Genomic DNA, 72,089 nt, shown 5'->3' with positions numbered 1-72,089 from the left:
CTCGGGGAAGGTTTTATTGATTCTTGGTCTGTGACCAGAAAGGCTGGCTTCCTGACCTGGCCTCCGACAAGTCTAACTCCTCTTAAAGACACATCAACTTGTTCCATTTACCCAATGGGAGGTTTTATTTGCCCCTCTTAGCCTCTTGTAGTTTATTCTTTTTAAAATAATGTCTCTCTGTAATGGCTTATAAGCCATGCAAGATCTTTTTGGCACAAAATCCTATGATATCGCTGTGACTAAAACAGTCAGTATACATACTTGTTATGACTCACAGTGTTGCAGTTAGATGTTTGACTTGTTAGTTGTCTTCTAGCCTCAGATCTCCCTAGAGCTATTCCTCATTTGTGTGGATAACACTGAAATGCTGAAGCAAAGCCCATCTTGGATAGTCTATTTGTGTGTGTGTGTGTGTGTGTGTGTGTGGTTCAAATGAATATTGATAGTACTTGTGACTGTCATTAAATCTGCTTAGCAGTATTTTTCAGAATGATTCTGATTCTCAAGAGAAGGCCCTATGCCCTCTGTAGTAAATTTTCAGCCACATAATCTCATTTGACCATTATATTTTAATGAGTACATGATTAAGTAGAATGAGTGAGAATATTTGACTAGGCATTCAGAAACATGAATTCTACTTATATTCTTTCCACTTCAGAGCTGAGAGCATCTGTCACTTAGCATCTCTGGGATTTGACTCTCTCATCTAAAAACTAAATAAGGAAAATTCTAGATAAATACATAAGTATATAATATAATATCATTATTGCTATTATACTATGTTCCAGACATATTTGCAATAGCTATTTATAACAAGCCAGTAACCATTTTCTGCCCCATTGCAGTAGGAATCAACTGAGAACGAGACAGAGACTGACAGGTAGAGAAATGAATGTTGCTAGTAGTTCTAGGTTGGAGAGCAAGGGTGCCTCTGTGTTCAGTCAGTCTTCTTATTATCATCTGCTTGATTAAAGGACTCAGAACTGCTAGTCACTCACTGCAGGACAGAGCCCAGATGTTCAGCAGGCCACGTGGAAGAGAGGATGGTCTCTCTGCCAGAGTGGAACTGGAAATGACCACATTGGCAGCAGGAAGCCTCAATACTGCTTTCTGGTCCACAGAGTGATGTGAACCAATGACATCTGTCCCTTGTGATTCTGCTGACCAGATGTAGCACCTGTCCCACCTCCCCTGGGACAGACTGAGAAACTGCAACTGTTATTCTGATAAAAATCCCTCTGAAAACAGAACTGGGAAACTTCTAAGGGCGTATTAAGATAAATAAAAGGAGTAGGAGACGTGGAATGAATCCAATCTTCAGTCTGAATCCTGATATTGTTCTTAGAGTTCTGCTAACTTGGGCAAAAACACAAAGTCTCTGAGCCTCAATTTCCCTGAGAGCATGGGGATAATAATCATGTCAGATTCATAGGATTGTTGTGAGAGAAAAAAACAAGATTACATGAAGATATTACATACATATTACCACATTTGATGAGTCTAGTGCTCATTTAATTTTAAGATGCCTCATTGATTTAACATCAGCATTTGTTAAAAAACAAAACTATCAGATGAGTATATATATTATGAGTAAGACAATTTCCCATTTTAGAGAAGTTTAAATATAAAAAATAGTACGTGTTTTAGAAGTCTAAGATTTTTTTTTAATGAGTTCAGTTGAAAATCAAGGTGCCCTTCTCTTTCACAGCTAGGGACCTTTGCTTCCTATCACTGACTTGTTGAAACGTGAAGTTGGGTATTTGTATTCTCCTTCTCTGGGTGTCCTTTTTTGCATGCCTAACCTTTGGTTGGATGTCCCCCATGCCCATAGATTCCCTATGTCCTCTTTTCCTTTCCTCCAAACCTCCCACCCTAGCTGCTCTCTCAATTCCATGTCCTATGGATCAAACCCTTCAGGTTAAGGTTGAAGGATTTGATCCATAGGGCACGTAATTTTAGAGTCATGAGAAGTAACAACCCAACAACTCCCACCATTTTACAGATGAGGAAACAGAAGGCCCAGAGGGGTGGGTTGACTTCTCTAAGTTTTACTGTGGTTAAGAAGCAGTAAAATAAAGGAAGGCCATTTCTACTTACTTTTTCTTACTTTTTACATTAAAACCCTGTTGGAAGAAGTCCATCTATGGAGAGACATTGAATAATAAAGATAAAAAAATTGAGTTTCCCTCATTTAAGTAGGATAGGAGACCAAGAGATCCTCATGTTTGATGCTCCCTCACAGAGGGGATCTTTGAGGAAGTCTCCAAATGAGTAGCCTTCTTTGAGTAGAATTGATAGCATGACTACACCAATTACAATTGTATACTATGCACAATAATAATAAAACCTAACACTTTTTTTTGGTCAGTAATGGGAATTAAACCTAGGGCCCCAAGTGTGCTAGGCAAGGGCTCTACACCTGAGCTATATCCCCAGCCTAATAGCTAACACTTTTAGAGTACTCACTAGGTGCCAGGTACTATTCTAGTGTTTTCTATGTATTCTGTTTAATCTTCCCCAGGATGTTGATGTTATTACCGGTCCCTTTGTACAGATGCTTTAACTGAGCAAGGTGAAGTTAACCTGCTCAAGGTCATGTAGCTAGTAAATAATTGCTCTAGTGGATGGAACAAGCACAGCTCCTAAGTGCTTGCCCTTACCCACAATGCTTTGAGCCTGCTTGATGCTGGGAACCATGTTGGCTGCTTTACACCATGTTGTTTCATTTTACTTTTCACCACAACCTTGCAAAGAAGGTCCCTTTCCCACCATAGAAAAGGGATATGAGTCTCAGAAAAGTTAAAGAACTGAACTGTTCAAATATATATCAGAAACAGGGGAATAGGATTTACATTCTCTATGTCGTGATCTGAAGTTACCTTGTGACCACCTTTGGGATGATGTGAGTTGTCTTAGAGAAAGGACTCTTGGGTCCAAGTCTGACTCTACTGCTAAGTACTTAAGTGACCTCAGCTAAGGCATTTGGTAGAATGTTAGACTTCTCATTTGTAAAAATTGCCTGGTGCCCTCAAATGCCAGTTCTTACTGGAGGGAAGGAAGAGGGCTGTCTGCAGACCCTGGAGACCAGGGTTGGACTTCCAGCTTCTACACTCACTGCTGGGCATCAGGTGCCCTCCAGGAGGGTGACCAACTTTTAAAGTCTAACTTTTGTTGTTATTATTTATATAAGCGAGTCACCTTGGAAAAATACAGATAGGAGCTCCTGTAGCAAATTTACACATTTGGGAAGGTAGAGATCTGTTGCTCTTACCCAGGGCAGATCTGCAACATTAGAAGGTAATAAATATAATGTGTTTCCATAGAGGCAGATGGAAAACTTTGCCAGGACCCCTGTGTAAGAACAGAATGTCCCAATCCCAGAGTTCCTGGATTGTGCTACCAATGTGTTATTCTGGGTCTAAATGTACAAGAAGCGGGTGCATCATTCCATAGTCTCCCTTTGTTCTCATTGGCTGAATTGAGGGGACTCTGATAATTACAGAGAGTAGTTTTGCAGGTAAGAGAAGCCAGAGTCATTCAAGTATCTTGTGGAAGTCTGCTTAACCACAAATGTCTGCATTCATTGCACTGTGATGTGAGAGGACGAAGAATTTTTTGTGTTAAGCCTCTTAGAATGGGCTTTATTTACTATAACATCTAATGTCACCTTAATTAATACAAACTGCAATGGGAAAATAGCACTTTTTAGTTGTCTTTTAGGTGTGCAGTGTGGTGTGAGGCAATTTCACATGCCTATCTCATTTAACCATGGAAGCAACCTTGAAATTTCGTCATTAGTTTTAATTTTCCAGATGAAGAACCTGAAACGTAGATAGGTTACATGTTTGTTATTTGTATTTCCTCCTCACCAGGCCATACAGCTAATAAGAGGATACCGTGGGATTGCAACCCAGTCTCTTCACTACCTTCCCAAAGCTAATTATTTTGTTGCAGCTTCTTTCAGTAAAATTGGCTCCTCCCAGAGTGTCAGGAATAGTTGAAAGCAAGAGGGATCCAGCATTTACCTTGATTTGATTTCCAAATTGTGCCTTGATCTGTTGCTTCTTATTTTCACAGGTTCACTATACTTGTTTCATGGATCCTTGGCTCCAGATTCTGCCCTAACCCTACCTGGGGCGCTGTTCCCTCTATGATGGGTTAGACATGGTCTTTAAGGTCTGCCCTGAGGTCCTAGCCTTCTAGGAAGTAATGGATATGGGGAGCACCACCTGTCACTCTGGCTTTCCACTACCTGTAATTGTTGCGTCCACCTCTCTTCCCCAATAGGGAAAGAGAGATGCTGATACTGTGAACATATTTCCTTGGTATTTCACTGTGCCTGTTTTGCAATGTAATGCCAGACTTTTAAAGAATGCAATATAAAATTTTAAGCCCAGTAGTAAAGTATAGGTTACCACATAATAGAACACTTAAATTATTGAGGGGATAGGATCATCCTGAGATTTCTCAAAGGAGTACTTGTGAAAGAGATATGTCTGCTCAATGCAATCTTTGAAAGTAATAATGTGATCTAAAGTGTGTATTTTTTTTTTTGAGAACTAGAAAGGAAAAGGTTTGTTTCTCTACTGGCACATGCACGATTGTCTCCCCTGCCTGACTGGACACCCCTCCAGATGGGTCAGGGAGGACTCCTCCCGCTTAGTCTCTCATTGTCAACCAGGCTGCAGGTACATATGTACTGACATGCTCGTAAATTCCTGTAGCTCTCATTGTTCCTTGGAGAATGTACTAACATTTCCCATAGATGTCAATGAGATAAATAAAGACCACAAAATAAAATACGTGCACATTTTGTTGGGATTAAGTATTCAAAGAGTCTCAAATGAATAATGTAGCTATTTCAATTAGATTAATTGTGCATTGATCATGTGAAGGCTCCGGGATGTGTGTTGGAATTATGAGCCAGTAGAAGTCAAGGTTCTGGCTTTTTAGAAGATCTTGTGGTGGTGGTAGCACTGTATATGAGCAGGGAGGGAGCCTTTGCGGCATAATGTGAAGACCTGTAAGATGGCTTACATATGGACTGTGGCCTTGCTCTTTTTTTCCCATCAAAGTCAAGCTTCTTGAAAATATTTTCAATTAAAAAATTTTTTAAAATTTATTTAGATTAGTTATACATGACTAATAGCCTAATAGTAGAATGCATTTATGCACTTTAATATATGTAGATGGGGAATAATTTCTCATTTTTCTGATGGTACATGTTGTAAAATCACATCAGTCATGCAGTCATATATGTACATAAGGTAATGGTGTCTGTTTCATTTTACTCTTCCTATACCCTTATCCTCTCTTATCTCGTCCCCTCCCTTCATTTCTCTCTACCTAAACCAAGGTAACTCTGTTCTTCCCTAGTGCCTTCACCTTTATTGTGAATTAGCATCCACATATCAGAAAAAATATTCAGTTCTCCATTTCTTCATTTCAACATTCTTTCCCAACCTCCACAAACCTGGCAGTTCAGAACTGTAAATTCCTGAGTGAGATTGGCGTTGAATGTTCCTTTTATCAATATCCCTGTTCAGGTTTTGCTGGATTTATGGAATTGCATAAGGAATGTTGTTTCTTCAGAGGATTTTTTGGTAATATTTCTTCTTTACTTGTTTGGTGGAATTTGTTGGAGAAGTCATATGAGCCTGGAGTTTTGTTTGTTTGGATCTATAGATTTTATAGTAATATGACTACTATTTAGATTTTCTATTTCTTCCTGTGGATGCTTTAAAATTGTATTAAAATATGTTAACCCCATTTATATACATTTTCCTTTTGACTTTTTTGCTATACATTTAATTATTTTAAGTTTATACATAAAAACTTTAGAAAGTCCATTAGTATTTTTCCGTATTTGTTTGGGATTTTTCACCAACTTAACATATCCTTTGCATGTAGTTTCTTTCTATGTTGAAAACTTACTCTGGTACAATCATCTTTTTGCTTTAACATCTTTTAATATTTCCTTCAGAATTTACACTGGTCTTCTGGTGGGAAATTCTTTCCAATTTTATTGAACTAAAAATAGCAATTTCACCCTCACTCCTGAAGAATATATATTGTTGGAATTCCATCAGTATGTACGATTTATACTATAATGTACAAATTTTTAAAACATGGAAAAAATTAAAACTTATTTTAAAAGAATATATATTATTGATTATAGAATTCTATATTGGCATTTGAACATTTTAAGATTATCAGTTAATTTTATTGTGATATATCTGGCATAGCTGATTCATTTTTGATTGTTCATTTTGCCTACTTACATTTTACTAATATTTTCTTATTCTGTGACCTGTCAACTTTCATATGTTTTGGAAAATTATCCAAATTATAATTTTGAACTTTTTTCACCAGCATACTCTGTCTCTTCTGCTTCTAAGACTCAAACTACCCCTTTCATTTCATCCTCCTTTGCTTCAAATGCTCTTTTGTTCTGCATTTTCCACCCAACATGTTCATCATGATCTATTTTACATATTTTCCTCTGACGTTCTTTCAATCCTTTCCATTCATTGAATGTAGCTGTTTTAAATTAACAATTAATCTCATTAATTGAATTTTTACTTTCAGATATTTTTAAAGTTCTTGAATTCATATTTGTCTCCTTTCAAATTTGTCACCTCACTCTTTGTGATTTCCAGCTTTCTGAGAAACTTTTATCTTTTATCTGGCCAGATGTACTGAACAGTACTCTTTTTAAGTCCTTTTCTGTTCAGTTCAGTGCCTGACATTCCTGTGGATCTATTTCTACTGTCTGTTGCTTTGAGTTTTTTATTCATGCTGGTTTTTTCTGTGGATGTACTTAGTTGTCTTTGCTTGTATGCCAGATATTGCTTAAAATGTTTGCTGAAATATTTCAAGTCCCCAGATGATTATCTACCTGTAAGAGGTCTGATTGCTTGGTTGGTTTCTCCAACTACGTAGTAGCATCAGCGACGCTAGATCAACTCAGTACAATTTCCAGATTTGGGATTTTTCTCTACTGTACAGAAAACTTGAAGCTAGATTATAAAAGAAGAAAAAAGAAGGAGGAGAAGTTGTCAAGTATAATTATTTGGCAAATAAGAAAGTGAAGGCACTGCCCATGGAATAGTAAGGTTTGTGGAGGTTGGGAAAGAATGTTGAAATGAAGAAATGGAGAACTGAATATTTTTTCTGATATGTGGATGCTAATTCACAATAAAGGTGAAGGCACTAGGGAAGAATAGAGTTACCTTGGTTTAGGTAGAGAGAAATGAAGGGAGGGGACGAGATAAGAGAGGATAAGGGTATAGGAAGAGAGTAAAATGAAACAGACACCATTACTTTATGTACATATATGACTGCATGACTGATGTGATTTTACAACATGTACCATCAGAAAAATGAGAAATTATTCCCCATCTACATATATTAAAGTGCATAAATGCATTCTACTATTAGACTATTAGTCATGTATAACTAATCTAAATAAATTTTAAAATTTTTTTAATTGAAAATATTTTCAACGCCAATCTCACTCAGGAATTTACAGTTCTGAACTGCCAATTTGAGCATGATGGATTGCTCTTTTTCACATATTATAAAGTCTACTTTATTCACATTTTGTTTAGAATATTGCACATATGTCTATAATAAAAGTTTCCAATTTGAACTTAGGAACATGAGAAGAATAGCTACTTTTTCTACTTACTGAGCCCTGAGAGGTCTAGCCAGTGCAAGAAAGCAAGAAGAACAAATAAAATTTTAAGAATGAAAATAAAGAAATAAAATGATCTTTATTTTCTGAGGATATGGTTTTGTATGTGACACATCTAAAAGAATCTACATCTACCTTCTTAATTTAAAAATTACATCTAGCAATTGGATAGATAAAAGATCAAAAGAATAAAAGGTGATTTTTTCCAATACAGCAATAAAATGTACATAAAAATAGAGTTTAGAAATTTTTACAATTAGAAAATAAATTTCTAGGAAAAAAGTCTAATCTAAGATATGAAAAACCTCTAGGCAGAGAATCTAGGAAAAATGAATGAAAGTTAAAGTAGATAAAGTGTTAATGGATTGGGAGACTCAATATAATAAAGCTATTAATTCTTCCTAAATGTTTCTACAGATTCTATGTGATCCCCACTAAAATACAATGGTTCATGAGACTATGAAGAACTCTTCCACTTACATGGATAGTAACAGACCCCAAACAGCTAAAGCAACCTTGAGTAAATAAGAGAGCGTGCTTTACTAGATATAAAGACTTGTTTTGCTATAGTATTAAGATTGCACGGTATTGGTTAAAAGACAAATAATCAAGTGCAACAGAATAAACAACTCAGAAAAAAGTCAGACATGTAAGAGCACTCAATCTGTCCTGCTGTAACCATTGGTTACCTACACAGGGGAAGAAAGAAAATGATTATCAAGCCGTATGTAGAATTAATTCCAAGTAAATTGGAGACCTTAATATGGAGAACCAGAAAAATCAAATGTATTGAAGATAAGTTAAAGGAATACCTTGTCTTTGAGAGAGACTTTATTGAAACTAAGCCCAAAAGTTATTTACCATAAGAACATATTGGTAAGTTTAATACAGTAAAGTTAAGAACTTCTGTCCATAAATAATAAATATTAAAACCATAGAAAAACACAATCCATAGAATACACATAAATAACAAATACTGTTATTCAGAAAATATGACTATCTCCGATAAATTAATAAAAAGAAGATATACAGTTCAATGGGGAAAATGGGCAAGATAATCAGAACAGACATTTCAGAAAAGAGGATATCTAAATGATTGACATTCAAACGGAAAGATACCCAGATTTATTGGTTATCAGTGAAATGCCACGTGTGATAACCATCACAACCACCAGAATGGCTGCTATTAGAAAGGCACCCACTATCAAGTGCTGGTGAGGTGATGAAACAACGGGGATCTCTTTTACTGCGGGTTTTCTGTGGATGTGTGAATTGGCACAGCAACAAGAACATGTGCTAACAGTGCCTGCTCAAGTGGAGGACACTCTGCCATCCCTGACCTTCCATCCCATTCCACACTATTTAGCTGACAGCAATGTCTGCCAGGTTTTGAGGGGTATTCATAACAGCTTTGATCCTGATGGCCAGAAGCTTGAAACACCTCGAATGCCCACCAGACATCAACGGATGCGAACCCCACCTTTCAGTTAGCTATGTGGACATGTCTTCCAAATCCCTGAAGACAAGACAGGAGGCATAGAATAATGAAGCCATATCATTCCATTCATATAAAGGTCAAAATAGGCAGAATTAAGCTAGAGTGATTAATAATGTATAATTAGGTGCTAAATATAGATAGAAACACAAGGAAGTGATTAACATAAAATCAAAATAGGGGTTCTGTTAGGTTGTGATTAAGCAGGTGGCTTCTTGGAATTTAGAAATGTTCCATTTCTAGTCTTGGGCGATAGTTCAATGAATGTTTAATTTATAATAATTTATTAAGATGTACATTTATTTTTAAGAACTTTTCTGGCTATGTTTATGTTTTTACAATGATATTTAAAAATATCCCTCTCTTCAGCTTGTATCACTTCTTGAGCATCTGGCTGGTATGTCTGAATGTCTAAGGGACACTTCCTGAGCTATGTGCCTTTGGCACTTCACTCTCAACACACCTCCAGGTGAACAGGCCATACCCCAAACCTGTCTGCCTGCTGAGTTCCCCACAGCGGGGAGTGCCACACCATCTGCTTCCTCCTCAAGCCAGGATCCAGGACTTCATCACGGATTCCTCCTCCTCTCTCCATCACCACCGTCCCTCAACTTCATTTTACTCTTCACACTGTTGGAGCTTCTCTCTCCTGTAGGTTTCTTACTGACTCTGCACTTGATCTCTGTCACCTCCACAGCCTTCTAATGCTCCTTTCTCCTAGTAGGTCTTGCCTGCCTCGTGGTGTCCTCCCTACCATCGTCATGGGCCCTCATGTAAAACACGAATGTGGTCATGCTGGCTCATGCCAGCTTAGGCTAATCATTCTTAAGCCTCTTCACGGGCTTATTCATTATCCTCATTCATGATCCGTGCCTCTGAGTCAGTGTCTTAGCTCTCGAAGAGGCAGAATTTGAAGAACAAATCTGTGGCCCTGCTGGGAGCCATTAGCCAAGTAGGTATGACAATTTCCTTGCCAGCGTACCCCATGTTGCTTAGTGGAAGGACTCGTGGAAATAGGACATTTTGCAGTGACATTGCATGTAGGTGACCTTGCTCAAGGACCAGGGCGGTTTAGGGTGTTCCCAGTTTAGGGCGTTCCTGGTTTAGGACATTCCAGGTTTAAGGTTATTCCTGCTGGGAATAGGGCGTATCCTGCTGCCTGAGTTCCCCTTGAGTTCTCACGGGATTCAGACAGTATTTTTTGGGAGACAGAAGCCCAGTGGAGTGTGGATTTAGGCAGAGAACGTGGATTTCCCCAGAACGTGTTTGTAGACGGCTGGTGTGAGTTCGGGAATAAAGAGTTGCTGTTTGAATCTACAAGCTGTGTGGTGGCTCGTGATTGTGTGCCCAGCCAGACTGCGGCATTTGTGCCCAGCCAGACTGCGGCATGGCCCCAACTGCCCTCTCTCTCACCCCCAGCCTCCTCTCCCACCATCTCCCTGCATTTCGTCCTATAACCTTTCTGTAGGATCGCAGACTATAGGGTGCTCCCATGTGCACTGCCACATAATTTTGCCACAATCCCCTTGGCCGTGAGTCCAGGGATTATGATACAGTCAGTATTCAGTAATTGTGTAATGAATATTCTTGATGGAATCAATCCAGAGGCCGGAAGTGTCGCCTCTTGTGATAAGATTCTGGAGACTTCTCTGTCCATTTGCATCAGACCTCAGAAAGCTGACAAAGCAATTAAAACAGAGGAATGTCACAAACAGAGCTGCAGAGAATAAAATGCAAGTGGTTCCACAGCAAAGATTGGCTTGTTTGGAATTTATCAATTTGGGCGCCATGTTGGAAGATTGATTTTTTAGAACAAATCTGCTGTGTCTGCAGTTAGCCTCTTCAGCATTCCATCTGACTGCTGCTTGATGGGTGGAGGCATTACTTTCCATTGATTATTTTTACTCAATACATGATGGAAAGACCATATTCTTGAACTGGCTATAAAGTCATACATATTTATATCCCAGTTATTTGCCATGCAGAGAAATAATTAAGTCATGATAGTTAACATATATTTAGTGACTAGTTATTGATTTTTACAGCTCTAATCTGAATCCTATAACAATTCACTAAAATGTCTTAGAGAAGGCTGCTGTTTTATTACTGTAGCAGATGGTCATCTTATGTACATGGATTCAAGAATCTAGAAAAGATCAGTAGAGGGTAATTTTATATTCTTATGAATACAAAATAAGAGATTTAGAAAAAAAATGTGAGCTATCTTCCAAGTGTCAGATGATGTGACAGTCTCAGAGGGCCAAATAATAGATTCACATATTCACATGTTCATAGATAATGAAGTCAGGACTGGGATCCAGTTCTCCTCTCAGTCCAAAGCACTTTCTTATTCCAAGAATTGTAAAAAACACATAAATGATGCAGAATCTTGGCTCACTTAGGAAAAAAGGGACAGTATCCCATTGTGTGGTTTATCTGGGACAGATATGTGGATTCTTTATACACATGAGTAGTAACAACGATGGTAAGAAATTTTACTTTTTGATCACCTATGATCAAAATACCTACAATCTCTCTGGTCCTCACTATAAGAGCATGAAGTGTAATAGTTATGGGTGAGTGTAATGGTTTAGGTGTGAGTTGTCCCCAAATTCTTGTGTATGAGACAGTGCAAGAATATTCAGTGGTGAAATTATTAAGTTATGAGAGCCTGAGTCTAACCAGTGGATTAATCCACTGATACAGATTAACTGGGTGGTAACTGTAGACAGGTAGGGTGTGGCTGTATGAGGCAGGTCCCCAGGGGGATGCCTTTGGGGTTTATGTTTTGTCCATGGTGAGCAGAGCTCCCTCTGTGTCCTTATTGCCAAGTCTTGAGCTACCCTCCTCCTCTATGCCCTTCTGTCATGATGTTCTGCCTCACCTTGAACCCAGAGTTAGGGAGTTGAGACTGTGAACCAAAATAAACTTTTCCTCTAAGTTGTTCTTTTGGTCACAGTGACGAAAAAGCTCCCTAAAACAGTGAGAAATCTGGGTCTTAGAGAAATCGAGCATCTTGCCCAAGGTCTGTCACACAGCTTGTGTGAGCTCCCTGATCTGCTGTCCCTTGTTTCAGAACAGCCTCCTGTGACATGGACCTCTTCAAATCAGGGTCCGTTACACACTGGAGTTCTCCTGGCTGGCTGTCACCACTTTGCATCTCAGTGGATCCTGCTAAGTGCAAGCTATCTGCTGTATTTGCTTTAATGGAAAACTAGAGCCCAGAGTATTAACAATGTGGAGAAGTAGGATGCCTACTCATTTATTGAATAATTTAACAACATTAATGGAATGCCTACAGTCTTAAAGATTTTGAGCTAGACTTTGAAGCCACAAACCAAGGGGCAGAATAGTGAATGCTTCAGTCCAGTCATGACATTCATCAGTGCCCTGGCACTGGGTAGCCAATCTACCGCACAGCTGCGTTGCAGCTGCTTCTTCTGCACCATAAGATCAGATCATGGCTATCCAATGCAGCTATTGTATAGAACAGTGGTTCTCACTCCAGGTGATTTACCCCCAGGGGACATTTGGCAATGTCTAGAAACATTTTGGGTTGTCACAGGTGGGGAGTAAGGGCTCCTTCACTGCACAGGAAAGCTCCACACAGCTCCACACAGCAAGGAATTATTTGGTCCAAATGCCAATAGTGCGGAGAAATGCTGAATGAGAAACAGTGAGGCAAGAACGTGAGCCACAGGGCAATGCAGCCACCACAGCCAGGCTCACAGGAGCATCCCACCAGGTCTCGCCACTGGGACAGGGATTCATCTGCTTTCCCTCTGGTAGCTCAGGGCCTGGGGTCACTGAGGGGCATGGAGAGGTGGTGGAAGTGGTGGAGGGCTAAACAAGACAAGCACCTCGCTTTGGCAATCATTGAGGACACTGTCCTCTTGCCATGTAGGCTGGGACTGCTTCTCTTTTTAAGTGCTCATGGGTAACTAAGTACACCATGAGAGGCTGGGGAGGGGGACGCAAGTCTGTGCCCTGGGGAAGCACAGGACTTGGCAGGGGAGAGGAAGAAATCACACACACGACACACGGCATGGCCGTGGACTAACAGCACGGATCAACTCGACACAGACTGCTTAGGCGATGCCTGGTTGTCTTCACTCTGAGAAGACAATGAACTGTGGAAAGTGCTGGGAGGAGTCATTGGTCAGTTAGGCTTTTGGTCACCAGATCCGTACACGTGGCCCAGGAGTGTCCCAAGGCTAATGGCTGTGCCTTGGGCTGATGCTGAGGGTGGGCGTGGACTATTTCATTTACCCTCTTTTAAGCACTCTGATAAGGTCTTGTTATTACCTTCATGCTACCCATGAGAATGCTGGAGTGAGGAGGGCTTAAGGTACTGAACCAGGACCACCCTCCACTGGCAGGTGGTAGCTGGGGCTTTCTACAGGGAACCTGGCATGAGAGATGCTTTTAACCTCTAGGCAGTACCAGCTTCCTTGTTATTGGTCCCCATGCCAATTTTACAAAAAGCTACCAAAGGGGCATGACAGCATTTAAATTTAATGACTTTAAGTTTTAAAGTACCTACTTGAGGCAAAGGAAAAATTGCATGACTATGTAATACATTGCTCAAAGTTTCTTGATATTTTTAAGTAATAGCAGGGATAGAAAGTTTCTAAAATAAATTTTGTGCTTTTAACAAAATTCAAAGGTATAACAGTTTCCTTTGACATTATTTATAAAAATGATTAATTCTTTACTCAGCCTGAATTCTAGTTTGTTTTTTAAATATAGAATTTTCTTTCTTACTCATGAGTAATATATTATAGTAATGATCATGGTGTTACTTAAAACATGAAGTTTCTGTTTGCAATTAGTTTTCAGAGGAGTATTATATCAGGTAAGGTGGGGTTCTGAAAAAATAATTAAAGGCAAGATGCTTAAAAACAGTTAGATGTAACTTTAGTACTTATTTTGGTACTTTTACCCATATATGGAGTCCAGTGCAGACTCAGGAAGGAGCTGACCATGGGCAGTGGTGCTGAGGTTGGCCAGACCTTCTATGAAGGCTAATTGAGAGCATCCACCTTTGCTGCACGCTCAGTGATCTTAGACCAGCAGCTTAAAATCGGCCATGGTGGGAATATTTACACCACAGAAGTTGGCAAACTCAGGGGGCTGGTTGGTAGGCATCTGTTGGCTCAGTCTGGGGACTGTGGGGAGGTTAGGAAGGGGGATAAAAATCAGCCCTGTCCTGCTCATCAGCCAGAGCCTCCAACCCTGCTCCCCAGTGTGGGGATGGGGTGGGAGGGCTCCTTTTTCTCATTGAAGGAAAGCTCCCTCCACTGAGAGCTGTCCACTCACAGGGCTACTCTTCTACTAAGTTCCACAAAGGCCACAAATGGATGAGCAGCCGTCCTGTGCTCTGGGCTATGGCTCCCAAGTTTGGCTCATCATCTAGTAGGTTTGGTACTTCTGCAGGATTTTTATTTGGTTTGTGCAGCTTCCAGTAATGCCACTCTTCTTCCAATTTTGTCTAGATGCTCACTGCCTCAGGGGAAGGCAATTATATTTCTGACTCCAAGAATCAACCACGAGTCATATAAACCAATCAGGATAATCACCCCTGATTTGTTTAAGGGTAGGCTCATGATCGAGTTGTGATTAATTACATGAGGCTGATCATGTCATTTACGTGAGGCTAATTAGGTGAAGCTGTGTCTGCTGCTAGGCTTCTGAGAAGGTCCTACGTTCCAGAAAGAGACACAAGAAAAGATGGCCCCTTCTGCCCTGGACCGTTGCTGGACATTGTATAACATGAGCTGTTGAATGCCTGGAATTGTTTCAGTCATGTTTAGACAATAAGAGAAGCCAGCCTGCAGGGAAAGCTGATAAATTCAGAATGGGATTGTGGAGAAATAAGATGTGAGTCCCAGATGACCAAGGTGAGCCACAGAGTTATCCAGAGTTCAACGTGAATGACTCGAAAGTGCCTGCTCATTGCTTAGGCCTTATCGGTTATTTACAACTGAAAAAAAAAAAAAAAAGAATATGTTTTGAATAAGGCCTGAGATGGATTCTGCATTTTAACTGTTTTCCAAATCATTCTGACAGTCACGTTTGGAAACCTCTGGGTTAAGTTTCCTAAAATGTCATGTGGAGTTTTCTGAGAGGTATGTTAAAACGTTTACCCTCTCCGTTTTTATATGACCAAGTCAGGACTGAGGCAAATGGAGCCCAGGAGGGAGTTGTAACAGGCTGTGAGCATCCTTGTTCATGTGCCCCAGCGTCCTATAAAAATACCAGCTTCTGGGTGTGACATTTAACTGTGTTTAACATTTAGCCGTGTTTAACACAGTGTTGTGGAAAGGTAAGAGGCCTAAATCGCCAAATAACTAGGTGGGCTTAGAAATGCTCTTTGTTCAGTTGTTTCTCAGGTTTTTCATCATACAATTACCTACAGGTGGCTGTTTAAGTGATCAAGAGGGATGATTAATGAGGAAACAATGTGACGATTGGTGGCCTCTAAGCCAACTTACTCTGTTTTCTCCCTTATGGGTGGCACTCCCCTTCGTTCAATAGGACTCGGAAATAACAATAACACTGACAAGTCACTACTGTTCAGCATGAGCAGAGACTGCAGCCGTGTGTCTCCTCTCCCTTTCTGGCTCCTGAGCCCCAGAACCTCCTGAAGTCATTCATGATCAGCCCCTGGCCCTGGCTTCTCCTGATCTGGGCCTCTCCTTGTCAGACGCCTCAGACGGACCTTGGCCTTCCTCGGGTGCCTTTCAGGCTTGAGTCTGTGAAAAACCAAATGACATTCATCACCAGGCATTTAAACAGAGAGCATTAATCATGGTCCCATTTTAAAATAATGAATATCTGCACAAAAAAGCAAACTTTATCTGCCATCCGAAGATTCACTCCTTGGGTTTTGTTATATTTCAGAATTCTCTTTATATCGATGCAATTCCCAAGCCCATGGAACATCTCGATTCCTCCCTTTCCCTCCCTTGCCTTCTCGGGTCCTGTCCACCAGCGAGTCCTAGGGATGGCACCGCTGCCTGTCACACCTTCCCTCTCTCCTTCCCTCCACCACACCTTGCTCACACCCTCATCACTCACCAGGTCAGCTCCACGGCCTCCCAGCTCTTAGGCCCTAGAACTCACTTTGATCGTTCTGTGTTTTAATTCAATCTTGTGGCTCCACTATGAGGAACTCTCCAAATGCTTCTCATGGAACCCAAATCTTGTTTTCTTTCAAATGGCTTAAAAGATCCAGTATGATACGTTTGGCCCTGCTGACTCTCCTGTCAACTTCACACTTCCCTGCCTGGAGCATGAATTCCTGACTGTGCCCATGGCTGCTCCTTCCCGTCATCCAGGTGTCACCTCTAATACCCCTTCCATGGAAAGTCCTTTCCTGTTTACCAGAATAACCTGGCTTGCAGATCAAGTCACTCTGGTTTACGTCCTTCTGTGTACACATCATATTCTAACGTGTGAGGGTGTGTTTTCTGGTGCTGGGGTTTGAACTCTGGGGTGCTCTGCCACTGCACTAGATCCACAGCCCTTTTTATTTATTGTTTTAAATGTTAAGTTCCTGCTGGCATTGGACTTGTGATGGTCCTGCCTCAGCCTCCCAAGTACCTGGGAGTATAAGCCTACACCACCACACCTGGCTTAAAGTGGTCTATTAAAAACATTTTACTTATCTCTTATCTCTCTTTTTTTTTTCTGAAAGGTAAGATGTAGGACAGATCTGACCCTGACTAACTTGTGTCTTGCTCTATTTGGTGTTTCAGATAATTCCTGACTATATGTTATCTATCAATATCTAATAAATTGTATGTTGAATGAGTAAATGAGTGAATGAATAAATAATTGAGATCATGGTGGGTACTCTTTTTAGTATTTTTCAATTTTCACTTTCTAAAATGCTAAGCTGGTATTTTTCTTTTTTAAAAAATTTATTTTAAATATTTTTCAGCTAAAAAAATATAGTAAGGATACTTGAGATCTACCCTCTTAAATTTTTAAGTTCCCAATACACTATTGTTAAGCACAGGCATGGTGCTGTATAGAAGACCTCTGGAATTTATTCATCTTGTATAACTGAAACTTTATATACCCATTGAACACCATTTCCCCTCACCCCAGGTCCTTTCTCTTCTTCTATAAGTCCGACTACCTTACTCACATAAGTGAGTCACATGGTATATGTTCTGTGGTGTCATGACTCGTACATCACGTCCTTCCAGTTTGTCCATGTGGTGGAACGTGGCAGGAGTCCTTCCTTTTGAAAGTGTCACTTCATCCATTCATTCACTGATGAACATTTAGGTTGTTTCTGTATCCAAAGAATTGAAGTGAGGACCTCAAGGAGACGTCTGTACTCTTGGGTTCATGTTTATTGCAGCCGTACCTGCAAAAGCCTGCATTTCTCAAGTCTGAAAAAATGATCACAAACCCCTGAGTGTCCCTCACATGTGCACAAATGAGAAATGAATTTAAGTTCCTCATGATTATAATTCTTACAGGGACATAGAATAAAGATATATTTTCAAACAAAACAGTGAAACAAATAAAATTCAAACAAACAAGATCAATGTGACAGGTAAGATTTTGATGGAACCAACCCACCATTCACTGTGTGAATAGAATACTGTTTGCTAAGAGGCACTTGCTTTGGAGTTCAAACCACTCTCCTGTCCTTGCTTTGTGATGATTTAAATTTCTCCTGGCTTTTCTTCTTTGAGCTACTGCAGATCTTAATTTCTGCATCACGCTGTGCCTACTATATATTTGGAGTGAGTGTGATATAGTGGAGGCACCCCACCTCTGACCTTTTCTCGTGGACCTCTCTTAACCACATTCTGCTCCTGATTGCAATGTGATTTTTAACCTCAAGTAAATACAGGCAGTGGCATCATGTTGCAGGCTTGTTTTGGTGGGAATGCCCATTCGATATTCCAATGTAGGTTTACAACAAGCTGAAAATGTTGTTTGCCAGAATTGCAATAAGCAATCTCCAGAAGAAAAGTAGTTGGAAACAGGAGCTGCACCAAACTCTGTGGGGTCTTAATGTGAGGCAAAGTCCTACTTTGGGACTGAGACTTGAGTGGGATGACATGGTGAACTGTAGGGCCAGAGAGAGGTCATCCAGATGGTGACCGAAGGCCTTTGAGGGCACAATGTGACACCATCCTCTTGACTCGGCCGGCCTCTTCTGAAACACAAGAAACCACACTGGGTCTGATGGGCTTGGAATCCTCAATGAAGATGCCGAGGGCAGACTTCTATATACAGCTGCCTCACAAAGGGGCGGAAGGACAGATGAAGAGTAGGGATTGTCTGGAGTGTCTCTGGATTCGTCCACGTCCATGAACTGAAGTTCGTTTAATTCTCCACACAACACCTTTTTACATCTAATATCTCTCTCACACACACTAAACACAGTGTCATACACACATGACACACCATTAAGCACTGTGTCATGTATATGTGTGTTAGTGTTTACATATTTAGTTAGTTAATTATGAAATGTTTATTTCTAATTTTTATTTAGAATGAATTAAAATGACATGGCTAGTTTAAAAAATTGAAAAGTTAACAAATACCCAAACATTGTAAAATCCAATATTGTATTTTTGCACAGATATAAAGACTTGTGAACACGTGGCCAGCCTTCACCCACCTTTGAGTGCTGGAAGAGGTCAATGCAATGGAGGGGCCCTGAGATGTAAGCTTCGTTGGTTTCACGGTGTGTCAGTTAGTATTGCTGTGTAACAAATCACCCCCCACCTATGTTTAGCTGTTCAAAACAAACATTTATTATCTCACACAGTTGCTATGGATTTGTTGGTAGTAAATTCCAAAGCTTATTTGAACCCCAAAACTATCAGGTTCCCAAATCTGTATCCTAATCTGTAACCTCTGCAGTACCAACACTTCCTGCTCACTCGCACCTTCCCTGATTTGTTTAATCTGCTTTCTCCGCCTGAATACCACTTCCTTTCTCACCAGTCCAGGTGGCAAATGCCTACTGACATTCAGTCTGATTCCTATATCCTTTGTGGTGTTTCACTAACTTCTCTGCAATGACTGGAGTTTTTCTTCATCCAAACTCCTACTGAACCCGGCCTTTCCCCCATTTAACCAACCTCTTACAGGATTTTAATTGCTGTCTGTAAGGTAAACTACAAGTTGCTTGAATTCAAGGATCATTTGTTTCCTTCCCCAAATCCACAGGCAGAGCCCTGACATTAGGTCGACCTCAGTAAATGTTTGTTGCATGAGCAAATGTGCGCCGTGGATTCAGAGGGGCAGGACTCATTTCTGAGGCCATATACCAGTTGGTTTTCTGGATGATTAGCATTTAGTTAATGATCTTAGCAAATCACTTGGGCCACAGAGAGTTGGCTCCTTGCTGGTGAAATTTGATTTCTCTAGAAAAAAGAAGCGGAATAGAGATTAAGTTAACCCTCAGTGAACCAGAGAGTATAGGCTGCCTATGTGGTATGGAGGGTAACTGTATTCAGCAGGATTGTTCTGCTCTCAAATCCCCTTCATGTCAATAGGACCTGTAGAATATGCAAGCTGTGTCATCTGAAGTACACACACAGGGAGCCAGGGCCCTGTGCATGACTGCCCAGCCCACTTCATCAAGGGACGCACTGAAGTTGCTCATTTGGGTGGGTCCCAGGTCACAGATGAGGTTCCAACTGGTCTCTTACACAACCCCCATGAGCACCCAACTTTTCCAATTCCAAATGTACATATTTTAAAAATATTTCTTTATTGATATAAATGGAAATACTCTAATTGGGAATATGCAACCTAGGGCATTGGAAGAACACAAAGGGGAAATTTCAAATGTTCTTCTGCAGGCGCTTTTGCCTTGGGCAGCGTGGTTTGCTCACTGTTGCAGATGCTCTCTGTCCTGCAGATCTGCTCTTTCTCCTATACTTCAAACACTGGCTCCTTGCTGCTCAGGGGGATTCTAAACACCTCCCCCCCATGTGGACCCCCCAGCACCTTGTAGGAGATGACTGTTTCCACTGATTCCAAGGTGTGCTCTTGGTCATTGCATGTCCCCTGCTCACTCACTGTCTGGTGGTTGGAGAAGGCCAGGGCTTTTTGGATCTTCTTGCACATGCATATCACCTGGGGGACTGAGAACGCAGATTCTGGTTCAGCAGGTCTGGAGTGGGTCCTGAAAGTCGACATTTCCAACACTCCCAGGTGATGTCCTTGCAGCAGGTCTAAGGATCTCACTTGAATATCAAGGCTTTAAGGCTTCTTGGTTTTGAGTGTTTTCCTCCTGTCTCCCTTTCTTTCTTTCTGCCTTCCATAAATACTTACTGGCTCCTAGATTTCATACTTAGCATTATGTGCTATACTGAAGAAGTGAAAAATACTCCTTAATAACTTCATTTATACACTTGCATTTTTATTTGTTTACCCATATAGTTGTAAGTTTTCTAATATTTAGATTTACACTTTTTCCCTTTCTTCCTCAACCAATTGCAACCTCCTTGAAGTCAGGCAATTGCCTGTGACAATTATGTAGTTCTTCGTAGCAAAAAGACCACATGAACTGAAACCAACGAACCCTGACTCCAATCCCAGTTCCTCCTCTCATTTACTACATGTGAGAGTTGGGCAAGTTTCTTGGCATCTGTGGCTCAGTCTCCTCCCCTGGAAAGTGGGGATAACAGTGCTCAAAGCCACAATGAGATGCAGCTCAAGTGCCTTCCTGGCACAGGGGTTGGCACCATTGGTTGGGGTAGTGCTGGGTCCTCCTCACCTGCCTGAGACTGATCAGCCCCAGACACGGAACATGGTGTTTCAAGGTCAGAGCAGGTTGGGTGAAAGGTCAGGGGACCACCCCTGAGAGGTTAATTTCCCTCCGCTCTGGCTCTCACTGTGGAACTTCATCTGAAAGGAGTATGCAGGCATGTGTTGACATTTTTCTTATTTTTAAATTTTATTTAAGACAATGCTTTGAAATTTCCATTTTAAACTATGAAGAAAGATGGTTGATATGGTAACCAAGCTTTAAGAAAAAAATCATGTATTTTATAAATTGAAAAAAAAGAGGGAAAGCTTCTCTATTTTTTAATGCCTGTGAATTTACCACTGAAGCCTGCTGCAATTTTAACCCCCTTTTGACAATTCTAATGTTGCTTTAGTTTGCTCTTAATTTAGAAAGATGAAGGAATCATTTGGAAAAGTTTAAAACTCAGAGAGCTAAGGTTTTATGTGCAATAGGCCCCCAGCGTGCTACAGAGAAGCCGATCTGTGTTTTAGATTTGTTTTTTTTTTTTTAATCTTCATAAAAATTACTTTTTAATGTACCTGGGCTCTGTTTCCTCATTATAAAATGAATGGGTCAGACTAAATGTTCTATGATATTTTTTTTTCTGCTCTTAAAAAACAAAAAGTCAACTATGATTTTTATTCATTTAGTTACAAGTATTGGGGAAATGAAAACTTCAGTCAACTAAAACAATTTCTTGATAAGTTTTACAAATGAATAGTGTAGAGGAGATGATAGAAAGGAATGTTTAAAATGCTTGAGAGAGCACTTTCAAGCAATTTGAAGCAATTGAAGAGCATGGATTTAGGTATAAAAAATTGATTGGCTAATTGCAAACCATTCTTAACTACTCATTAATGCACACTGGAGAACATGCTTTGCTTAAATTAAGTCTCTGTAGATTTTTGACAGGAATAAAAGTACATTTTGTTGAAAAAAATGAATAAAAAAGAACTACCTGCAATTTATGTTTGTTTTGCTAATTCAGTTGTACCAGAGCAGTGTCACATGATAGCTGAGGCCTCAGATGCTGGTGTCTGACACTGGGTTCAAATTCTGCTCTGTCTCTATGCAGTGAGTCACTTAGTCAATCAGTCCCTGTCTAGAATGTGCATAGTTGATGCACCCACCTCCTTGCACCTGCCTCCAAGAGAAGCCAGGAGCACTGAGTGAAATATTCCATTTAGAAGTTGCTGAAGAAGTTGGGTGGGTGGCACATGCCTATAATCCCAGCAACTTGGGAGGCGAAAGCAGGAGGACCACAAGTTCAAGGCCAGCCTCAGCAATTTAGCCATGTTCTCAGCAACTTAGTGAGACTCTGTCTCAAAATAAACAATAAAAGAGGACTGGGATGTAGTAAAGTGGTAAAGCACCTCTGGGTTTAATCCCTAGTGCCAAACAAACAAACAACAAAAAAAATGAAGTTGTTTCTTCATTGGTGTTTTTTAGTGGGATAGCTTCATTTGAATGATTTACGGTAAGCACGATCTTTGATCTTATATCCAGCTATAATCTCACATTCTTAACAAGATTTGTTGTTAAAATGTCCTCGCCTATTCAAGTTGCTCACCTTTTTGGAATTTTCACGGAGAGATCACACTATGTGATGGGAAAAAAGTGAACGGACAAACTAGTGTCATTTTGAACAAGTCACTTCTATTGTGGGTTGGCTATCTTCAATCATAGATGAGTGGTGGACTGGATTACACTGGCTGGGCCTTATTGTGCCTTTGGAGGTCTGAAATGTAGGCAAAGATTGCATGCCAAATGTTGTTCATTGGAAGTTTTCTTCTTACCGTCCAACAGACTCTCAGCAGTGTTCGGGTGAATTAAAAGCCGCCCCCCCCCCACCAGCTGTGCTCTTTAGCTTCCTATGGCTCCACAGTCCACAGCTACATAGCAGTGGGATGTTAGTGAGTCACTTAGGGGAACAGACTTTCTGGGGAAATTGGTACCTGAAGCTGTTTCCAGGTGAAACAGAAACTTGATATTTTGGCAGTTCCTTTAGGCAATAGCAGGAATGAGGAAAAGCAGTGGACGTGTTTTTAATTGACACATGACCTAACTTGTCCCTCTATTTCAATGACACAAATGCTACCCAACCAGCTCTTTAGAACATTCACATTCCCTTCTGGGTTGCTAGTCAAGATTTTGACGTGTTTACTGTATAGCACGATTATAACATTTTAGAGGGTATCATTCTAAATTTTCCTAACAGGAGAAAAAAGTGTGAAATTTTGGCCTCAGTCCCATAACTTAAAAGCTCTATATTAGTCAGATAAAGTTCTCTTTGTTGGCCACATTGTGATGGAATTCTTTCCCTGTGGAAGCATCTGGCCAGAATCAGGGGTGGGTGAGTTCTAGGCCAGGAAAAAGAGCAGGGAATTTGAGATTCAATACATCTGGGGTTGGAAGGAAGCAAGGAGAAGTACTCCTGAGCTGACTTGAGCAATAGACACCAAACCAGAAGGAATAGGGTTGATAGTAGGGTCAAGAAGTCAAGAGATTGAGACTGGCCCTAACATCAGTCAGTATCACACGTTGTACTCTGAAAAGGTGGGGATGAGAGCCGCCTTACGCAGTGAGAATCATTAGGCCCCTTCACTACTGCAAGGCTTCCTTCTGCCCACCAAGCTACCGGCTCTGTATGGCTGCTCGGGGGGCCCCCTAAGAGCGTCCACATTCCTGATCCCACAGAAGCTGCTCACACAGCTGGCCTGGCCTGGCCACTGTGTCCCAGGGTGCTGCTGTCAGACGGAAGGTGACCAATGTGATAGGGCTGTCCTCCAAGAGCTGCTGCTTCCCAGGGCTACAAGAGAACAGCGAATTCTCTTGTATCCAGCCTTTCCATAACTGGCTTCTTCAAAGTTCCTCAACGGTTCTTAAAATCGGGACTTTTATAAGGCAGCAAGAAATAAGAGAACGTAGCAAACATAAGAGTATATGATTATTGTTACCTTGTATGATAATATTCAAAGATTACAATAAAATCTGGCTTTCCCTAGATGGTGATGCTGTTACCTATAAGTACTCTTTACTAGGGAACTGGCTGGAAAGATGTTCTCTACAACAGGGTCCTGTTGGGGACTTCTACTTCTTTACCTAAGTCTTTGAAACACTTTCATTCTGTGTCATGTGTTTTCATGGTCTAGATTTTGAACTAGCTAGTGATTTTAGAGACCTCCTAATGCATGCTTTATAAAGAATCTTTTAAGAAACTCTTTGTGGGCTGGGGGCTGTAGCTCAGTGGCAGAGCACTTGCCTAGCATGAGTGAGGCACTGGGTTTGATCCTTAGTACCACATAGAAATAAACAAATAAAATAAAGGCATTCTGTCTATCTACAACTGCAAAAAAAAAATTAAAATGTTACATAAAAAAAGAAACTTTTGCTATTGACTGGAGGAGACATTCATTCCTTATTTTGTAGATATGCTGGTTGTAAAACTCATTGTCCTTGTCTGCTGGGGTTAAAGGGGTTCTACAGGCAGAGTAGAATTTGCAGAGAGAAGACAGTTCCTATGTGGGATCTCCCTAGAATATTCATTCATTCATTCATTCATTCATTCATTCATTCATTCATTCACAGACAGCCGAACATTTAATGTGTCCTGGGCATTGAGGTAATTTTGAAGAAACACAAATGCATACTAAACCACTCCTGCTCTGAAGAAGCACAAGATCTAGTGGGAAGAAAGATTTCAACAACAGACAGTTACAGCTCAGGGTTAGAAGCTTTGTAATGGAGCGGGGCAAAGGAAGCCCTGGGAACTCAGAGGAATGACAGTGAGCCCAGCCTAGGCTGTTTAGGGAAAGCCCTGGGGAGGAGCTGAACTTGATCTTAGTCTTAAAAATTGAGCAGAAATTTTCTAGATTAAAAACAAAGATAGGGTAGGAAATTTCCGGGCACAAAACATACATGTTCATAGACCTAAAAATACAGAAACATTTGCAGTTTGTAGAAATGTAAGTTTCAATGCTGTGGGACTAGAGGGTCCTTCATGGCTCCCTCCTGGGTGTGACCTTCAAGCATCCTTGACAGCTGATTCTTGTACCCCAGGCCTCCTCTTTGCCCCCTGGCTGCCTTGTGGAGGTGTGGCAGTGAGACCATCTTGTGTCCTTCATCTAGGCCTTCCCTGAGACAGCAGGTAAAGATTGTCACAAATTAACAAAGGATTAAAGAGCACTTACTACTCCTCCTCCGTGTAAGAATTTCACTTTCAGTTCTGAATGTATAATTGCTGTTGTGAAAGACTACTGGCAAGAGAAGGACGGGAACAAAAATAGGAGCCCTGGGGACCTGAGAATAAATCCTGATCCTCCCATATCCCAACTGTGGTTCTGGGCAATCCACTTAAATGCCCAAATCTCAGTTTCTTCTAAAATTGTGATTAATGATGTTAACTACTATGGGATTTTTAAGAAAAGTAAATAAGATATCAAATTTAGAAGTTTGAAGGATTAGGATGTACTGGTGGTTGTTATTGTTGCAAATGACACACACACACATCACAAAAACTTGTTCAGGATAGATCTGAGTTTTTGTGAGGAAACTAGCTTAAGGAACTTTTTGAAGGAGGAGGGTGAGAAGACAGCTCATTGAACATGACGTAGGAGGCGATTCAAAGAGGAACTGTGGTCCCATGTTGCTGGTGGACAGAGGTGAGTGGGTTCTGAGAAGCACCCAATTAGGCAGATGGAGTGGGGACAAGTGGAGGTGTTGCAGGATGTGGTGACAGGGTGCTGACGGCCAGGACACGTGGGCTGCAGGGTGGGAAATGGGGTGGGAGGACAGTGAGATCATGGAGATGCTGGCAGCAGGGTGGGTCCTGAGGAGTGCAGTCTTCACGCAGTCGCCCTAAGTAAGGAAACCGGGTTCTAGATTTCCAGCCATAAGCATGGTGACCTGCACACTGAGATGCCAACCTGGGGGTCCTGCTGGTTTTGTTGTTCCTACCACTTCCTGACACTGGAGGAAACTGTGAGTCCATGTCAGCCCTGATGGGGATCACTTCACAGAATGAATTCAGCACAAGAATACACTTACAACTGGATGATTTTTGAAATGTGGATTCATACTCGGTTCAACCTTCCGACATTTCCATGGATCTGTAAACATTTTCTCCACTTCCTTCATCAAACTATGTTTTCAAAAGCCCATTTATCCATTCATTTAACAGACTGTTACAAGGGTTTCCTATATTCTAGGTACTTCATAAAGCAGTAGGGTTCCAGACATGAACAGGTCCCTGTCCTTAGCCTCAGGGAACTTGCTGTCTCATCTAGAAGACAGACTGATGCAACAGTGTTTGGAGAATATGCACAATGAAGGAGAAAGTCAGTTAGGAAATACGTGAGAAGGCATCTCAGGGATAATAGTTCTTGGACCAGGTCTTGGAGGGGAGCCAGAAGGTTTCCAGTGGAGGCAGGGGTGGGTTTAAGTGCTGAGTCATGGATTCTCTAAGTGATATACAGAGTGCTGCATGGCTGCAGGACAGACAGAGGACCTTTCCCTGACAACACGGAGAGCATATGGCAACATTATAAGAGAATAACACTCATGTCGGATTTGGGAAAGGATTCATCTCAACCATATGAAAATGTGACAATGGAAAGGACAAAGGGTGAAATTTTTCCAATCCAGAGCAGATCCTGTCTTCTACTGTTGGCAAGAGTCACCCCAGTTGATAAAACCCTGCCAGATGGAATTCTGCTTGAGACATTGTCTGCTTCTTTCAGGAATGGGAAGAGGTGGTCACAGGATGACTCTCCCCCGACTTGTTAGACCTTGGTGGCTGTGCCTGGTGCCTCACCTGCAGGGTTCTGTGTCATAATACTGATGTTAGTACTGTGAAGCCGAAGCAGTAAGTATTGATCTCTGGGAATGCATAGGGGAATGCAGCGGGATCTCTGCTCTGAAGGAATGGTTAGTCAGGTGGGAAAGACAGCCACGAGACAGGGGGTGCCCTCCTCTGGAGGACACTTCAGAGTGCAGAGACATAGCTGGGGTCAAATTCAGTTTCTAGGATGGAACCTTGAAGAATGAATAGAAGGTACATGTTCAAATAAGGGGAGAAGCTCTTCCTCATAGAAGAAATAAAAAATGTAAACTAGCAGCCAGTGTATGTCTTCAGAAGAGATGGGTGAGGCAGTAAAACAACAAGGTGCCCCTGAGGCAGAGGAAGCCAATAGAAGAGACCTCCCAAGCCTGGAGAGGTTTAGGCTTTATTTCGTGATTTGGGAGAGTCACTGAAAATTTTATAGCAGAAAGAGATCTGTAGATTTGGGGGTTTAGACAAGTTATTTGACAGTAGCAACGAGGAAGAAATGGAGCTGGGGAAGGTTTAATGTGCGGAGACCACTGGTCTGACACAACAAACTTGACAATGGATGAAGGGAACTGAATTGGGACTTTTTTTTGTGTGTGTGGGTGTGGTGCTGGGGATTAGAACCCAGGGCCTTGTGCATGCAAGGCAAGCACTCTACCAACTGAGCTACATCCCCAGCCTGAATTAAGTCATTTAAAAAGTTGGACATCAGTTCCTAGTGTGTCAGGTGTAGGAGTGTGGGGAGGCTTGTCGATTGGCTCCAAGATTTCTAGTACATTTGCCTAGGTAAATAGTCATGTTGCTGCATAAGATTAGTAACATAGAAGGAAGAGTTAGGGGTGTGTGATCACAGAGTTTGGACTTGCTGGGTATATGCCTGTAGGTCCTCCTGATTAATACATCCTGCAGAACACTGCGTTGCAAATGATAGGAGTGGTCTGGGGCTGAAATCTGGGTTTGGGATGAAAACTTGGATGTCACCAGTGTATAAAATGTCATTGAACATGGGAAGGAGGGAAGTGATTTTGTTTCCCAAAACCAAGTAAGCAGAGAGAGAAGCGGTGGAGTGGCTTCTCTCTTTGAAATGATAAGTTAGAAACTTCAGATCTTGTTCCTTGTTGATGCAGCTTTCAGATGTTTTCCCCATGGGCATCCTTTGGTTGACAACAAAGCGTATAAACCAGGAGCTAGGGGATCCTTCTGTAGAGAAATTCTTCCTCATGCAGGAAATTTCTGGCTCTCCGTCTGGGACTGTGTGTGCTCAGTTTCCAGCTAGTCTTGGTATTGGTAGTTTGAATATGTTTGGGCCTATTTTCACACTAGTGCTTTGAGTGAAATATCCCTGGATCTCAGACTTAGATGAGCATGAGGTAAGCCCACACCTAGTCACCTGTTTTGGTCTGAAAACATTTGCATTAGATTTCCAGGTTTTCTTATGACACAGATTCATATTTTAAATTTTGGAAAAGAAGGAACTAGAGACCCATTAACTTCCCCACCCCCACCCTTTCTACCTCAGAAATAAAGGGCACGAGTCTTCCTCCTTCTTCCCCTTTCTTTCTTCCTTCTTCCGTCCTTTTCTGTGACTGACTGATGGTGGGAGATGTGATAAATAGATCGCAGTCCTGGCCCACTAGAGAAGATGGTAATGTAAGCCATAAATTCAGGAATCGTGCAGAGAGCTAGAAGTGGAAATGAGATGTCCCAGGAGGCTGAGGTCCACTGTTATGCTGGAGTCACCCTATGAGCCAGCCCTCGCTGCACGCCTTACAAGGTCCCCTCTCAGGCTGACTCTGGGCTTGGTGTAAGATTAGCTTTGACCAATCACACACTGACAAGTATCATTCAGGCAGAGGCTTGCTTAGCACTTGCACTTAGTCTGGGTCTTATCTTCTGGGGTTGCTTCTTCTTATAACCTGGCCTCCAATCTGTGAGAAAGTGCAAATAGCCACATGAATAAGCCTAGTAACAACTGCCAGCTCTGGGAATGAGACCACTTCCATCATCCAGCTGTCCCTGTGCCCCAGCCAATGTTGTGTGAAACAAAGGAACCACTCAGCCAACAAACTCAATCATGATAAATAATAGATGGATGTTGTTCCCATCCACTAAGTTTTGGGTTGGTTTGTTACTGTTAGATAACTGAATCAGATCTCCTAGGTTTTGGACTATGGTTCCTCCAGTCACGGAAGCTATTGGGTTGCTCTTTCTTCCTTACCCAGAGCTGCTCACCACTCCTTCTAGTTGCACCAGGACTGTTCTGTTAACTGTCTCCATGCACCTGCCTCCTACATTCCATCAGTACACACCTGGGACCATTGTTTCCTTCCTGGGTTGTTCGACAGTGACCTTGCTCTGGACTTTCCCACTCTGTGAAGTCCCTGCTCCTGCATCTTCCTGCATCGACATCAAGGTTTCTCAATCCTGTCACTGATGGCTGTGGCAGTGATGTGAGGACTTTTCCTATGTGCTGTAGGAGGGGTAGTGGCATCCTTGGCTATACCCAGTAAGTACCAGTGGCGTCCTCCCAGGTATGACATTCAAAATTGTCTTCAGACATTGCCAAATATCACCTGGGGGTCAAAATTTCCTCTAGTTGAGAATTGCATATAAAATTCTATCTAAAACCTGAATTTTTTATTTCAAACCCCTTTGATGATTATCCGGTACCTCTGGATGATTTTTGGTATCTTTCTTTTCTGGATGGGTCTCTTGTCATGACAGGGAAATGAATGGTAGGGGAGGTAAATGACGTTTTCAATGTTCTCACTTTACTTCTGATCTGAAATCAGAAATTCTATTTAATTGCTTAATCTCTTTGCTCCTGGGCAGAGGATGTCAGAAATCAAAGGTACTTTGTGGTAAAATATAGGATTTTTTTTTGTTTGAATAACTCTGATCTGAAGAAGTCATGACCCATCTTTTGACTTTGTCTACTGCTGATAGATGTTCCTTCTCAGGACCTTACCATGTACTGGACGTCACCATGCTCAGAGCCTTGGAGAAATCACCATAGCTAATCTTCACAAAAGCCTTTGGAGGAACACTACTACTTTGATTTCTACTTTTTTCCAGGAAGGAAACTTAGAACATGCTACTTTTCCCTAATAGCATAAATAACCCAGAGTCCAGACTTGAACCTCACCATCTACCTCTGGACCCCTGATCTTTATCCTGTTGTCCTGTTGTACAACTGTGACTAGAAACAACACCAAAGCCAGAAAATGTATTCTTAGGCTGGCTCTTTTATTTACAGCTCTGTCTTCTTGGATGAGTTTATTTATTTTTCTGAATTAAACTTCTTTTTCAATAAAAGTGGGGAAAATAATGCCTATCCCATATGTGATTGGTATAGTATTAAATAAAACCTAATGTCTAGCATAAAGTAGATGCACAATAAGAAATAATTCATCCTTTTTGCTATGTATATAATGGCTGTAGTACTCGATTGAACCATGTCATCCCTGATTTAAGAATAGAATGTGTGTAGGACAAAGGTGTTAAAATTATAAAACAATATATAAATATTTAAAGTTTGAAAAATGTAGAAAGAGAGAGGAGAGAGTAGAGGGCAGAGGGAGGCGGGGGGAGAGGGGGAGAGAGAGAGAGAGAGAGAGAGAGAGAGAGAGAGAGAGAGAAGAAGATAGATAGCAAGTAGTATTAGCCCTTTGGAGCATCTACTATATGCCCAGTGTTTCTATGAATAATCTACTTTAATTGTCCTCAGAGTAACTGTTATTATCTCAACTTAACTTTGAAGAGAGCCAAGTCTCAGAAAAGCTGAAGCTTATGTCCCATGGCTAGTCGATGGCAGAGCTGTGATTGGAACCTGGGTCCATTGGTTTGAAATCCAGACTCAGCTTCATCAGGTAATTTTTATTTTATTCACTTATGTTTTGGGTACTAGGGATTGAATCTAGGGGCACTTTACTACTGAGACACATGCCCTGCCCTTTTTATTTTTTGAGACAGGGTCTTGCTAAGTTTCTCAGGCTGGCCTGGAACTTGCGATCCTCCCGTTTCACCCTCCTGAGTTGCTGGGATGATAGATGTGCAATATTCCACCTGGCTCAGTTCACTTTTGAGAGACATTTTTAAGTTTCAAAGCAACATATATGTTTTAAATAGATGAATGTTAAATCCTGGTCATGTGGGGGAAAAATCTATGGGCATTCATGTTCTTCCTGAGTTGGAGACCCCTAGGATGAGCATGGCAGCTCACTGCCTACATGGTAGGGCTTCCCTGAGACCTCACGGACCCAAAAGACAGGCAGATGGGGGAGGCCTGCCGTCTTCACCATCTTCTCCCATGCACCCCCATGAATGCACACAGGCCCACACACCCAAGGGATATGAAGTTCTCAGGATAATGTACAGGGCTGTGGATCATTATTTTATGTTAGGAGTCTCTGGAGAAAGCAGAAAGTTTGAACATTTATGCAAATAACTCTACATGAGAAGTCCAAGAGAAATTAGGCTTCATAATAAACAGAAATTACCCTGAAATAATTGATAACTTTGTAATTACTCTAAAGTTCAATGAAAATGAAGAAATAAAAGAGATTAGTTCATGATTAAGACATTTTAAAAATTATATTTGAATTCATAAAAGTAGTAGGCATGTCCCAAACCCCACTGATATTTACACCTGCCAGCCTCAGGGCCACTCTCCCACTCTCTCATTATATCCCAGCAAATCAAAGAGCCATGCAAAGAGTTTCTGTCTATTAGTGTCATTTTTTGTTATTATTTATTTATTTTTTAATTTTTTTTGTAGAGAAGCTGTGAAGTTATCAGGAGACCAGATTTAAAAAAAAGAAAAGAAAGAAAATGTGATGCAGAATTTCACAAAAATAAATGAACTGAGTAGAACATGTACCCCTAGGGAGGTCTGACAGCTAACTGAAAATGAAATGGAATAGATTTTATAAAGGAAAGCGGCTTTGTTGGTGCAATGGGGTGATCAGCACTAGCTCTTATGGGTGAAAGAAAAGAGAAAAGAAAAAAAAATAAACACTAGGGTGTTCCTTGGTCATTTAGAAGGCTTTGCCCAAAGATGACCATTCCTTCCCCTCAGCATCCTCTTCTCCTTTTTATAATCAAGTCAGATTTTTAAAATGAGTAGTACATAATTCTCAATACCCTTCAGGCTGTTCTTCTTTCTTGCTACTTAACCTTTCCAAGTCCTTGACACTAACACAATTATATTTCCTTTATTGTGTTAGCTAAAAGTAGGGTTTCTGTTTTGTTTGGTTTTTGTTTGTGATCAGTTTCATTTGAAAGGAGAAAGTGGTAATGGATGGGAAACTCTAGGGAACTCTGAGTGTTCTCTCTGATTAGAGCAAAGATGGGCATGTGGCAGAAGGGGTAGGATGGTTCTTCTAATATATAATGACCTAAGGGGATCAAAATGACAATGTATGCCTAACACTCTTCTCAACAATAGATATGCAGAATCATTTGTAGGAAGGAAGCAAAAGAGGGCATGTGCATTGTGGCCCTGCATTTCTATACACATACACAGAGACACATGCACATGATAGAAAATCATGACACTTGGAATGGTGGAGATGAAAAACCAGTCTGGAAATCCAAACTGGTGCTTCTCAAAGTGTGGTCCCCGGACCAGCAGCAGCAGCAGCATCTGGGAACTTGTTGAAATTATATTCCCGTGTCCCATCTTTGACCTACTTAATCTGTGGACTATCCACCTGTGTTAGTCAAGTTCTCCAGGAGACTCTGATGCAATGTGAAGTTTGAGAGCCACTGATCTTCAGGTAGCAACATTTATGTTCATTCCTGTAGTGAATGTATAAGACACAGTCCTTGACTTCAAGCAGATCTCAATCTAGTTGAGATCCTAAATTGATTGACAAGTATGTATCGATTTTAAAGGGTGTCATAGAGAAATAAACTATGAATACAGATTAACTCTGCTTGTGGATATGGGTGAAAACTTCAAGTAAGTGGGCATTTAGGGATGGATAGGAGTTCTCCAAGTAAGCAAAGGGAGGAAATAAAATTGCAGACAAGAGAAATCTGGAAAGCCAAAGAAAAAAGGCAAGAAAGAAATGGCCTGTGTGTGGATCAGAAGAGGGTTTGTGTGGCTGAAGCAAAGGTGGATGGATGGGGATGTTGGGAGCAGCGCTGCCTTGGTCCAGGCCATTTTACCTCACCTACTGACTGTTGTATCAACCTCTTTATTCATCTTCTGCCTTCAAGATCACTCTTTATTGTCTATATTCTAAAACTGGAAGGATCATTCAAACCTGGCCATGTCATTCTCCTGCATGAAATTCTCTCAAGGCTCTCTTTGCTTGCAGGATGACATTCAAACTCCCTAGCTCAATGTACGAGGTCTATTATGATCTTGCTTGCTTCCCTCTGTACCCCTATCTCTTTGGTTTCTCCCCATCTCCTCAAGGCCTTTAATATGATGCTTCTCCAACTGCCATTCCCTTGGGATACGCCTAGTTAACCAATTCAAATTTCTCTTCCTCCAAGATGCCCCAAGGTCAGTCTTTTTGCTCTCTCACTGTCCCCTTACCAAAGTGGATAGATCTCTGCATCTCTGTAGCATCCTGGGATGCATCTGTCCAGGTTCACCTCACTGCACTGATATAGCTCCTCTGTCCCACTCCTCTTATCTGATTCTGATTCTGCCCAGAGGGTGAAGAATCAAGTCTTCCTAGTTCCTAACCTCTAATTTGAGTGCAGTGCTGGAAATGTCGGAAGTGTGGAGCGCATATCTATTGGCTGGAAGAATATGAACTGGCTTGCTTTTCCAGTAACAGAGCTTGTGAGGAGAGCCTGGGAGAATTACTTCTCTCTTCTAGTGGACAAGGTCATTCTGTTTGAGGAAACAGTAATACGAGCAGTAAATTCATAATTCTGAATACCCTTCAGGCTGTTCTTCTTTCTTGCTACTTAACCTTTCCAAGTCCTTGACACTAACACAATTATATCTACCTGGATTGAATTATTTCTTCCCTTCACTAGGCTGAACACAGCATGGGAAATTTCTGTTAGAGTGTGGATATTGATCTACTTTATATCAGAGCTCAAATAGAATGTATTCTCATTATTCCTTATGGTCCTGTTCTATATTCTGTAAAGCTACCATGAACATTGAATTAGCAAATACTGAAGCATTTGCTTCATGAGTTAAAGTTAAGTTCTTGTGAATTTCTGGTCACAACATTTTTTTGTCAATCAATTTTTTTTGACATGTAACTTCATTTTCATTTTTATAAGTGTTTCTGTGTAAAGAAGTATACACACACACACACACTCATATATTCCATTAATATGGAACTCATAACCAAACACTATGCTCTTGTCTGAAGGAAGCTAATCTAACACACATTTTTTTTTCTGTGAGGCACATCATAGCCTTCTGTGCTTAAGAGCACTAGAACTTCAGTCCTATATGTGGGACACAAAAATGTGAAACATAAGGAATTAAATAGACTGTTGAAAGGACACTTGTTTGCTGGAATGAGAAGATAGAGGGTGGCCAAGTTTGACCTCAGCTGGGCACATATGCACTGGATCACTCAAATTTTTCACCATTCTGTGATTGTCTGCAAATGTGTCACCAGTATTGATTTGAGAGTTACAAATGCATTTCAGTGAGTGGGAGAATTCACAACTATAGAATCTATGACTATTGTGGATTAGCTATATGTACATTTAGAAATTGTGTACATGGGCCAAGATGAAGGATGAAAGGCTGGATTTACCCTCTTATTGGAAACAACTAAAAACCCAGACAAAATATATGAGCCATGGTTTTCTAAGGTATCAATACTAGTTAACACAGGACGGTGGCTTCTGAGTGATGGGAAACAGAGAAGAGCTCTATGTTGCTTCAGTTTACCTGGAGAAACATTTCCAGGAGATGTTGCAGAGAGGAATCTCAGGGCAATCCCAGTAGTCTGTAAGAAATGAGAAGGATCACAGAGTCTTGGAGGGCTGAGAGGGCAAGACTGCATGGCTAAGTACTGCAGAGGATCCTGCTGCACAGCGGGAGGACCCCAGAGACCTGCAGAGGGTCCCCTCAGGTGTTCAGGTGAGCTATAATCAGCACACAGGTGTGAGAACACTTCCTGAACAATTTCTACAGCTCACAGAGTGCCAGGAATAGTGTTTGCTGCTTCTAGATGGAGTTCAAATCTCAGTGTTCATGGACATTGGATAAATATTCAGAAAGAATTTACCTGATATTAATTCACTTCAAGGCTCAAGGCTGCTATGGTCCTGATTAACAAAAAAAAAAAAAATTCACAAATTTTAAAGTGTTGAACTCTTTTTAAGTAACTTAACTATGTTCCTGAACAAATATCTAAGGTATTTATTGGAATACAAAACAGTTCAGCATTCAACATCATAATATTCATGTTGTCTGGAATCTAATAAAACTACTAGGCATGCAAAGAGGGAAAATGATATGACTTTTAAAATAAAAGGAAGAAAATCTATCAATAAAGATTAACCTAGTAAAGTTTGGTCATATATGAATATACCACAAGGAATCTCCCTGTTATACCCACAGAGCACTAATTAAAGAACAGAAATGATAAATAGAAGAAAGATCAGTAGGATAGAGGAAAGGGAGTCAGGGGTGGGGAAGGGAAGTACTGGGGACTGAATTAGAGCAGAGTATATTTCATGCTTTTATAATTATGTCAAAGAAAACCCTAATATGATGTGTAACTAAACAAATTAATAAAATACTAAATAAATAAACAAATAAGTATCAACCTAAAAATGACACAGAGTAGAATGGTGAGTTAATTAATTACTGAAGCTGTACCCCATATTTTCAAGACGCTAAAGGAAAGATTGAACACTTAGAGAAATGGGAGATTAAAAAAAGACAAATGAAGTTCCAAAAGTAAAAACTATAGTGTCTGAATTAAAAAAATATATATATATATATTGCATGGGACTAAGAGTATTATAAACATTGCAGAAGAAAAGATTGGTAACCTTGAATTCATTTCACAATAAACAATTCAAAATGAAACACAGACAAAAGATGGAAGAACAGTGGACAGAGCTATAGAGAACTTCAAGCAACCCCCCTGCACGTGTAACTGGCATTCCTAAGACTACAAGGAGGATGAGAGAAGAAAATTGGAAAAAATCCAAACCAGTACAAAACAGCCCTCCGAAAGGAAGAAAAATTATAATCATATTGCTAAAAAATCAGTGCTCAAGAACACATTTAAAAGCATGCTAAGGTATGTGCACTGCATACAGAGAAATAAATATAAGATTGACGGCAGATTTATTACCAGAAACAATGCACACTACAAGTACCGAAGGAAAATATTGTGAACATAAAATTCTATACCCAGTGAAAATATTTTTAGAAGGAAAAGACAATAATTTTAACCCTACAAAAACTGAAATAATTTATCACTTGTAGAACCTCACTGTGAGAAATGTCAAAGGCAGTACTTGAAGTACAAGAAATGGGACACCAGATGAAAAGTTTGATCTACACAAAAGAATGAAGAGTATTGGAAATGGTCGGTGGATAAATAGAAATGCCTTTTTCTTATCATTTAAATATATTACAAATCAACTGTTTGAAGCCAAAATAATAGCAATGTAGTATGGAATTTATAAAAAATGTAGAAGTAATCTGTAGGATAACAGGAAAAGAAAATGGAAATATAAAGTTGATATATTGTAATGAAAAGTGTTCTAACCAAAGTATACTGTGATAAGATGTCTCCTATATGCATCAACTCCAGCATTAAAAAACACAACAAAGAGTTTACCCAATGGTCAATAAAGGACATAGCATAGAATTATGAAGATGCTCAACCAAATAGGAGGTAGGATGAAAGCAAAAAAGAAACAGAACAAATTATACTAATCAAAATAAGTACCACGGTGGAAGATTTGTATTCAAGTCTGTCAATAAGCACATAAATGTAAATGGCTCAAACATTCCATTTAAAAGGCAGATATTGCCTGGTTGGATAAAAAATAAGATTGGAACATATGTACTGAAATATATGTTGACTCTAAGACTCACATGTCTCATAAAGACCAAAAGAGATTAAATGAAAAAGGGTGGTAAAGAATATTCCATACTACCATTCAACAAAAAAATGACCAGAAGAGTGATATGATTATCAAAGTACACTTCAGAATGAAGAATGGTACCAGAGGCCGTGCAACTTCTTAATGAAAGGTCTGTCAGCTCATCAAGAAGATGCACTGAATAACAAAAGTTCAAAATAGTAAAGCCAAAACTAATGGAATGTAGGGGACCTAGACAGACACTGCTGTAAGGAGAGATGTCAGTACCTTCCCTCATAACTGATGGAGTCAGGAGGGAGAAGATTGGCCAGGATATGGAACGCGTCATTACACATGATTAGCCAATGCGAACGGACGTTTTAGAGGCCACCACCAGCCGAATGTCCATCCTCTTCATGTGGAAGTGGAACTTATTTCTAAGACAGACCATGTGGTGGGCCACATAAAGGTAGCAATAAATTTAAAACTTTTCAAGACAAGTTTTTTTTTCTTTGACCATAATTTACTTAATTTGGTAATCAATAAAAGAAAGATAATTGGAAAATTCTTACATATTTGGAAATCAGACAACAAACTTCTAAGTAGCCTGTGGGTAAGAAAAGAAATCAAAAGGGGAAAATAGTATTTTGAAATGAATGGAGCTGAACACACAACTTACCAAACTTTGGGATCTTTAGTTTAATTATAAGGAGTTTAGAGATTAATTTAGAGAGGTAGATGGCTCTTTTATGAGCTCAAAAGGGTCCCAAACCAATGAACTTGGTTTCTATTTTAAGAAATTAAAAAAGGGGAATAAATAGAATAAATGTAAAAAAGAAATAATTAAATGGAACAGAAATCAATAAAATAGCAACAGTAGAGAAAAACAAGAAAACCAAATGCTCTGCTCACTGTGAATATTACAGAATCCATAATCCTCCAGTCAGACTGCAGCGGAACGAAAGGATACAGATTACCAATATTAGAAAGTAAGAAGGTGATGTCATCATAGATTCTATAAATCTTAAAGTGATAATTAAGGAACATTATGAATAGGTTTATACCCATAAATTTAGCCTTCCAGATGAATGAGCAGCAACTTGAAACACACAAACTACCAAATCTCACTTAAGGAGTAGATTACTAAAGTATCCTTACAACTATTTTTGTTTTCAATTAATTTACAGCTGAAAACAACTCCACAGAGAAAACTTCAGGCTCAGATGCATTTACTGGAACATTCTACCAAATGTTTAAGTAAATAAAAAAAAAATAGTATCAATTCTACACAAACTGTTCCAGAAAATTAAGAGGAAGGGACACTACACAATTCTTTCTGACAGCAAACTATACAAACCAATTACAAAAAAAAAATTACAAACCAATCCACTTACTACCAGAAATACAAAAATAGAAAAAAATTAAAATTAAAAATTAAAAGTTCTGATAGTTTGTAGTTTTTTTTTCTTTTTTTATTGGTTGTTCAAAACATTACATAGCTCTTGACATCTCATATTTCATACTTTAGATTCAAGTGGATTATGAACTCCCATTATTACCCCGTATACAGATTGCAGTTTTAAAAAATCAAGTTGAGTTTATTCTAGGACTGTAAAGTGGATTTACCTGTTGAACATCAACCAATGTGATTCACTGTATTAACAGATTTAAAAATAAAACCATATTATCATCTCAGCAGATTTAGAAAGGCATTTGACAAGATGGTACAGGAAACTAAGAATTAATACTCTCAACCCAATAAATGCATCTACAACAAGCCGGTGGCTAACATCATGCTTAAAACAGTGACAGAATGGACATGTTCCTCCTGATACCGTGTGGGATACAGGCAAGGCTTTCCATTCTTATCACTTTTATTCATGTTGCACTAGGGGTTCCAGCCAAGAGTGTTAAGCAAGGAAAAGAAACATATTAAAACAGGAAGGAAGAAGGACGCCATCTTTTCTTCACATGTGATACAATTAGCTAGAAAATTGGATGCACTGGGAAACTAGTGAGCAAGGAAGGTGGCAGGACATGTGGTCAGTCTAAATGTCAATTGTGTCTATTTTAGCAGCAAGAATTGGAAACTAAAATAGAAAAACAGTACCATTTACAATTATGTAAACTGAAATGAAACTGGGGTTTGGCTTACAGTGGTAAAGCCCTTGCCCAGCATGTGAAAGGACCTGGATTTGATCCTTTGCACCACAAAGAAACAAAGCAAAGACATATGAAATACTGCATGACACATCTGACAGAATAGACTCAAGATCTATATGCTGAAAAATACAAAATACTGTCAAGAGAAATTGAAGACACAAAGATGTGCGAGGTAGATAATATTGATGAATGGGAAAACTCAAAATTGCCATGATGCCAATTTTTCCTACATTGTTCTATAGATTGAAGGCAAAATCAGTCATAAACCCAGGAGGCACCTTATGTGGGAATTTACAACCTGGTTCTAAAATTCATGTGGAAGTGCAAAGGACTAAAACAGCCAAAACCATTTTGAAAGAGAACAAAGTTGGGGCTTTATTTCACCTGACTTCAAGGATGAGCGTCATGTTTCAGTAATCAAGGCAACGTGTAGAGGTATTAAGATGGACAATAGAAACAGGAGAGAGAGAGTCTGGAAATAGACTCCCATGTAGGTGATCAACCCCTCTCCTGTGGATTTGCAGCAGCGATTCATTAGAGGAAAAGTAGATATTGCAACAAATTTGACACTCACATACAAAAAAATAAATAAATTTTAACATTATCTTAATCCTGTTTACAAAACTCAACTCAAACCATATTATACACTTGAATACAAAACCCCAAATCATAAAACTTCCATAAGACTGCATTGGAGAAATTCTTTGTGATGTTGGATTGAACCAGTGGTTCCCTGCTGGTGATTTTGTTCCCTTGCCAGGGGACATGCGGCAATATCTGGAGATATTTTTGGTCACTACAACTGGAGTGGGGGTTGCTACAGTCATTTCTGGTAGTAAAGGGCAGGAATCCTGGTAAATATCCTACAATGCACAGGGCAGCTTCTCCCTTCCCCCATACCTACCTAAAACAGAGTTGTCCCCTGCACAATATTAGTAGCACCAAAGTGGAGAAACCTGGAGTTAGGCAAAAGTTTCCTTTTTAGGTACAGCATCAAGAATATGGTCCATAAAAGAAAAGAAATGGTAAAATTGAGAAATTCTGGTCTTTGATAGATCCTGTTAAGAGAATGAAATCAAACTACAGACTGGAAAAATTACTTAAAAATAATACTTGACACATCTATAAAACAGAAGCTATTTCACAGTAAAAATGCACTGTTGATAAAAGCAATGGCATAGGAGCATATCAAAATAATTATGTTGGGGGAAAGAAAACAGAATTAGAGACGTGCAATACTGTAAGAATCCATGTATATAAAATTTTAGCAAATACAGAGTAACCTGCAGTGACAGGAAGATGAATTTTAGACTGGGAACTGGGGATTCCAGAAAGGACAGAAGGAAAATAATACAATAGGATAAGAGAAAATTTGGGGTGATACGGTTGTATGTTAATGGACTTGGTTGAGTTGATAGATTCAGGGATATATATCTAATCTTATAAATCATATGCTTTAAGTATATGCAATGTATTATATGCCAATTTTACAGAATAAAACTCTTTATAAAATTGATATAAACTAATAGATAAATAAGCAAACATTTATTGAGTACCTTCTCCAATGAATGGCCCTGGATTTAAGATAAATGGATGGAATGATTATACATTATAGAATATCCAGAATTTTGTCAGAAAAAAATAAAACTAAGACAAAATTAAACTTAGATGAATGTCTAGAACATAGTGAAATACCAAACTTAATTCAATATTTAGTATATCCTAGGTACTGATCTAGGTCTTTGTCTTAACAGGAAATCTTTGAGGTAGGTCCTTTTCTTAATCTCGTTTTACACATGAAAAAATTAAGGTTTAGCTAGGTTAAAAAATTTTGTAAAAACGTTATATAGCTGGTTAGAGTCAAGTCAGATTAGAACCCAGAAAATCTATAATGAACAAGCCACATCGATATTTTTGCATGATGGAGAAGTAAATATATTAATTATAATACTATCTAATAGATGCCGTAGCTGATATTTATGGAGATTAAGATCCTTTGCCAGTACAGAATAGGAAGTAATTATTCCTATCAAGCTATAAATGTTGCTTCAAGAGGAAATGTCATTTGGCCTGGGATAAAGACTTTGCTTTGTTTGTTTGTGTTTTTTTTTTGTTTGTTTGTTTGTTTGTTTTGCTAGAAGCTGGGCCTGTGCTAGACAAAGATTAGCTATACTTTAACCACTTTTTTTAAATAAAAGTTTTGGACACAATTCTAGAATCCCATTAAGTTGCAAGAAAATGAGAGATCTCTCATGAAAACAGAAGGGTAACTAGTAGAATAGAGGAAGGGGAACAGGGAGGCTGAAGAATGAAATCAACCAAATTATGCTACGCACAAGTATGAATGTATCACAATGAATCCTACTTTTATATATAATTATAATGTAATAATTAAAAAACCAGAAGCAAGATACTATGGTTTGGATATGTGATGTCCCCACAATGCAAGAATTTTTCAGAGATGAAATTATAAGGTTATGAGAGCCCTAAACTAATTGGTGGATAATCCACTGGTAGGGATTTACTGGGTGATAACAGTAGGCAGGTAGGGTGTGGCTGGGTGGGTCACTAGGCTTGTGCCTTTGGATTTATATTCTATCCTTGGTGCATGGAGAGCTCAGCCCCCACCCCTTTCCTTGTTGCCAAGTCTGAGCTGCTTTCCCCCACCACACCCTTCTATCACCATGTTCAGCCTCACTCAGGCCTGGAGGTGTGAGTTGGCTCAGCATGGACCCCACACCAGAAACCCTGAGCCCAAATCAGCTTCTCCTCCTCTGAGTTGTTCTTGTCAGGTCTTTTGGTCTCAGGAATGAAAACAGCTGACTAGGAGACCAATAGAGCAGAGGAAGGGGACCCGAGGGAGGGAAGCTAAAAGGGAGCTTCTCGGAATGAAAATGATCAGGTTCTTTTATGTGCAGGTACAAATATGTCCCAATAAATCCCACTATTGTATTTACTATATGCACCAATAAAAACATAAAAAAGTAGATTCCTTGTAGACTTCACTCAATTATTCTCAATGTGACATTTTGCAAAATTATAGTATACTCTAAAACCCAGGATATTTACGATCATATATTCTACTGGTCTTATTCTTATTTCTCTATTTCTACGTGTGTGTGTGTGTGTGTGTGTGTGTGTGTGTGTTGGATTCCATACAGTTCTATCACCTGTATGGAATAGGTTTGTGGATCCACCTTGCAATTGAGATTCTGAATAGTTCCAGGACTGCAAGGCCCTTAAAGACCCATCACGTGGTCCTTATATAACCATCCACCTCCTGACCCACCTACCATTGGCTCTACCTAGCCTGGGATAACCCTTAACTGTACATTCCTAAAATTTTGTCGTTTCAAAATGTTATTTGAATAAACTCAAATACTTTTAATTTTTCAGGACTTGCTCTTGTTTTTCACTTAGTTGCCCAGAACTTCACCTGGATTTGCATATACCCATAGTTCATTCCTGCTTATTGTTGGGATTCCGCATTATGGTTGTGTCATGGTCTGTTCAACACCTTTGGAAGGATATTTGGTTGGATTTCATTTTTTTTTTTTTTTTGGTTACTATAAGTATGGCCGCTGTGAACATTTGTAGGGGAGGTTTTTGTGTGACAGTTAAGTTTTCATTTCTTTGTGATAATGCCCAAAGGTGTGACTTCCGGACCATGTGTGTTATTCTATGCTATTGGAGACTGCCAACTGTTTTCCAGAGTGTCTGAATCACTTTACACTTAAATTAGCTGTATCTGAGTATTCCAGTTTATCCATATTTTCATTAGCATTGGTGCTGCTTGAATTTTTCTGATAGGTGTGTAGTAATATTTCACTGTGGTTTTAATATGCGTTTCTCTGATGGCCAATGACACTGAACATCTTTTTATGTGCTTATTTGCCATCTGTATATTCTCTTCAGCATAATATCTACTCATATTTTTGCCCATATTCTAGTTGGATTGTTTATTTTATGTTTTTGAATTTAAAGTCCTTCATGTATTTAGATTCTAGTTTTTTGTCAGATATGAAATTTCCAAATGTTCTCTCCCAGTTTGTAGATTGATTTTCCATTGTCTTTATATGACCTTCCACAGAGCAAAGGCTGAGAGTTTGATGAGGACCAGTTTATCAATTTTTCTTTTTATGCATCATGTTTTAGTGTCAAGTCTAAACATTTTTTTGGATGTTCTTTCCTAAAATTTATATAATTTTATTTTATATTTAAGTCCATAATTTATTTTGAATTATTTTCTATGAGAGAATTCCTTCATTTAATTAGTTTTGCAACTGTCAAAAATTAGTTGATCATATTTACATGTGTAGATCGATAGTATCAGTTGAGCATATTTATATGTGTTAACTGATATCACCATATGATTTTTCTTTAGCTTGTTCATAAGGTGGAATATATTTCCCTTAGTCATGGTGTGTGTGATTCATTTACACATTGTTCGATTTGGCATGCTAATGTTTTGTTGAGATCTTTTTGCTTCTAAGATATTGGTATATAGTTTTTTGTTTTTGTTTGATTTTTGGCACTATCTTTGTATGGTTTTGGTATCAGGATGATACTAAAATGGCCCCATAAAATGAGTTGGAGAGTAATCTTTCTTCTTCTATTTCCTAGAAGAGATCACATAAAATTGCTGTGAAATGTTAAATGTTTGGTAAAATCCTCCAGTGAAAACATCTGGATGTGGAGTTTGTTGGTGAATATTTTAAATAAAATATTCAATTTCTTTGATGATTATAAGACTCTTATGATCATCAATTTCATCTTACTGGAATTTTGGCAGTTTTTGGTTTTGTAGAAATTGATTCATTTCTTCTAAGTTATTCAATTTATGAACATGAAATTGTTCATAGTGTTTTCCTATTCTCTTTAGAAAGGGCCACAAGATTTGAGGTTTTATCCTCTATTTCATTCCTGATATTGTTGATTTGTGTTTTCTCTCTCTTTTTTTTGTATTTGTCAGTTTCTTTTCGATGTATATAAATTTTATTATTTTTTAAAAGATCAAGCCTTTTGTTCGAAAAATTTCACTAAAATTTCTGTTATCATTATTTTTTTCCTTCTGTTTGACTTGCATTTATTTTGCTTTTCTTTTTCCAGTGTCTTAAGGGGGGAACTTAGATTATTGACATGAGTTTTTTTTCCCCTAATTTCTAATGTAGCACTTAGTGCTACAAATTTCCATTTCTCCCCTATTTTAGCTGCATCCCACATATTTCAGTAAGTTGTTCGTTTGTTTCATTTAATTCTATATATTTTAAAACTTCTTTTGAAACTCTCTTTTCCCTGTGAACTATTTAAAAGTATATTATTTAATTCCCATGTGTTTAAAGATTTTCCTGCTGTTTGGGGGGTATTGATTTCTAATTTCATTTCATTATGGCCAGAGAACATCTTGGTGAGTGTTTCATGAGTGTTTGGAAAAAAAAAAGTGCCTGCAACATTTCACACATAGTTGGTCAAATAGGTCCTTTCGGTTTATTGTATTATTTAGATTTTCTAAATCTTGCTCATTTTTCAGACAGCAGTTCTATACTTGCTGAGAAGATGGTGCTGAAGCGAACAATATAATTGTGGATTTTCTTATTTTTCCTTTCATCTCTTAGTAGTTTCATGTATTTTGAGCCTCTGTTGATTGGTGGTACATAGTTAGGATCACAATGTTTCCCTGATAGGTTAGTTCTCTTATTATTATGTAATGCTCCTATTGGCCCCCAGGAATTTTCTTTGATTTACAGTCTACTTTATCAAATATGAAAATACTACTTCTGCTTTTTAAAACACTGATCTTTGCATGGCAGCTTGTTTTCTGTTCTCTTACCTTCAACCAATCTATTTATAGAATTTGAAGTACCTTCTTTTAAACTATGTAGAGTTAGGATGTATATGTTTAACCTGCTCTGAAAATCTTTTTCTTTGCATTGGTGGTGTTATATATTTAAGATAATTGTCAACCTGCTAGCACTAGTGTCTGTGATTATTATTTTCTTTCCTTCAATTGTTATTCTTCTGTTTTCTCCTATGGGATGCTTGCAATTTTCAAGGGTTTCTTTGTGATTTATTTATAGTGTTTTGAGTATATATTTTTGTATAATTTTCCTAGTGGTCACTGTGGTATTACAATATACATATGCAACTTACAACAATCTCCTGGTTGCAACATTGTACCATTTTTGAGTGAAATATAGAAATTCCCACTTTCATTTAGGTCCCGGTATCTTTTCTACTTTTAAATATCATTGTTGGGGGATCAGATAGTACTATTATTGTTTGTTCCAATCATCAAAAAAGATTTATGAAGCTCACAAGGCAAAGGACAGTCTGTTGTACTTAGTATATTTATGATCTCTCTGTCCTTTCTTCCCTCCTGATGTATCGAGGTTCTCTCTTGTATCATTTTTTTTTTCTGTTTGAAGAATTTCCTTTAGCCAGTCTTTGAGAGTAGGTCTACTAGTGACAAATTCTTTTAGTTTTTCTTCATCTGAGAATGTTCACATTTTTCCTTGATTCCTGAAGGACAGTTTCTCTAGATACAGAATTCATGGTTAACAGTTCTTCTCAACTTGAAAAATACCATGCCCCACCCTTCTGGCCTCCATAGCTCCACGTGAGAAATCCAGTGTCATTTGAATCCCTGTTCCCTATCTCTATTGTGTCATTTATCTGCTTTCAAGACTTTGTCTCTAGTTTTTAAAAGTTTAGTACCTTAGCATGATTTCTTTGAATTTGTTTTTTTCTGGTGTTCACTCAGTTTCTTGAATGTGTGTGAGTGTGACTATCAAATTTTGGAAATTTTCAATCTTGTTTTTCTTGTATTTTTACCCTTTTGCTTTCTGAAATTCTCAGTAGTGCAGCGGTAAAAATTCTGAACTTTTCTTATTTGCCTCACAGGTTCCTGAGATTCTGTTTATTACTGTGTTTTTCTCAATCTGCTTTCTCTCTGTTGTTCAGATCGTGTCAATTCTATTGTGCTGTCCCCAAGTTTAATGACTGTTACGTTCTGTCATCTACATACTGCTCTTGAGCCCATTCCATTTTTTCAAGAGGATTCATATTAGGTCATTAAGGCATTTTTGTGATGACTGCTTGTTTTAGTCTTCTTGGAATGCCTTGGCAAAGTACCACATTATGGGTGGTCTGAACTATAGAAAACCATTTCCTCACAGTTGTGGAGGCAGAGGTGTCGAAGATCATGGTGTGGCTGATTCCGTTCCCCTGAGGGCTCTCGTCCTGGCTTTGGCTTCCTTCTTGCTCACACATACCGGAGAGGGAGAGGATGAGCTTGGGTGTCTTTCATGGAGGAATACTGAGCCTGTCAGGACAAGTCCCTTACAGTCTCGAGTGTACAGGACAGTCTCGAGCCTCAGCAACTGCCATGGTGGCTCTGCTTCTAAATGTGATCACCCGGGGTGGGGGGCAGGTTACACCTTCAACGTTGGAAGGACACAGTACAGTCCACAGCACTGCTTTAAACCAATGTCACATAGTCCCACCCTCTGATACATTTTGGTGTTGGTGTCAGGTGATTATCCTTCCTCACTCAAGTTGTGATTTTATTGTTTCTTGGTATGATGGATAATTTAAAAATTGTATTCTTGACTTTTTATCCATTATGTTTGGGGACTCTAGGTTCTATTGAATTTTTAGATTTTCATATATAGTTACCCTGACTAGGGTTGAACATATCGGTTTTGGTCTACATTGGAGTTTTTTTTTTCTTCTTCTAGTGACAGTGTTGTTCGGGTTAACAGGTGACAGTGGGGCTCTCCTGGCCCCTGTGCTACTTCCTGAGGGGCAGAAGTGACTTTCCTAGGTGGGGCCAGCAGGTGTCTCTCCACTGGGAAGGATGTGGTAGGATCCCCTACTGATGCCCTGCCTGAGCCCGCCTCCTCAGGTTTCTCCAGTGTTCCTGGGCAGCGGAACAGGGAGTCTCAAGCCCATGAGGACAAATGTGTTTCCTGGACCCCGCTGCTCTGTGGAACTGGCCCTATTTGCTAGTTCTTTCCACCTGGCCCACTCACTCCATGGTCTCTCCTTGCCCATCTCACCCCTTGGTGCAGTGTTGGGCACATGCAGGTGCTCAGGCGATACAGTTCTCACTCCTTCACCAGGGCGTGGTGGAGATGATTGCCGTCCCTCTACTCTGACAGGTTTGTCTGGACAAGTGCAGGCAGAGATGAACTTCTCAAGGACACTGCATACAAGGCTCTGGTTTTCTGTGGGAGCTGTCTGCCTTCGTGGGTGTGGCAGCCACTTGGATGCAGCGTGCCACTCTGTTGAGAGGCCTTTGTTTCTATCACGCAGTCTGCTTTTTAGAGCCAAGCAAGAAGAACGATTGCCTCCTCTTCTTGACTTTTATAAAAGAGTTCTAAAGGGATTCAGGAATAAGCTTTGAGTGTTCACACGGCAGAAAAGGCTATTTGGCTGGGATGAGAGGAACCTATGAATGGATAACTATTCTGGCTCTTGCCACAGAGGCCGGCCCAGGAGCAAATGCTCTTTAATTGGGGTTGATAGGACTACACAGTATCAGAACTGAAGGGAGATGAGGGGACAGTTCGATCAAAACCTCCTACATTACCCATGCAGAGATAGGACTTATTCAAAGGTGGTGTTTGCCTAAGATTATGCAGATTAGCAGTAAGTAGGCAGTGTGGTGTAGTGGTTCAGTGTTTGTGCCCTTGATGCAGAGAGCACTGGGTTCAAATCCTGGTTCTGCTCAATCATGACTGTATCATCTTGGACCGAATATCTTATCTTGTCTAATTTTGTGTCTTCAGTGGTGTGGTGAGGACTCAGGAAGATAATCTATGGTCAGTACCTAGTAAATAGTAAGAGCTCAATAAATGCATCTCCTGCCATGCCAAGGACAGCTCAGCTTTAACTCTGATGGTGCCCTGCTCCATGGTGGAAATCAGCTGTACTTCCTCTGTCAGCTCCAGTTTTGAATTTCCTTCTTTTACTCATTAAACATTTGCTGAGTGCCTGCTGCGTGCAGTAGCACCGAAGACACAAAGACAATAAAAAGTCACTTTTGTTCTCACGGAGCTTGCTCTGTCATGAGGGGATGGACCCATAAATAAAAGGATTGGAGGGCTGGGGATGCGGCTCAAGCGGTAGCGCTCGATCCTCAGCACCACATACAAGCAGAGATGTTGTGTCCGCCAATAACTAAAAAATAAATATTAAAAAAATTCAAAAAAATAAAAATAAAAGGATTGGAGGAGAGGCCTGTATAAGGTACAGAGACCAGAGGAGAGCAGGAGCCCTCCCATCCCGGGAAATTACTTGTAGGATCACTGCATTTTCACCTGCTCACTACAAAATGTCTGAGCCTTCATGCACTGGCCGTAAGCAATGGATGGCTATAAGGTCATTAATTGGCCCAGTAGTTTTCAAATGTTAGGATTCCTAATGTATTAAAAGTTTTCTGTCGGCATATGCCTTAGATACTGCTAGGAGATCAGGGTCTTGGAAGTTGGAGAATCTCTTCCTTCTGTGGTACCATCATCTGTCACAAGAGTCAGGTTGAGGTCCATTTTGCAATAGGTTGAGTCACAACAGGGTGACTTGAAGTTCATTCAGAGTGGATTTGCAATTTCACTCTCAGATTGAATGTGGAAAACCCAGGCCTGAGAACAAGTTTTAATTAATGAATAGCTAGCTTAAGGGACAGAAATGTGTTATAAGAGAAATGAAGAGGGCTGTGGGAGAACAGGGGTTTAGAGACTGATTTTATTTATTATTCTAGGACCATGGGAGACCTTTGACCTGGGCTTGAAAGGCAGGATTGGAGAAGACTTTTATATGAACAAGAGACTCCACCTGAGGGCATCCTCTTGTTAGTGGGCAGGTTTCAGGGGCAGCACACATCTTGGCATGGCTGACCCATGAGCTTCAGGAGGTAGAGGGGGAGTAAAGAGTCTGACTTGGGGTGAAATCATTAGGGTCAATCTCTCATGCTGAGGAGGATGGAGTTTGAGTTCATCCCATGGGAAGAAGTGAAGGGGTAATGTTAAGGGTAAGAATTGCAAGAACAAACTTTTTCATGTGATTAGTGTCAATTAACACTTTGCTTTTTTGCATCTGCATTATAAAGGAAGGGGACATTAAACATTAGATTTTTTTTTTTTGTGTGTGTGTGTGTGTGCCACAATAGCCTTTAGACATAGATTCTTAACAGGAGAGCACTTTACAAAGGTGCATTTAGAAAAGTCTTATAGATATGATGAGGGATCCCGATCTGACCATGGCTCTGAGGAATGTCACCAAAAGCACCTTGCTGTGTCCCCACATTGATTGATAGCCATTTGGGGCTGCCTCCTGCAGCCTTGGCTGTGGATTGAATAATGATGTCCTCTGTCATTTGCAGGAAAAGAAATGCCTGGGACATGCTACTCTCTGTTATATCCCCCCGCCCCCCAACCCGAAAATTCTTCTGAGCAACCTGGGTAGGGGATGTGGAAACTCTATGAGAGATTTTATTTAATTCAGGTTGAAATCCAGGCATGAAACAGCCACTAAAAGATGATAATAGAGTAGTAGTTTTTCGGGATTAACTGGTTCTGGCCTCTATTTGCGTAAGCAAATTAATGAGCTGGAAAGTCTCATTTTTACAAGTGCTCAATAGTAAGGACACTAGAGGGACAGAAGTTTCCATTTTATTGATTTCTGTTCAAACGAGAGAAGGAAATGTTGTGGAGGTTCAAGGAAGCCTCCTTATTTAAAATCTCTTCTGTTAGTGACATCATTTCTCTCTCAACAGAGGGAGAAATGGCAGAGGATATTTTCATTTGATTCGTTGCAGATTTGCCAACATGCATGTGTAATGTCATGTTACCAACTAGAAAAAACATCTTAGGAAATCTGTTTTTCCAAGATGGTTGAATTAAAATTTTAAAGTAAAATCTCCCCTCTGGAGGGCCCTTCCTGACTTTCCTTTCTCCTTCCTTTTCTTCTGTTCCACTCTTCCTTCTTTTCTTCCTGGGTCTTCTTTATGTCCTCAATCATTTATTGAGCCCCCAAAATATGTCAATCACAATTAGTGACCAAAGTCACAAAGACAAAAAACACAAATTCTGTTCTTAGGAACTCACAATCCAATGGAAAAAAAAAATCGATAAATAAAACACATAAACAAATAATCAGAATGCATCATGACAAAGATTTGATTTGATTTCAGCCTAAAGGAATTTCCCAGAGTTATTGGGGAGGGGGTGGAAAATCTCTCTTGTCCCTGGAAGAAATCTAGGATCCCAAAATAGAGTGGTTCATTCTCTTGCACACATTTGATGAAGACAGCCTTTTTGAAGAAGATCCAAATGGCCATTTCTCCAAAAAGCATGGCTAATTTGATAATTCAGGAGAGCACATGATTACCAAATCATCACATCTGACTTTTTAATAGACCTTTTTGCTTATGTCTGCATGTGGCAGTGCCAGCCTAAAGATTCTTAGCTCTTCAAATTAAATGAAAGTCTAATTTAGAAGAGAGTGGGCAAGATCCCATCTCACGGAATCTCATTTTTATAGAAATGCAGAGCATCTACTTCCACATAGACTCTGAAGTCTGGGTTCCATTCTGCTGGAGGAGAGGAATTAATGGCTAAGAACTGTGACCTGAAGGACATTCTGTGTGTTTCATTTAAAGTCCAGGCCCACAGGTGCCACTGATTTTGAAAATCACTTTTCCTGTCACATTTAAGCATCAAACCAGTCAATTTCTCAACCCCAGCTGGAAGCTACTATTGTCGTCATTTTGTAGATGGTCTCTGGGTTTGGGGAGGTTCAGGGCTCCAAGTCACATGGCTAGTAAGGAGCCAAGTCTGGGTCTGAAGAAATCACAGCCCCCTCTCCTCCAGTTCTGCTCCTCCAGACCACACAGGAAGTAAGAAAAAGAGGAGACTGAGCTGGGAGAGGTTTGGGAGTCACTGTGACTTGGCAGGCCACTAATGGTTAGCAACACAGTGACAGAGAAATGAACCCTGTCCAAGCAAGAGTTATATAATCTAGTCATGAAAAGAAACCACAAACCCCATAGGGCTGTAGAATCCATTCATTCAGTCATTCAACCAATATGTTTTAAGATCCTACCATAAGCAAGAACCTTGTGGGCATTGGGGATATAGTGGTGAACCAAACAGAGGAAAATCCGATTTCATTTGGCTAGAGTCCAGAATTGGGAGTCAGAAACAAGGCCCTACAACAGAATTCAATGCAAAGTCACACAAACCAACATGGAGCCCGCAAGAGACAAATCTTGTGGAAATTGCTATGGCTGATGAGCATGGCAGGACTGTTACTTAAGTGCAGCAAGAGAAGGGCTGATAAGTCCAGACCTGAAGGGTTGTCCTTCCAGGGAAGGCTAGTCTGGGCACAGGACAGCTAGAGCAAAGGTCCTGAGGCAGGAGCCAGCCTGGCTGTGTTTGAGTCACAGCAGGACCCAGTCTGCAGGGTGGAGGGAGCAGAGTGGGTAGCTAAAGAGATAAGGCCAGAGAGATCACAGGGCAGATCACTGGAGCCTACTGGCTCCTGAGGGAGCTGGCACTGAGGTAAGATAATGTATTTTGGCAGGCTCCTTCTGACAGCTGCTTTGAGATGAGGCGGAAAGAAACAGGGCCGAGGCAGGGAGACCTGAGGAGGCCCCAGGCTAGTGCTGGGGAGGGTGGTCTGCTGTAATGGACTAAAATGTTCATTATTAAGGCAAGATGCAGGAGCCTGTCACGGACCTCAGCTCCCCTGTCCTGAAGATGCCCGGGGGCCTGTTCTAGCTTCAGCCCCTGGATGTTGACACAATTTTGCGGGCTCTTACCTGCCTCCTCTCTTATCCTGTGTCCCATGTTGCACACTCCATCCCTGCATTGCAAATTCTCAGCTAAACAGTTGACCTCTTCCCATTGCAACCTCGTCCCCTCTTCCTGGCTGGTTTCTTCCAGTTCTAACACATGAACCTCATGATGCCAGCATTTATTCGGCCCCCCACTGTGTCTCCTGTTTTCCCCCTTCCATGGCTTATACTAACCACTTCTATTTGAACCAATCTCCCTTTCGATCCTCTTACCAGAAACTCTCCAGTCTTCCCTAAATGCTATCCTGCTTCCTCTATTGCCCGAATTTCTCATTCAAGGAGCAACCAAATACTTATACCATGATGTTACTAACCTCCCCATATAATCATGATTTTAACTTCCCAATAAGATCATCTTCAGGTAATCCTCAGTCCTGAGCACAATACACAAATTATTTGAAAGGTGAAGTTTCTGGCTTTTGTGAGTTCCTGTGAGTATCTGGAGTCCTACATATTTGCAAAGTCAGCATGTTTCTTGAAAGGCAAGAGGAAAGACAGAGCTTGACAGATTAGGTTTGAATCCCAGATCCCAGGACTCATTGCTGCTTGACCATGGATAATTATTTAATATTTTTGAGTCCAGTTTGCCCAGTTTTACAATGGTCATAAATAGTAGTTCCCATTAGAGATTTCTCCAAGGATTAGAAATACTTGAGTGAAGTACATATTCAGAGTGGCCATAGAAGTCAGTGCTCAATGAATTATAGCCACTATTTTAACCACTACTAGTATTATCACAAAATAATTGCCACTTACTATCAGGGTGAATTTCAGGACTCATCTTGTGCCGGGCTCAAGATGAGCCCACTTCCCCACTGTTAGTTTGAGGGAATTTGAGCTAGATCAGTATTTTCCAAATGTTTTTAAAAACTATGTCACTTCTGTTTAAATAAAATTTCACATTTTTCTTCACTGACATGTGAAATTTTAAAACATGATTTAGATATTGTATTCAAAATAACATGTACTTATTGGGACAAAATAATTAGTTTTGAAGTACAGCCCAAAGATGCTATGATTGTTAATATTTGGACGAATCTTGTGGCTTTGATGGGGAGAAAAGTCCACCTGAGACTATTTCCTCTCATGAAATGCTAGGACATTGGGTCAATTAGCCTCCTTCATCTCGCCAAGATCTCTTTTTGCAGGGAGCCTGTTACTTCCATCTTTTCAACACTGTGGGGCCTGTGGAGTTTCTCTCTTTCCCTCGGCTCTTTGCTTGTGATAGCGCAGCCCTTGTGCTAAGGAATCAGCACATGCACAGATGGTCCAAGTCCTTTCTTACGGGCCCCTTGCTTCAAGTTTGAAGCAGGGAACTGTTGGCTGGGAGAGTAGGGAAATTTACACACGGTAAATGCTATTGATTTCCCTGGTCTGGAGATTAATTCAGAAAAAAAGAGTCTGTTATTAGTATGAAGGTGATGGGCGATGATGGGGAAAGGAAGGGGGAGGGATCAATACTGGGGAGCCTCCGTTAATGTACTCCCGTCACTATCATTTTGACAGGTTTACAATCAAATGCTATTGATTTTTCATCAGCCTTTTCAGCTGGCTTCAGAAGGCGAGTTTCTCCATTTTGAGAAATGAAGGGTTTTCTAACAGACGTTTGGGGTCTAGCTTTTGACCCAGCAAAGAGTGCTTGAGATTGGCTGAGTCAGCCTCCAACTTCTCCTTTGTTTTTGTGTGTTGCAGTTTTGGCTCGATGGTTTGGCAGGGAGGTGTCCCTGATGGAAGGAACTTTCCCCAAGCATCCATATAAAAGCACAGGACATGGGCTCAGGCAGTCAGGATGGATGTGAGGACTTTGGTACAGGTAGGAAGTAGGTGACTAATCCTCTCTGAGCACCTGCCATGTGCCAATGCCTTACCTAGGTCATTTGACTTAGAGCTCATCATCTCCAAACTATGCAGAAAGAGTGGAAATTTGCAGCTTAAATAACATTTCCAGGGTTGCCCATCTGGGTTTGTTCCCAGGACTGTTTGAAATCATTTCTGCCTTTTTCCTAGAAGCTTTCATTTGTTGGTGTTCACTCCCAGTGTCAGGTGCTGAGTTGCCTGGGATCCACTCTGGAGGAGCTGGAGGATCAGAAAAGCCTGGAGTGTTGGCCTTTTTCCCGAGCAGCCACACCTCCCCTCTGCATTCCTCATCCTTACTACCTGCATTTGCAGGTCCTACTACAGGGCTGTGGGTCTCGGTGGAGCCTCCCCCTCCTCCTCTTCTCTCTCCTCCCCCTCCCTCTTCCCCACCCCTTCTTCTTCTTCTTCCTTCTCTCCTCCTCCTCCTCCTCCTCCTCCTCCATCTTCTTCACCTAATACCTAATTGTATATTTTGAAAGAAATTATTCAATTTAAGCATTTCCTCTCCTAGAATTCAAATTTAGAAAGATTGTTAGTGCTCAAAAATAACTAAGAGATCCAGTTTCCAGGCCCTTAGCATGGATGTCCTGTTTCTGTATCCTAGGAGTGAAGAGCACCAGGCTTAGGTTCAAGGAGTGAGTGGAATGATTTCTGGTCTTGTTTCTGACACTAAGTGACTGTGTTGCTGAGGGTAAGTCCCTTCTCTGTAAGCCTTGCTTCACTCATCTATGAATGAAGGACTTGGAGCACAACATTCTCAGATTTGCTTAGAATGGGATATCTGGGTGCTCTTAACCTAAATGCAGTGAAATTATTTTAATTCCTGTATACCAATAGAAAATATTTTTCCAGAAGAAAAATATTATATTCTATACATACATATATATGTATACACACATATGTGTGTATACATTCAGAAAAATGTGTGAGTGTGTGTGTGTGTATGTGTGTATACACACATACATATATAGACACATCTGAATCAAATATGGGAATACCACATAACCTTTTTAAAAAACTCATATATGAGCAGGATAAAACTATTGTAGGTCTATCTACCATATGTGTAGTAAGGGATGAGCCTATCAGGTTGAGCAAAGACACTTGATATCAGATATTAATCAACCCTATGTTCAATACTTTATTGCACACCAGCAGACAAGCAATAGCAATAGATAAAAGTTCAAGAAAAATGTGCAAGGAAATTTTACAATTAAGAGAATTCTATTCAGACCATTAAAAAATAAAAAAGAGAGAAGTGTTGGAAATGACCATGTGAGTTTGTTTATGGAATACAATATGATAATCTCTGAAGAGTATCTAATTTATTGCTTGACATGGTGTAGAAGTGCCCTTAGGGTTGTCTCATTTGACTCTCATGGTGGATGATCTCTATTTAGCCCTAAATTCCCTCTGAAACATTCTTTGAGAACCAAAGGATTTGAAGCATTTTAAGATCCCTGCCAGAATTAACGTCCTCTGATTCATAGACAGTTTCTCCCCAGGATAATACGCCAAGACTCTTAGGCATTTGGAATAGAGCAGAGGAGTAGAGGGTGAATTTAGGGATGAGGATGGGGTACTCTGGGTAAGCCCCTGACATGGTTTTACCCATCAAGCCTTGCCTGGGTCCCTTCTGCATGTGAAGGTGGTTCTCTCTGACATTCCAAACTCTGTGATGTCTGCAGAGCCATCTGTCAGCTCTGCAGCTTGGCCTCTAGTCTATGTGAGATTACTTTAAGAGGGGAGAAAACACTACAGGTATACTATGGGAGGGGAATGATAAAAGTTAAAGACCAGCAGATTTCTCAGCCTGGAGCTGGCCTCATCCAGTGACAGACACTCAGGTGAGCACAAATATACCTGCTTGCAAGGCTGAGTGGAATACTGACTCTGGAGGCACACAAATGGGCAGGATGGGTGTACTCACTTGGACAGTGACAGGGAGAAGCAGTGGGTCTTTCCCAGGGTGGAGTTTTAATTGCTGGTGTTGACCCCACCTTCCTTGAGTCAACCATGGAGATGGTGGGTGTGTGTTGAGATGGAGGCTCTGTGGGCTGGGAGTACCAGTGTCCATTTAGCAGACTCTGCCTACTCGTACCGGACAGTTTGCCTGGGTGAGACATAGATCTGTGTTTCATTAAGCCACGATGCTTTGGGGTTGTTACTGCAGTGTAACTAAGACCCTATTGACTGTTACAGCCAGAAATAAATTGTTCTATTTACATTCCACTTCTTTTGCTTCCCCATCTCCCATTTTTTAACCTTCAAGAAACTGGAGCTTGCTATCTTTATTCTTTCATATGTCTTTAAAACTACCAAGAATCTCCAATTTCCCAGACCATGAAGTTTTTCAGAAATTATCTTTTTTGAACACTCTATACCCAGTGCTTCTTTGGAATATGTTTTCCCCTTGACCTGAACCAAACTTCATCAAACATTTGAAGTAACATGTTGGGAATGAATACTGGGGTATTTTTCTCTTAATATAAAAACATTTATAAATCATTACACAGTCCCTAACATTTTCTGAAACCAGTAGATAGTTAAAATGTTGTGTCCCAACTCTTTCTGGTGATGGTTAGTTTCTAACATGTTAAATATTGAAAAAAAAAAGTGTAAGCTAAACCACATATTCTTTGTAAGCACATCGGTTTTATAACCTCATTGATTACATTTATAACCTTGGTAGAATCACCAAAATTTTCATTGTACAAAAGAAAGATGAGTCATAGAAACAGGGAATGATTTTAACCACTGTAAAAACCTCTCAAATATTGGGAAACTGAACTGGAAAGAGTCTTGGAGTATTACTGTTCCTCCAAATAGAACAAAAACAAGAGAGAAAGAGAGAGAGAGAGAGAGAGAGAGAGAGAGAGAGAGAGAGAGAGAGAGAGAGAGAAATGTAATATATATTCATATTTTGTATGTTATAAGTCCTGGACCTGTGATATCCTCAAATACAAAGAAGAACATTACATTGCAGCTGTATACCCAATCGGGCCTGCAAGATGTTCAATATCTGCGCATGTGAGAACACGAAAGTAATAGATTTAATATCTTTTTACCTTTTAAATAAAGTTATATAATTTAACATCTTTTTTCATTTCAATATCATTTTTGAATTTTGCGCTTTTAATGTATATTTTAAGTTATGTTTCACTGTTTAACTGGGTCTGCTCATTGCCTTTTTAAGGAGCTACTTCCAACTTGGAGAGACTCACCAGGCTTTGAAAGCCTGGAACTACTCCAGCACTTTCTCAACTATTACCAGCTGAGATCCTGGATGTTTTGACTTGACTCTTTCCAGTCGGCATCCTCCATCTCCACTCCACCTGTCCCTGGACGACCCACCTTACTCTGCCTACCATGTGTGTCTTCTTTCACTTTTCCACATGATCTTCACCTGCTTTTCTCTTTGGCTTTCCTCTTCCTTGCATTTTGTCTCTGTGTGGTTGTATCTGTGCCTTGACAACCACAAAGAAATACCACTCTGCCCAGGCCCCAGCGAGCTTAGCAACTGGTAACAAGGAACAGAGTCAAAGGGTGAGGCCTTGGGATCACGGGAAATCTCACAGGAACTGGGGGTGAATTACTCTTTGACAAAGGACCCAGGTACCTGGAAAAGGGTTTCTATCATTTGTAGTCAAAGTTTCTGGCTTAGAACCACCCTAAAGGGGCCCTGGTGCTACCATAAAGGAGAGTGACAGGGTTTTGTGTTGTCAGTAGGCCAGAGTCAGAGAACCTAGCCGGGAGAAGCAGAATCCAAGAATCCAGGAGGTCTGCTTTTGCCAGGGCTGTGTGGCCGACCTCTGGGGCCTACGGTCATCAACACTCGCTAATGTCTGACCTGTCAAGGGTGTGGGGTGTGTCCTGCTGTGCAGGCATGTGTGTGTCCATTGGATGGCCTTGTACATATGTGTATGTGTCTGAGTTTGTCTACAATCAGACTTCCCTGTGGGTGGGAGTGGGGACGTGTGTGCATGGTGGGCACATGTCACTGTATATGTATGCCTTTGGGGGAAGTATTGCATATCCTGAAAGTTAGCATTCTGCAAATAATTGTGGAGTGAATAAATTATTCCATTTATTCAATTCTGTAAATATTTATGGAACAGTTTAATGATAATTGGAATGCTAGTATAACTTATTAATGTTAACAAGGGAAAAGTTTCTCTAGAATATGTGTGAGAAGAGGGGTTTGCTCCCTTGTCTGCTCAGGAGTTGTCACGAGGCAGTGGCTTCTCTGTAGAGATATAAACCCACCTTTACCCTGGCTAACTTTCTCCTGTTCATTACCTAACCACCCTGGGTCATTGCCTTCTTTCCTTCAGATTACTGCATGGACCCTGTTGGAGGCGTTCTGTGTAAAGATCACCTTCCTCTTGCTGCCAGCCCCCTTCACTCTGCAAAACCCTACTAATGGCCAGGCGCAGTGGCACATGCCTGGAAATCCCAGTGGTTCGGGAGGCTGAGACAGGAGGATCATGAGTTCAAAGCCAGCCTCAGCCACAGTGAGGCACTAAGCAATTCAGTGAGACACCCTGTCTCTAAATAAAATACAAAATAATAGGGCTGGTTCACTGCCCCCTGAGTTCAATCTTCAAACTCCACTATCAAAAAACAAACAAACAAACAAACAAACAAAAAAAAAACCCTGCTAATGCAGGTCAGACTTCTTTTAACTAAGGGCTCGGATAACCAGAGGGAATTCCAACATGGAGAGCAGGATTCTTACTCATAAATGCTAAGCAGACTGTTTTCAGCAACCAAAGGGAAGACAGTAAGCCATGACACAGGGGTGCTAGCATAGATAAATATTGCAGAGAGATAGGTACTCATGACCTCCACCTTTCACAGTGTGGGTGTCAGGCCCCACCAGGAAAAGCCCATGTCCACCTACGGCACTGGTCTCTCTCTTGTTCCATCCTCCCCTCCTGCCCTTGGCAAACAGCAACCACAGTTGTGTATGATTATATCCATTTCCTAAAACCCAGCTTGCTCTGTCAAGACCAGTGTCCCATGGGACGGCTGCAGAGCAGTTCAGCATGGGCGTTCACAGCTGAAGACCCTCACTTTCATGCCTTTCTATCAGTACAAACTAAATAAAAATAATCTCACTTTTCTTTGGGTCTTTTGATCCCATGTGGCTCAACCTTGGCCTGAAACTCACCCTACCCCCAAAGTGTGCACATCACTCAGGACAGTTACTAATTCTCAGACAATGCAGTCTAAATAAGTTGAAGAGAAATACTTCCCAAATTAAATATATTATATATATATATATATATATATATATATATATATATATATATTCCACAAGGACAGCCTCTACTTCCAAGGGGTTATCTTATAGTATTTATATTATAAATCATAATGTAAATAGTATATACATTATTTTATAGTATATACATTATTTATAGTATTTACATTATAAAGAAAGTTTTCCTTTCTTTCTTTCCATAGCCCTTGTTCTGTCATGCATTGGTTCTTGACAAGAGACCCATTTAAGTATATAAAACAGGGCTCATAAAAATGTCCTTCAGAGTAGCTCTCATATCTCCCAATCCCTCTCAATTAGCTCTGCAAAGACCAGGAGCATGCACACTTTCAATTCATAGCTTCATCTTTCTTTTGGAGCAGATTAGATTTTTGGCATGGGCTCCCTTCTTCAGTAGTCTCTGTGGGAGAAGGAGGAACTATAACAATGTATCTGCTCATCTGCAAGGAACAGTGGGGAGCAGAGACACTGTCCCCATTGTAACAAGCATCCTTCATTCAAGCAGATTTATAATTTACAAAGAATCTTCACAATCCTCTATACCTGAAAAAATAAAAAAAACTTTTTAGAATAGCAAGGTGATTTCACAACACATTGTCTCACTTGCTGAATTATCGGGGACCCATATAGCAATGGCAATTCTCTCCCTCAAAGAGCTTGAGAAGATGCATCTGCAGCCCTCAGAATGTGTCTTGCAGGAGGGGAATTTGAGGGGTGACCGCCTTTCCCATCCACTTCTGAGGACAGTTGCATAATTCCCCATCAAGTTGTCTGTCCCTTTATTGGCAGTTTTGACTTGACCTTCTGGCTGCACCTCTCAATTATCTCGAATCCATACACTGTTAAGATGCTAATGAGGGAGAGAAGAAGTCATTACCTGAAGGAGCGACCTTCTGCAGCCTCTCACTTCAGCTTCCTTCTGTGGGGTCTGCTTGCTCTCCTTCAGAGCTACGCATGTAAGGATGTAGGAGTTGGCTGCCCTTGTTTTAATTCTTAAAAGGTCATTGGTTAGACACATAAAAGGATGCACGTCCTCCTTTAAAGGGAAGCTTTAAAATATTGAAATCATCCAGGTTGCCTTTTACATGGCTCCATTATGTAAAGCAGCATTAATGGTGGTGTGGCCCAAGCAAGCCACACACAGGGAGCAGAAGTGGGAAGGTTTTATGAGGTTTATAAATTTCACACCTTTATACATTTAATAAAAAGCTTGTGTCTAAATTATGAGAATGTTCTTGAGAATGAGGCATGGGTTTGGGGAACCTCTAGTAGCTGAGGATATTTAAACTGCAAAATAATAATTTGACTGCAATGTCTTGGAGTGGGTGAGTAGTAAAAATGACAAGGGACATTCAGAGATGTTTTCATTGTACCCATTCATCGTCTGAAACTTTAATACAGTCAGGATTTACTGGAAGAATAACATACTCCTATATATTAAATGCCAGGAGTGTGATAACTTTGAATGTTCTTGGAAAGTATCTATCCAATTACATACGTTCCTGCAGAATTTCAGCAGAGATTACTGGCATTGCTTTTGATAGAAGTGATTTCAGACTATTCCTTTTGGCAGATAATGACTTGTATGTTTTCTTTCTCTTTCTCCCTAGTATAGCTTATGGATTAGTTATAACTCTGCAACATGGTTATATGGGATTTTCGGAGGTTAGAGAAAACTCTAGTGGAGTAGCTCATGAAAGGAGAAAATAAGACGCCTTTCTCTGTGTGGCACAGACCTCTGAATAGCATTCCCAAGGCAAAATTAGCTAATTAATTGAACAAATCATCATGTAACCAAAAGACCATCCAGTTTAAATTCAAAATAACAAAAACAAAGAAGAAACAAAGCAAAACAACACATGGATTTGAGTCTGGGCTCTGTCACTAATTTTGTAGCCTTGGCAAGCCGGGTTCCTTCTTTGATTCCCACAGTCTTCGGTAGAAAATAAGACGAATTTTGTCAGAGCATCATTTTTAAAATAACGAGGGGGATGAATCTGCAAGTTCTGTATGTGTTACAAATTACTACACAGTTGCTAATTCTAACCATCCTTAGTTAACTCAGGCAGTATCCACTGAGGTCTTTCTGGGCACCAAGGATTGGGGTAAGCGCTTGTCAACCTAAAAGGCAAGTTGAGACACCCAAGTGTGGGAGCAAAGCCAAAGTGAATATGTACCCCAGGGCTCACAAATCCTTGTTGCCCTGAAAGGTGCTCTGGAATGGGGTCTGAGAGGTCTGAGCAAGAAGGCAATTACAGGACATTGGTAGCTACACTTGCATTGATTGACAAGATCAGCCCAGGAGGTGACTGCTCACTGGCTACCTCTATGTTCCAGGTAGAAATTCTGAGAAGCACAAGTAAGGCATTTTTCCAAGTTATTTATCACTCTAATGATGTCAGTATATCTGCAAAGAAGTTTTTACAGGTTTAAATTAATTAGATCATGAAACTTTTAATTCGGGAGGATATGACTGCTGTTCTACAACCCATGTCTGCCAGGCCCGATAGGAGTTGTAGACCCTCTGTCATTTATTTAAATTTCTACACTGTATCATAATGAAATGATTTTAAAAAAAGGTGAGTTTCTGCTTTCAAGGAGCTTACAGTCTATACTAATATCAATGGTTTAGTATTTACAGGGCACTGGATGCCCAACGCTATGTGAGGCATAATTTTAAAAAATAAACAGGAAGGCTGTGCATAGGCTGATTGTAAGAGCTGAATTTGCCTGTGGGCCTCGCAGGTCCTGGCCAAGTTTGGTGGAAGCTTCTGAAAGCCAAAAGCGGAGCATATGTGAGAACCACACTCCTCTCACTCCGAAGGAGGCTAGCGGGGGTCTATGGCATGCACTGCCTGCCTGAAGAGAGGGATCTGCAAACCATAACACAGGCTGCTCCTGTACAACTCAGAGCCCCACAGTGGCTACATCTAGATTTGCCTGGACCTTGCAGAAATCTTCTGGTGACTTCTGATGGGGCATATGTAAGATTAGCTGTACGTTTGTTATACTGCCTGAAAACCCAGAGGTGGAGATGCCATGATGGGTATGTTGGTGAGTCTTGTGCTTCACAGGACAGAAGTTGCAATGGCCTCTTTAAAATAAAGTCTCATCTAAGATTCTTTAGGAACTAGACATCTTAATTCAGAAGCTATAGATGCTGGGTCTGGGTTAGATGTTGAGATGGTGACTGATTCAGTCTAACGTGTTCAAGGGTAGCGTTATTTAATTTTTACAATGAACTGCATAGTAGGTACTATTATTGTCCTCACTTTGTAAACCACAACCCAAGGCTTAGAGATCATACAGAGTGTGCAACTGAGATTCCAATATACAGATACTGCAATTAATCATCACACAAACCCTCATGCTATGAGAGAGGGCCAAAGTCAGCTTGGGGAACTTCCCTTGGAGAAGTGCTTCAAAATATGAAGAGGCATCTTGAAGAAATGAGAACTGCTGTCTCAGGGGTCCCTTAGGCTGAGGCATAGAGATAGCAGCAAGCAAGTGGGAGACACTAGAAGGTGGGCATGATGTCGGGAGTGAGTCTCTAGAAGTCTAGGGTAGGCTGGGCAGGCATTAGCTTGTCATTTCAAGGAATCTCCCTCTCTCTGGTAGGAGATGGGATTCATCAGAGGTTTTTGAGTAGGCTGGTGGTAAATTTGGATTTTAAATTTAGAAAGATGAACCTCAAGAACCATAAAGGAGCAAGCCTCAAGGCAGGGAGCCCCACAAGGCAGAACACGTCCTGGAGAATAAATGAAGAGACGACTGATGATTTATTATCTCCTTGACATTTACATAATGGTGTAGCCAGAAGGTAGAGGGTGTAAAATGTTTAAGAGCGCTAACAGGAACACAAAGACTATGATGGATTTTGTTTTTGTACACTGGGAGATTCATTTTCATTTGGAAATCAACCGTGATGTTACTCAATCAGAAAGAATGATTTACCATTACATTCTCTCTTGCACACACACACACATGCATGCACGCACCGCACACTCACCCCATGACAGTGCACAGTGGCAGTGTACTTAGAAGGGGAGTGAAACCTCTGAGGCCTCTGAATTACGTGCATGTATTTACTGTTTCAAAGATCATATTTAAAGAAACGTGCTTGATGGCAATCTGCATGAGTTAGTCAGCTTTTCACTTCTGTGACCAAAAGGTCTGAGAAGCACAATTAGAGCAGGAAAAGTTTATTTGGGAGCTCATGGTTTTGGGTCATAGTGCATAGACAGCAGGCTCCATTCCTCAGGGAACAAGAATGTGGCAGATGGATGCAGCTCAAGGCTTCACACCAGAAAGGGGAGAGAGAGAGAGAGAGAGAGAGAGAGAGAGAGAGAGAGAGAGAGAGAGAGAGACTAAGTTTCACTCACCAATAGTAAACCCCAAAGCATGTCCCCAGGAACCCCACCTCTTCCAGCCATACACTGACTGTGCCATAGATATCACCAAATTAATTCCTACCGGGATTAAAGCACTGATTAGGTTAAACCTTTTATAACACAATCATTTCACCTCTATACCATCTTGCCTTGTCTCACACGTGAGCTTTTGGGGGATACCTTACATCCAACCATAATACTGCATTAGGTGGAAACTCAGAACAATTAGACACAGAAACACATCTTATTTTTTTCTGTTTAGTTTAATAACTATTTTTTATTTGTTCCTTTTAGATATACATGACAGTAGATATATTTTGACATATTATACATACATGGAGTATAACTTCCCATTCTTGTGGTTGTACATAATGTGGAGTTACACTGGTCGTGTATTCATATATTAACATAGGAAACTAATTTCTGATTCATTCTACTGCCTTTCCAATTCCCAACCCTCCTCCCTTCCCTTCATTCCTTTGTCTGTGACCAAAACACCTGACAAGCACAATTAGATGAATTGATTAAGTTCACAATTAATAAACTTCTATTCTTCCCTCCTCCCTTATTGTGTGTTAACAGCCCCATATCAGAGAGAACATTTGGCCTTTGTTTTTTGGGGGGATTGGCTTGTTTCACTTAGCGTGACAGTCTCTCCAAATCCATCCATTTCCTGGAAAATGCCACAATTTCATTTGAGTAATATTACATTGATGGCTGAGTAATATTACATTGTGTGTGTGTGTGTTTGTGTGTGTGTGTGTGTGTGTGTGTGTGTATATATATATATATATATATATATATATATATATATATATATATATATATATCACATTTAAAAAATCTATTCATCTGTTGAAGGGCACCTAGTTTGGTTCCATAGCTTAGTTATTGTGAGTTGAGCTGCTGTAAATATTGATGTGGCTGCATGTGGAGAGTGTGGCTTGGATCATGATCTCTGACTGCCTCATGGCTACATTTGTGCTGGGAACTTCCTGTGCAAAGGTGCACATCAAGATTTCCCATTTGCTATGGTAATTCCTGGCCCGGACCTTGAACTGGACTTTAAGCTCAGGCTCTACTCCTGAGAATAGAGAATTCTGGCATAACAAGATAACCCTAATGTTTCACCAGAGCTGTGTCCTTCAGTTTGTCTGCTTGGCAAAAACTTTCCCACAAATTACCTTTTGAGATAAAACCAGTACAGTAAACATACTGAGCTAGCTCTGGGTCACTGTTCTTCCATCAGATGAAGGTGTCCCACCTGGGCCCAGCTTTCTCTCTTTATGTGTTTGTCTTTTCTCAACTCCTCATCACCTCTCACTGGTTTCTGAATTAACAGTTGTGGTGGAAGGATGGCCACAGCAGCTGTGGTAGTATAGTGTGCTGATTTTAAGTCCTTTGGCTATAAACCAAAGAGTGGTATAACTGGATCAAATGGTGGTTCCATTCCAAGTTTTCTGAAGAATCTCCATACTGCTTTCCATAGTGGTTGCACCAATTTGCAGTCCCACCAGCAACATATGGTACCTTTCCCTCCACATTCTTGCCAACATTTATTGTTACTTGTATTCTTGATGATTGCCATTCTGACTAGAGTAAAATCTCACTGTAGTCTTAATTTGCACTTCTCTAGTTGCTAGAGATGCTGCACATTTTTTCATATGTTTGTTGGCTGATCATATTTCTTCTGTGAAATGTTTGTGCAGTTCCTTTGCCCCTTTATTGATTGGGTTATTTTTTGTATGTATTAAGTTTTTTGGATTCTTTATATATCCTGGAAATTAATGCTCTATCTGAGGTACAGGTGGACAGAAATACATCTTAAAAAGAAAATACAATTCCAATGTGGGTTGGAGAAGAATGGTGTATCACAGAAAATCCACTATAATTAAAGCACAGAATGGGTTTTCTAGTAATGGGTTTTCAACAAAACTTGAGAGAACTGTTAAACTGACATTAAGACCACAATATAATATCAGTTAGATGGAAGCCCAAATACCAGATGTATCAAATAATGAGATTGTTTTCATTAATGAACAGTTATTTAAAAAACAGTACCATTGTTAATAACTGAAAATGTTTATACAGCTTAAAAAGGAATTTGTTAATTATGCTAATGTCATGATATAGAAAACCCTAGGTGAGTTTACTGATATTCAGTCAAAGGCTACTTTACCAAATAATTTACCCATTGACCTTGGAATGACAGATTGACATAACCCCAGTTCTGTAATAGCAAATGGCAATGGGTACAACTTGCTGAAGGACCTGTTCATCTAATGAAGGACCTGTTCGTCTAATAGCTCTGTAAAAAATTCAAAACCAAAACCAAAACAAAACAACAACTTATTTTACTAACCACTTAGAAAGTTTATAGCAACTATTTGTTTCTGGATCAATGTTGTGTTAATTTTTTCCTTTATATATTGTGGATTTTGAATTAAGGCACTCTATGAATGATGAATGTCAAGAACTATATAGATGAATGGATGAACTCTCATTTTTAAATTCAATCTTCTGCCTTCCCTACTTCCCTGAGCACACAGATTTCTTTTTTTTGTTTGTAGCAGCGTTTCATGCTTGGAGATGATTCACTTTTTAATTCATTAGTTGGGGAGCATTTTATTTTAAATGTACGTTGCTGCTCTCTGCCTCCAACTCCATTGAATTATATTTTACTTATAATCAAGAAAAGTTCTCCATAGCAATGCAAGAAAAATACTCACACTAGGAGAGTATCACCATACCCGTGTGTTGATGCCCTTGCAGACACAGAGCTGTTCTTTGCTCCTGCATGGTCATCCCGCTATTCATGTTGTGGAGTATACACTGTTTCTCATCTCACAAAGATGAAATGTGATTTACTAGTATGCTGTATCTCTATCACTATTTCCTCTGGTTCTATATAGTGCATGATTTTATGTGTCATTAAAAAATAGAGTAATTTGGTGTCTTTTGTATGGCCTATTCTTCATACATAATCTATAGGGCCATAATATATGCTTGTCAGCCTCAATAAACTGGTCAGATCTGTGTAGCTATGTCTTGAGTGTGCGTGTATCTGTAAGTTACGGGTGTGGGTATTGATTTGATAGGTGTGTAATACATGCAGATAAATGAGTGAAATGTTCCCAGTTGTGGTACACTACCTGGTACCATCTCTTTTCTCTCAATCACAACAGCAAATCAGTAAATCAAAGAAGTAGAAATGGCAGTATCTGGATTGAAGAATACACTCAGTGAAGGCAGCCTACTATTTCATTTATACATTATTTAACATTTATGACCTTCCTGACAGGTGAAATTCAAAATCTATAAGAAATTGCAAACCAAAGTTACTCTCAATGTTAACCATCTTCAAAGAAAGCAAAACTGCTGGACATGATGGTGCACACCTGTAATCCCAGTGGCTCGGGAGACTGAGGCAGGAGGATAGTAAGTTCAAAGCTAGCTGCAATGGCCAAATGCCCCTGAATTCAATCCCTGGTACCAAAAAGAACAAACAAAACAAAACAATCAAACAAACAAACAAACTGCTATTAACTTTATAATTGATAATAAAGTTTTTTTAAATCATTCTGTAATTTAGGAGATTGGTCGTTGGTAGATCACTGAGCTAATGATTGCTGATTTATTGATAAGTGAGTTGGCTTGGGTTTTGAAGGGTGATCTCCGTAGCAATGCAAGAAAGATCTTGTCAGTAGTAATTTAGTTGTACATTTACTGGGTTTATATGTATTAGTAGATAATAACTACTTGAAAACATTTGAAGACACATGGGTTAGAATTTTGTAAATAATTTTAGTGCCGAAAGAAGAATTAAGAAACTAAAAAGATGAAGTGATCACAACTAAATTAGGAAAGCAAAACATTTTTTCCTGAAAATTTCAGCAGAGTTCTGCTTCTCTCTCATTGGCTAGAACTGTGCTACATGGTCAATCTGAGCTGCAGGAGAGTTGGAAACGTAGTTTTCAGGCTGGTCCATGGCTCTCAGATGTCACTGGAGCTCTGCTGCTAAGGAAGAAAGAGAACGTAGACCTTGGGAAAGCAAGGAGCAGCCTCTGCCAGGGTGGTTTCACTTGCTGCCTTTGGTTCACTTTTTAATTCATTAGTTGGAGAGCATTTTTTTTAAATGTACATTGCTGCTCCCTGCCTCCAACCCCCCATTGAATTATATTTTACTTATAATCAAGAAAAGTTCTGAGTAGCAAATTACAGAGCATCTCATTCCACCATTCCATTTCATAGATGAGAAAGCCCTGGCTCAAAACTGCAAAAGACCACTCAGTGAGTTTTGGAACCCAGGAGTACAACCTCAGTCCAGTGCTCTGTCTCCAGGGCAAAGCTCCCTCTAGGGAATGGGGGAAGGGATAGAATAACAAATGGGCAATTTTTTTTTACTCTTCCTAAATAATAACCCTAGTCACCAACAGATTTGAATTTCAGTTTATTTGCATTTCTATTGTGAAGTTCTAGTTAAATCTTTCCTGTTAAACTTCCTATACAGTTTGTTACTAGATCATGGAGCTGCCAGAATGGGAAGTGAAGCTTCTAGGGGTTTCCCTACACTCATTAATCACACGGAGTTAAGTGCATCATGGAAGAATAAACTCACAGTATGCCAGCAAACACCATTGCTAGAAAAATACCCTAAATAAGATTTGCAGCTTCTGTGGGTGTTTTTTTTTTTTTTGCCAACTATTAAAGATTACTGTTTTCAGTCTCTTTCCTGAAAGAAGTTGTCACCTTCTTTGTCTGACACTCCGTCTTCTGCAATGAGGAGAGCTTGGACTGGAAGTAGGGTCTCAGCTCTGGCTGCTGGAATCACTGAAGAGTATTTAGAATGATCAATGTCTATGTTCCCCCAACTGTTTTGAGTTCATTGTTTTTAGTGTAGGGCATGAGTATTGGTAGTTCAGGGAAGTTCTATGAATGAGTCTACTATGTGGCAGGATGGAAATCCCCTGGGCTAGAATGGACACTGATATTGCTATTCCAAGTGAGAGCCACTGACCAGCAGCATTGCCCGGCATGAGATCTTGTCAGAAATGTAGCATTGCGGGTCCCAGGCCAGCTCACTGGATCAGAATATGCAAAAACCTCAGGTGACTCAGTGCACTGTGAGGTCTGAGAAACGCTGCTGAGGTTCCTTCCAACTCTCATTTCAGGATTCTATACTATCAGGCTGCTTGCTTGCTCAGAAATTTTCGATAGCTCCATATGCAATCTAAATTCTGCAACGTGATTTTTCAGATTCCTCATGATTTATCTAATCTTCTCTCCAAACTTTCCTGCATTTATGTGTCCTGGTCTCTAGAGACCCCTGTTCTCTCATCATTCCCTGAGCACCCCTTTATTGTTTTTGCCTGAGTCTGCAGTTCTTCCCAGCTGAACCCTTCCAAACCCAGCCAGACCTAGGTGCTTGTCCGGTTCACTATGCTTTACCATCATCACCTTCTTGCTCTGATTTGTGAGTTTCTGGATGAAACTTTAGGTATTAATCTTTGGATTTTTTTTTTCTTACTTCCCTACTTGGACTATATGGTCTCCTAAGATTAGGTCCTATTCATCCTTGAATCACAGATGCACACTCAAAAAATATGGTGGGCATCCAACATCCTGTTTATCATCAAGGGTTGCTGGAGTGAGATGACCAGTATCCTGGGAGTCAAATAAAGTGGACTGTGTAAATAATGGCATGACACTCTTAGTCTAAGTTTTCTCCAATGTAATGGACTTCAGGTGCCTTCCGGCTCTGCTAGTCTTGAGTTCAGGCTTCTTTGGGGCTCAGTTCCATCTAAGTCATAGTCCCTGAAGATTGAGTCCCTAGGTCCTGTGTATTTTGCCAACAACAGTTTGCATGTGTGTGAAGTTTTTAATCTATGTTCCTTTCAGCATTTATATTTATGGCATATTTACAGTTGTACATGTACTATTTTAGTCTGTCTCAGAAAATAAGCAGTCCCATAGATTTGAAACTGAAAGAGATCAGGATGAATTCAGGAACAATCAAGTAGCCAAATGTAGGAAACATTCCTTACATTGGCTTGGTCTTTCCATTGTCTTGTTTGCTTTTCAGAAGGATTTGTGACTTTTTTTTTTTTTTTTTGGTCTCTTAAGGACCTGCTTTGAGATCAACTGGAAACATGGGTTTTTGCCCTGTAGACCTTTGTGCTCTGAGTTACACAACTATCTGGTTAACTACCAGAAGCGTTCTTTACAGCCTTTTGCAATCTACACCTGACCATTTTCATCTGGGCTTCATAAGAACCCCGTGAAGAATACCACCTGTTCAGAGAGCAGAGTTGCTCCTGTTTGGAGCAGGCTCTGAGAAGTGCAGTGATTTGCCCACATTGTGTGGTGTTCTCCAAAGGCTTTGTTTTGTCTCACTTCCCTGAGACACATCTGGAGGTACTCAGTCCTACAGACCTTGGCCCTGTGTTGGCTGTAATGCCTTAGAAGGTGAGTCCCGGATCCTGTGACCTTCACAATCCCTGGGGAAATTCCTCAGCACGTCAAAACATGACAACCACTTTGTAAGGAAATGTTCTCAACAGAGAACCAATCTAACTCTCAGAATGGCCATGCTTTCTCCTTCCCGGGCACAGACTCTGAAACACAGACTTTGGTGACATGTTATCACAGTCACCAAAGAGCATTTAAGGAAGGACACACACCACTAAGTGCCACACCAGGCCAACAGACATGGTTTTTCCAGGGGTGGCCCTGGAATCTTCATTCCAAAATAGTCACATAGCTGGTACTGATTCTCTGCAAGACTTGGCAACTTCTGTGCTATGGATCAGTTGAAATTCGGCCAGGATATTTTTAAAAAGCTGGAGTCAACAGAGAACAGTTTTAACTGGGTAATTTGATGCTTTGGGAATAGGGTCTCAGGGCTGTCTCTCTTCCTAATACTCAGTTTCTTTGTCAAAAGGCCTCATTCTCCTAATGAATCAGAGTCCCCTGAAGCACATCTAAGCTCATCAGAGTCCTTGGAGAAGAGAGTAAGGGCCCAGTGAGAGGCATCCAGGTTATGTTTTTCCAGCTAAGAACCTGTCACTCATCTGCTGGTCCTACCTTAAGCGACATTGGGGTGTACTCAGACTATGGCTCAGCTATTATCTTCTCAGAAAGGACTACCAGAGACCATTAGGAACACTTGTGGCTTTAAGTAAAGTAGAAATAACAAGCCCTCACATTCGAGAGCACTTTTCCATTCACAAAGCACATTCATATCTTTTCATCTCATTTATCCTCAAAACAAACCTAAGAGGTAGAGTCATCACCCACATGTTACAGACAATGAGACCGATGCCAAGAGATAAGGGCTCTGCCCACCATGGTTCCTGAGTCTCAGAACTGAGGCACCAACAGAGTCTGATTTCATGCCCATGCTCTCTGCTATCCCACTTTAGCTGTGGTGAAACAGGACCCAAGGTTGCCGTGAGGAGCCCAAAGTCACACAGTTAGCAAGTGGAAGGCCAGGATTCAAACTTAATTCTCAACTCCAAGCCAACTACTCTTTTTATCTTATGACTTTGCCATTTTCCTTGAAGCTTTGAATCATGAATTGTTCTTCCCAAGCATTTTTGTTTGTTTGTTTTTAATGTGACCGGGTATAATGGCACATGCCTGTAATCCCGGCGACACAGGGGGCTGAGTCAGGAGGATTGCAAGTTCAAAGTGAACCTCAGAACCTTCTTGAGGCCCTAAGCAATTTAGTGAGATTGTCTCAAAAAGTTTAAAAAAGGGTTGGGTGTCGCGACCCCTTGCCGGCAAGGGAAAACACGACACAGGATTCTTCTTTCAGCAGTTTATTCAGGCCTTGTTTCATGTATCATCTTCTAGCGACCCCCCACCGAGCGCCCAAGCACAGCCTAATAAAGCCTCCCGCATACCAATCCCAAGCTGCTACGTGGATCTCTCTCATAGGGTGGTAAGGGATTGCGCACCAACTCTCCAAAAAAGGAGTTGTTTATCACAGGCCACAGTGGAAGCCGGCGCCATCTTCTAATGGCCACGGTCTATAAGAATGGCTTACCACAGTTGGGGACATGGCTCAGTCATTAAGCATCCCTGGGTTCAATTCCTGGCACCAAAACCTTTTTTTTTTTAATGATTTGATTTGTGTTTTATAGTTATAGTAATAGTTGGGTTTATTTTGGCATATTCATTAGTTCATACAACAGATTGCTCCATTTCAGTTCTCAGTTCTTCCATTTACCCTGTCCTCCTCCCGCTGACGGACCTCCATCCCCTACTCTATTGATCTTCCTTCTATTTATTTATTTAGTTAGTTAGTTATTAATTTTAGTTGGAACAGTTTCATTAGATGTAAAATTGGAAAGCATTATGAAGAACTGGGGAAGGAAGTTGACCAAATCATGCTATGTGCATGACTATATCACAGTGTATTCCAAACGTGTTTGATGTCAGTCCATGGTAAGAAATTGCCATAGTTCTATACAGGCACCCACATGCACCCCTACAGACACACACAGACACAAAAGTGAAGCTTTCTGAATGAACAGTCTACTACCTCAACTCTGTTTCTAGCTCATTCTTCAATTACAAAATGCTGCTCATGACCCATTAATATTGTTTCATAGGCCACCAAATGGCCGTGATCCACAGTTTGAAAAACAATCTTCAGAGTGATCAAGTATTCGCTGGTGGCATTTATTTAAATCTTTTCTACTAGGT

Source organism: Marmota monax, unplaced genomic scaffold (genome assembly GCF_021218885.2).
Source record: "Marmota monax isolate L192 unplaced genomic scaffold, Marmota_monax_Labrador192_F-V1.1 WCK01_AAM20220418_F8-fsc00010, whole genome shotgun sequence".
Lineage (NCBI taxonomy): Eukaryota > Metazoa > Chordata > Mammalia > Rodentia > Sciuridae > Marmota > Marmota monax.
The sequence above is the reverse complement of the archived record's forward strand: the minus strand, read 5'-3'. Positions refer to the sequence as shown.